The sequence below is a fragment of the Tachypleus tridentatus genome, chromosome 3 (assembly GCF_004210375.1).
Source record: "Tachypleus tridentatus isolate NWPU-2018 chromosome 3, ASM421037v1, whole genome shotgun sequence".
NCBI classification, from domain to species: Eukaryota; Metazoa; Arthropoda; class Merostomata; order Xiphosura; family Limulidae; genus Tachypleus; species Tachypleus tridentatus.
The window spans coordinates 20,893,015-20,946,342 of NC_134827.1; the positions used below are offsets into that span (position 1 = coordinate 20,893,015).

At 32.6% G+C, this 53,328-nt stretch overlaps 1 pseudogene across 1 annotated transcript; it reads right to left on the bottom strand.

Annotated features, from left to right (window-relative positions):
• Window positions 1-5,167: 5,167 nt before the first annotated feature.
• Window positions 5,168-27,697, bottom strand: LOC143246505 (solute carrier family 23 member 2-like; annotated as a pseudogene). Its single transcript, XR_013026000.1, has 13 exons — window positions 27,564-27,697; window positions 26,930-27,117; window positions 24,984-25,037; window positions 24,555-24,659; window positions 23,828-23,985; window positions 20,274-20,424; window positions 19,213-19,394; window positions 15,063-15,184; window positions 14,011-14,152; window positions 13,233-13,486; window positions 11,133-11,406; window positions 9,169-9,264; window positions 5,168-6,797 (listed from the first exon to the last, which is right to left on the bottom strand). The product of XR_013026000.1 is annotated as a solute carrier family 23 member 2-like (transcript).
• Window positions 27,698-53,328: the final 25,631 nt, after the last annotated feature.

Below are 53,328 nucleotides of genomic sequence, written 5' to 3' on the forward strand. Positions count from 1 at the left end.
TTTGGATGACATTGCGGTACCCACAGATCACCATTGCTAATTACTATTCTCAAATGTAACCTTTCTTTGAGTCATCTGAAGAAGGCAAATACTCCTGATAGGAAGTATCATCTTCTATTTGTCAAAATCTTTCGAACTATCCTTCCATTCCCATTTCTCTATTACTGCTGTACACTATATATATAAAAAAAATGAATTTCTCACTGTTTAAATTTTAATTCACAAATTAAACTTTGTTTTGTTTTACCTTGATTCGTTTTTTTAGAATTTTAATAATTTTACGTTACTTTTAACTTTTTACCTGATGTTTGGCGCAGATAGCCTCGTTGCTTTTCGCCATAAAACGTGAAACCCTCCACCACTCTCTTGTCGAATGTAGTTATTCAATATTACACTTTAAGGTTTTCTATATAGAACAATGCAAGAAATTCTACTCGTTCAATACCTTTATAAATCTTGTAATTAATACATTTTAGTACAAGTATGTTATAAATTTATTTTCCTTCGTATTAGTTGGATCAGTAGAAAATCTAAGGACGTTTTACTGTCACTGGAAAGTTATTTAATTCTTTCAATTAAATTTCCTTAAGCTACAATTTCAATAGTCATCTCAGTCTGAGATTTCAAGTCATTTTAATGTAATATTTTAATAGTTTTTGCAATGTAAAATGTCAATAGTTCCTCCAATAACCCCGCTAGTACAGTGGTAGATTTACGGATTTACAACGTTTAAATCATGGTTTCGATTCCCTTCGATGTGGGTTTGCTATAAGAAAACACACAGTTCCTCCATTATAAGATTTCAATATTTACCTCAAACTAAGATTTAAATAATCCCTTTACTTTGAGACATCTGTAGTTTCCTTAATATGAGATTTAAATACCATTATCCTTATGGATATTAAATTTAATTTTTAAAGCATCTCTGTTCTTTTTATCTCTATTAGAATTATCAGAGGTTAATGTTATTGATGCGAGTTTCTTCTTCTACTGAAAGTTTTACCACTTCTAAAACATAAAGTTGTATCAGCAAAGAATAAACTAATCACGAATTCAGATGTTTCTTTCAGAAATTTAAACTTTAATCTTTGTGATAAAACTTTCTTTCAATTCCTTATATTGTAATTCGACAAGTTAGAAACAACTTTATCAGGTTTGTCAACATAAACTGTTTCTTTTTGCTGTTTGACTCGTTGATGGGTAAATGTACATTTTTTTCAATTATTGTGTATGACCTTGATCTTTGAACTACGTTTACCAAAAGTTAACCAATTAGTTTCTGGGATGCTCAATATTTGTAAAAGAACTCGATCAAAAGTGCATGGGCCCGAAATGGCCATGAGGGTTAAGGTGTTCTACTCGTAATCCGACTATGGCGGGTTCGAATCCCTGTCCCACCAAACATGCTTGCCCTTTCAGCCATGGGGGAGGATTCGTCGGTAAAAGAATAGTTCAAGAGTTGACGGTGGGTGGTGACGACTAGCTGCCTTCCACTACTAAAGTAGGGATGGCTAGCGCAGATATCCCTGGAGTAGTTTTGCGCGAAAGTAAACAAACAAACAAACAAACAAAAACGTATGAGAAACATTTCAAATTAAATTGTTGACGTACAATGTGACCTGGAACTTTGACTTTCATTGACTAGTAGTTATACAATTTGTCCTGGAAGAGCACTTAACCGTTGTATCAAATTTAATCATAATCCGATTTAGAGATTGCGAAGAATATTGTTGAAACATGCACACAAAAGCAGAGTGATAAGTGCAGGCGATGTCATATTGATTTGACTACCTAGTAAGCAATTGATGTGAGAAAACTACGATTTGAAAATATCTGTGATATTTTTATTCCTAGAATGTGAGGATTCATGGTTTATGTTTCGTTACCGCAAGAAACGCGCTTTGCACTTTGGGGTTTTGGGTACGCTTTAAGAGTGATGGCTAAATTCCAGTAACTGATGAAATAAAAATAATCAACAAATTAGCGGTTGGTGCTGTTAGACCAATTGTCTTTTTCTTTAGTAACATTTCTAAACTATAATCCGCTATGTACACCAAGCTGTACTGTAGTTTTACGCAAACATTTTACAACAAACACTGTCACTATTGGGCAACATCTAGTGTCGGTGATCCAATATATTATATAATGATGGTTTATATACTGTTGTAAATGTTCGTTATAAAGCGATTAATGTATTAAATAATAATATTTTATGAACGTCTTTCTTTTAACGTCAACAAAAACACAAAATACCTGATCATACATAGAACACTTTTAACTAATACAACCAGCCATGGGATAGAAAAATATTCTGTGTTTTCGGTTCATATGAAATGTTCAGAGCAAACGATAATAAACTAATTTAAGATATATCAACTTTTAAATTGTGTTTATCATTGTAATTAAATTCAACTTATAAAGGGTTAAAGTTGTCCCAAAAGCAAAATCTTACATCAACCAGTTACGCACTCAACCGAAGTAAAATATTTTCAAATATTTCATGTTTCCAAAAGTAAACTTTACTGAAACAATTACTTTCATAAAACATTTATCGATGTATTTATTTTCAGCTTTGAATATCTTTTATCGAATGAAATATGAACACAACGTAACGTCGCGTTCAATGACGAATAACATTGATCAGTTTTCACTTAAATGTATCAAAATGATCTAATTTTTAAGTATTACTGGCCAGAAGGATTTTAATAAATTGTTCTAATTGTTTTAAAATCAATCTTCATGTACTGAATGTTTGAATTTCTGAACTAATTCAGTCATTATCATAGTCACAATTATTCATTTCAAGTAGGAAACTTGTTGATTCGTTCATGTTACACGTCGTGTGAAACAAAAAATACTAAAATAAAACTTCTATATAGTTTAGAAAAACTAGTTCTGCGTGTATGTGTTTTGTTTTGTTTTTTATATAGCAAAGATACACTGGGCGATTTGTTGACTCCACGGAGGGGAATCGAACCGTTTATTTTAGAGCTATAAATCCGTAGACTTACAGCTGTAGTAACGTGGGGACACATCTTTTTTGTAGCTGATAACATAAATTATTCTGAATTAATATTTGTTCTTTTATTAAGTGGTTAACTTAACACCAGCAATCCACTCATGCAAGGTTTTTCCAATGTGTAGTGTAACTTAGTATAATATATGATACTAAAAATGAGTGTAACTAATGTTAAATGATATATGTGTAAATATGGCACGTTTGGGTTCATAAAATATTTTACGTGGAGGAGCGAACAACGTTTCGACCTTCTTCGGTCATCGCCAGGTTCACAAAGAAAGAAAGAGGTAACTGACCGGAAGCTGACCACATGTTTGAAAGGGGTTGTGTAACTGAGTGTCGAAATGTAGAGGGCGGTGTTACATGTTTAAATATATAATTCTATATTATTTATTATATTATTTTTAATATAGGTATAAAGGTGTTCCTTTGTATTAGTTTATTTTGGGCTTGAGTTGTTGTATAAGTAAGGCTTCTTTAATTTTGCGTTTGTTTATGTTTGTTTTTTTATTTAGTATTTGAGTGTTTTCTGTGGTTATGTTGTGTTTATTTGACTTTCAGTGTTTGAAAACGTATGAAAGTGACTTTTTATGTTATTTAAATCTGGTTTCCATTTTTCTACTTGTTCCTCCAATATATAAGTCGTGGCAATTATCACATTGTATTTTATAAATAATGTTGGTGTGGTGTTTGTCAGTGTAGTTTTACATAATATGGACTTCAATTTTGTGCCTGGTTTTTGAATAAATTTTGTATTAACTGGAATGTCATATTTTGTTACTAGTTTTTGCCAAATGTTGGTTATTTTTCTGCTGTTGTCGGGAATATATGGTATGCAGCAGTATATGGTTTCGTGATTTTTTGATTCGTGAGGTATATTTACTTTTGTTGGTTGATTTTGCTTTCTGTCTAGGTGTGTGCGTATAATGTTTTCTACGGTTTGTGGAGGAAACTTATTGATGTTGATGAAGTATTGTTTTACTTTGTTTAATTCATCGTTAATTTTATTTGGTGCACATAGTTGTATGACTGTGTTTAGTTGGTTTATTGGAGTGATGATTTTTTGTTTTGTTTCATGTGCTGAGTCCCAAGGAATGTATAGACCAGTATGGGTGATTTTTTGGTGGATTTCTGTTTTAAATTCTGTGTCGGTTCTTGTAATTTTGAGGTTAAGAAACGATATTTGATTTCTTTCTTCCTGTTCACATGTGAAGTTAATGTTGGAATGTATAGAGTTAATGTGATTGAAAAAATTAAGTGTGTGGATCTGAATCCCGCAACCGTGTCATCTACATATCTGTACCAGTATAATGGTTGATGTAATGCTGGGTTAATTGCTTGTGTTTCAACTTGTGTCATAAAAATATTGGCTAGAACTGGTGATACTGGGTTGCCCATGCATAGGCCATTTGTTTGTATATAGTTGTTGTTGTTGAACATGAAGTTTGTCTTCATCGTGGTGAGTTCTATTAGGGTTGCTAATTGGTTGCTGGGAATGTCTATAGATGGGTTTCGGATATGGAGTTCTAAGACTATCTTGCAGGCTTCAGAGGTTGGAACTTATGTAAAGAGGGATATTACATTGAAACTGGCCATTAAGGTTTTATGATTAAGTTGATTTAGATTAGACTTGAATTTATAAGAGTCTTTGATGAATGTGCTGGCTGATGTTACATGTTTGGATAATGCCCATGCTATGTATTTACCAAGATTGTAATTAAACGATCCATATGTGAACACTATTGGTCGTAATGAACAATTTATATGAGGTTTGGGGATGCCGTACATTTGTGGTGTGCGTGAGTCAGTTTTAAATAATGTTCTGAAAACTAAATACTAATACCGAGTAAAGAAGCATTACAATTATTGCAACGACATCTAACAAAGTTGTAAACATTTTCTATAATGGTGGGTGTTTGTTGTTCTTGTAGTTTTGCGACTAAAACTTCGTAGGTTTAAACAATTATTGTATTTAAGTAATCTAGAAGCCGTTAATAAAAGTACCACATAATTCTTCCCATGTAGAAGACACTTTTCATTAACATAATCGTGCAGTCGGTAGATTTCTCAAGTCAGTCTAGGTTTAATGTTTACAAACAAATACAGTTAGAAATAACAAGATTTGTAGCTGTGTTTCAGACATTTACTAGTTCAACTTTATTAACGTCTTAGACTGTGTCACTTATGAAACTTTACATCAGTTACACATTTACTTATTTAAATCCAAATATTCAAAATATTTCATGTTTTCAAACGATAGTTCAGAGACATTAACTGAATACAAAACATCTTTATATAATAAATATTGTTTCATATTTAAAGATGATTAATAAATGGAACATGAAGACAATATATAACTTAAAAGTGAAATAAGTTTCACTGAATGACGAGGATCGGTTAATGTTTAAACTTATTCCATTATTCAAAAGTACACTCAGTTTGAAAACGACATTATGAATAAAGAAGGACTTACTGTTTCAATTTTCAACTATTAAACCAAAAACTTTCAACCAGTTGTTAGAGTTTAAAAGCCAGTTTTATTTCGAAATTATACTAACAACGACTACATTGTTAAGGAATCCTAATAGGTATAAAGTTTGTCTTTGAAGCAGAAAATCATTAATTAGATTTTGTTACAGATGTTGTGGAACTGGTGACAGTTAATTAAACCTTCTAAAGGTTTTATTGGCTATAAAACTAGGTATATATCACATAATTTTAAATACTCTCAATCTTACATTTTTTCTTATGTGAATTTTGGTTTTATTTTGTATGACTTGTAGACAATAAATATAAAAAAACAAATCAAACATTTTGAAGAATCAGCTAACTGATGTACAAGAGTTATTTTTAATTTGTTCCTTTACAATTAAATATTCGAATCAAATACTTGTTGCTATATACGTAGCTATATGATGGATATAGAGCATCAATATACTTATAAGGAAACTTACAATACAAATGTAGTAGTAACAAAGTGTAATGAGTGTAGTCTTTATATAGAAGAAGATATTTCACTTGTTTGGTAATTATAACGTTTTGTTTCGCAGTTCTTTCTATGAATAACAAATTTAGATTATGTAAGATATTGAGAGAATCTCAAGTCTTTATTAAATACATCATTAAGTAACATACTTAACAATTCTAAACTTTAATATTTTCAGTCGTAGTCCAAGAACGATTTTTCGTACAAGTTATAACAGCCGAAGGTTTCAACACATCTTGTCAAGTATTGTTTGTTTTAAGTAATTACATACCTAAACTGGACATTAGGGGACAAAATCTATTACGCTGCTGGTTGTACAATGACCTCGAACACTGATTATATTCAGATCTGCTTTAGAATAAACATGATTATAATATTAAAGTTTATGAATATTTTCTAGTGACAAGGGTGAACATTCTGATATAAAATGTATTAAAATAATTAAGTCTTATGTTAGCCAACTAATTATACGTTTATACTGACTTATATGTTAACTGTTGTAAATAAACTAAATACGACCGTATCTTTACTTTTCTGAATCAATGTTATCATTATTATTATTTTGACTTTTAAATCTCTTAAATAATGGTCTCACTTTACGAAGAAAAATATTCTGGTCATATGTTGGACTGATGGGAATGTACTTAAAAATGTTGTATCTTTTAATTACATTCATGCCAAATGGGAGGTCATAGGTTGAAGGTGACGACAGTGTCAACTGATCGTCTTCATTCGTATTATGTTGAACACCTTGCTCTCTCCATTTGATAAGTCCTCTTTCTTCGTCTGTCCCTGAAATCAATACATTCATATTATAATATATTATTTTTGATCATAATTTAAATGTTCTATTATTATTTTACTTAATTTGCAAAGTGTTCAGATCGTTTATCAATAATTCCGTATTTATTATTATAGTACATTAATTTTAACATGTTCCTCATTTATCGATTGTTCCAATTCCATCACCTATCAGTATGTTAAAACGACCGTTAAAAACAAGCTGCCAGTTATTACACACATATATAGTATCCACTCTCTTTAATTCTTTAGGTGTGGCGAATGCGTAACATTGTATATTATATTAAAGAGAAGATATGGACTATTATCAATCTCTCATATGATAGAGGTTAGGCTAACTTTTCCTTGACAAATTAAAATTAATAGGTAAAGATGTTATGAGCACAACGTATGCTGAGCTTTTGAGAGTTTTAAGTTTTATTTTGACGTAACGTAAGGTCAACATTTTATAAAGCAAGAGTCAATAGGTTTCATAAAGATCTTACAACCAGGTTTTGATTGACGTTTTCAAGGAACAAAAGAAGCGATGAAAGATATATTAAGTAAAATTATCATTTCCGAAGAACTACCAATACAGAACAATATGTTAAAAAATACAAATGAGTGAATACATTATGCAGACTTTTATAAGGAATGTTTCTCATTTGTCTTATGTGAAATTAAAGAAGGAATTAGACATAACTTATCGCACACTGGGTTTTATTTCAGTGATCATCTTATGATGTTCACATTGTTTTCTACCAGTAAGGGTTTCATTCTTATTCTGGACAATTAATTCAGGATACCTGCATTCAGCATTCCTGTCATTTAGTCTTACTAACAATCAGTCTTTTAGTTGATGTTTTCTTAAATTTAAATATGCTATAGTTTTCCACTGTGTAAGAGTCTACCTGTGTATTTGTGTCATTTGTTTATAAATAATTAATAATACCGAATTCTATGATTTTCTATACCTTATTTATCCTTTATAAAGGGAAGATGAGAATGTTCGTATTTATATTAATATTTGTCGTTATTATTGTAATATTAAAAAGGTATTTAGAGCTACAGATAACAGAGAAAGTTTCAAACATATTTAAACTTATTAATTGTGCAAAATTTAGTTCTCTCAAGACGGGAAGGGGAGAAAATTGAAAAAAAATTCCTAGCCTCAGGCCACCTAGGAAACCCAGATTAAAAATAGAAAATTGTTATTTTGTGAGAAACAAATTTTGGTAAATAATTTAAAATTTATTAAAGGAATACATAATTTAAAATCACGTTTGAAGAAAGTTTTTATCTTTGCTAATAGGTGACAGCCCTAGATTAAACTAGTTAACGTTTAGGTTTGGCAGGTTGCAGTTCGCTATTTGACGTATTTCGCAAACATAGTCTTCTGTTATTTCTCTGTATTACAAATATGTGCTTTCTAATATGAATATTTACAAATATAAATCTGATGCTATTAAACTACTAGAAATACTGTATTTAATAGTTAAACAGTATTAAATATTTCTAAACTACTTAAATAATACTATTTGGTAAATTAGGATGTTTACAAAACAGTTAAACTAGCTCAACCAATTTTACATAAACTACTTTTTCGGGGAGCCTAGAAATTTTTATCTCATTCCTCAAATTTCTCTTTAGTTGTTTGTGTTTATAAATATCTAGTATTTTTGTCTGTCCAATGTTAATTTAGTTTTTCACACAGTTTTCGAGTTAACAAGGTGAAACTTGGAAGGAGAGATCAGAAGAGAGTTCGTTATCTCTGTGATATAGCCTCTGAAAAGAGGAACTAAAACACCAGCTGAAGATCACCGAAACATGATGAGGATCTAAGAGTTGGGCTCTAGGGTCGTTGAGACAGATATGGGTATCACATTATGTCTTCCTGTTCCTTCTTGGGATTTTGGGGCGCCATGTTTGAAACTGTCTTCATGTCTAAATTTACAAGATAGCAGGATACCAACTTTGATACATATGTTCGAATACCACTGAGGTAGTTACAGAAATAACTGGGGGTAATTGAGACTTGTGAATCATGAGGAGGATAGGCAGATGAGAGGAAATATTGTATGCAAGTAGTTGTAATAAACTTAACATTGTGGCATTGTAACCTGATTTCATTTTCAAGAAAGCAAAGTTATCAAGTTAAATAATAAAAAGTAAATAAGTGGATGGATATTCTGAAAAATTATTTCACATTGCAAGGTTTTCGCAAACTAATCAGACAATAAAATTATAATATATCACCTATCTACTTCGGAATAGTTGAATATTTGTAACTTAAAAACACCTGAACTAATATTTTAAAGGAATTACTTGCAAGGTTGAAATTTGTTCGGTTTATTCACAAACTGTCAAAGGAATGTTTTCTTACCTGGTATGGAATTGTCTAAAACAAACGCAATGAGTCCACCAATAAACATACTGGTGTTCAAGAGAACTGTGATGAGTTGATTTGCTGCGTCATTCCCTAAACGAAATAAATTTGTATTTCTTTTTGCGCATGTTTTTTGTTTTTATTTATGGGTAGCATCGAACATAGTGCGTACTACAAGATTGTAAGTTATAAACGTTTGTTTTATAGTTTGGTTCGTTACATCACTTTAAAGCATGACTGTAGTTCATCAGATGAAAAAAAAAAGATGTTACAAACATGTGATTTATCAAAAAACATATAATAAAAATAAAAACGAGCGATAGATAAAAACAAGATAAATATCAAATACTCTGGAAATCGAGGATCAAATCGTTACTAATCAAAGTCTATGTGTGTGTTTGTCTTATAACTAGTGAACCATAAATCACACTGCCAGTAAACACAAAGTAAATACTTAGTGCTCCAGCTGGAGCAAAATTCTGGGGTCCGCGTTGAGATGTCAAACTCAATATCATTCTCGCTACTTCCTATGTCTTCTAAGTACATTAAACTGGTATGCCAAGTCAAAAAATTTGTAGTTGACTTTTATAATAATATGTCAAGATACATTCAGCTTTATTTGGCTGTTGTTATTTAAAGAAGAATTTACAAAATGTTCTCGAATAATCAGAAAACCTTAAAATATGAACATTTTTGTAAGGTTAACCTTAAAACTGGTTCATTTGTCTTGGCAGTGACTATGATGACGTTTACAAATTATACGTATTTCTCTTAAATTTAATAAATTTCTTATATAGACCCACTTGAATATATATATATATATATATATTTCTAATAATTATGTTACGTCTGGAGATTACTCCAGAGCTCTACGCGAAGGCACAAACAATTTCTCTACTGAATGAATACTTGTCTTCTGGAACATATGTCTTACATGAAGAAATGAGATGCTGGATACTATTTTAACTACAAAACATTTCTATTTTTAATAACACTTTGTTTTAACAATTTAAAACTTTGGTGTGTGTATGGAGTAAGAGAAAGATTTAGATTTTCCTAATGTGAGTATTGGTATTTTCACTTCAATGACATATTATGAGACACATGAACTAAATGACCAAATTAGAGAACCATAAGGTTCGACCACATTCATTTTCTAATTTGAAATTTCTTATAAGTAAGAGGAGGAACAGTTGACAGCATTCACCGCCTGTGCGGCTACTCTTAGCCGAATATTAAGACTTGACTGTCACAGTTATCACTCCACTATCTTGCTGAATGTGTTCTTCTGCATATTGTAACTAGAATCTTGGACCTTCCGATTTTTAAGTCGACACACCAGCGTTAACCACACTACGTTCTTTTCTAAAAGAATGTTATTCAAGTTCTGTGCTTCTGAGAAATATCCAAATAAGAAACATCGTATTCGGGAAATGTGAACTGTTTTGTTCAATTCTCTTTTTATAACAGTTATTTTTCTGTTATTCTCAGTTTGTTGGAAAACCTTTTTATTTAAAATTACGTTATGACATAAATAAATAATTTATTAAGAACTTTTTAATGGCATAAAATAAAACAGTTTTCATGTAAAGTTTCTTTCTTGAAGTATTTTTCCCTCTTACCAACAGCGTTGTTGTTTACATTTCAAAATCCCCTTTGGACTTCGACTAAATGTCTTCTTCCTCATTTTGTTGGATAAATCACTGTTAATTTCTTTAGCGTATTACGTACTACGTGTTGAACTTGTGGCGCTCTGAACCACCTGTATTATTTAAAAGATGGTTTATTGGTATAAAAATTATGAGTTAAATTCTACAAGTTTCCTGACTTCAAGCACAAAATACAAGGGGTATCGAATTTCAGTACCCCTGGCGGGCATACCTTTGAGCTTAAAAACAAACCAAACAAACAATGCACGTTTCTTTCATAAAACTTCGATCACATTAATAAATAGTACGTACCTACATCAACAGTATTTGGGTGACCCTTAAACCATTTTGGTATGGTTATCCCCATAAATAAAGATAATCCAAGAATAAGAATATTTCTGGATGACTGCAAGTCGATAAATTGGACATTAGACAGTCCAACTCCTGTTACAATTGCAAACATAACACAGAAGATTCCTCCAATAATGGGCTCAGGAATAGTGTTGAAGAAGGCTCCAAACTTCCCCAAAACAGCAAGAAACATCATGATAATAGCCCCACACTGAATAATCCGTCGACTAGCCACCTGATTGTTAGAAAAAAGTAAGAAAATTACAAATGTGACCTGGAATACAAATTTTTAAAGTATTAACGATTATACTAAAGTAAATTGCTCAAAAATTAAAGGAACAAGTGCTTTTTTATATAATTTATCTCAGTTGCAGATTTTATATATTTTTTTTTTATTTTTAGATAATTTGCCTCATTTCAGTTCCATCTGAATCCATTCTTTAATGTATGATGAACGGTAAAACATGAAGGAATAATTTAAAAAAAAATTACCAACATCATCAAAACTGATGTCCCATATGAAACAATACTTTAAACAGTTTGAATGCGTTTATTCAAGAAATGTTTGAAACATTCAATATCTAGTGTGTCCTCCACGGACTGTGACACACTTCCTGACACCGATTTGGCACACTTCGAATGAGTCTATCGATGTTATCTTAGGGCTTGTTGGAATTCCTGTACATTCTAAGGAGGATACTGGGGTTCACTAACATGCCTCGACAACATATCCCAACAATGTTCAATCGGATTTAAATTTGGAGATATGCCGGGCCACTCAAAATTCTCTATTTCTTCCTCGATAAGGAAGTTCACACACTCTCTGGCGACGTAGGCACGCGCCATAACATGCATGAGAATGAACTCATTGCTGACAGCATCGGCAGAAGGCCTCACAATAGGTTCCAGGATATTGTCTTTATATCATCGTGCGTTCAGAGCATTCGTGTCGAGTATGGGGAAGACCGTGCGGCCACACAAGCATATTCTTGCCCAAACCATTACAGAACCTCCTCCATAAGTGTCGACTTGCACAATGGTACAGGCAAAAAATCGCTGTTCTCAGCGTCTCCATACTCTCACACGTTCATCATCACGAGAAACAGTGAAACTGCTCTCGTCTTTCTACAGCACACTGGCCCGTTGACCTAGTTCCTAGTCCAAGTGCTGATGAGCAAACTACAAGCTGGCTGCACGATGCAAAGATGTCAGAATAATGCCTCTTGCAGGCCGTCTGGCTCTAAGGCTTCCTTCGTGCAGACAATTGCGAACTGTTTGCGTCGATACACGGATTACAGCGGAATGCTGAAGGTCATTTCGCAGTGACCGCGCCGTAGCTAACCTGTCCCGCAGAGCGGTAGTCACGATATAGCGGTCCTCACTGCCTGTTTTGAAGCCATAACGGCATTGACCTGGTCTCCTGCCATAAGAGTTTTTCTCCTGGAAGCTTATCCAAAGTCGATTGATAAAGCTTGGTGACACATCGACGCGCTGTACCACCCCACTTTCGATCTGGCCATCCTCCAGCATCTGGACAGATCCGGTCATCTCGTTCTCTGTTAGGTGGTACCTGACTGCTTTGGTACACAAGATGAAGGTACACACTGACAAAACGAGCCGCAAATGATCCGTGTTGGTGTTTGTTTTGAGAATTAATGAGGAATGCATAGTTTCACCCAACAGCCTTGTATAGGTTACCTTGAGTTGTATTTTCCTTGAATGAGGTGAGTTTCGTTTGAGTTGCTTCAAACTTCACTCGCTAGCTTAAAAATTACACTTGTAGACGAGCGAATATGTTTTTCATACATAAATTTAGTTTATGAAAAAATATACTGAAATATGAACTTGTTCTTTAATTTTTTTGAGTTGTATATATATGTTGTATATGGGTGTGTGTCTCAGATTAACATAGTATGTCCAAGGAATCAACCATAGTATTTAAAATCATTATAAAAGTAAATAAGTATCGGTTTAGGTAATATTTCATTCATTTCACAAAGGAGAACAATATACCAATAAAGGTGAATCTAAACTATTTTACAAGACGAAACTTCGATATACTTTTGTTACTCCGATTGCTCCAATATTTTCACTATATGAAGTTAGTCCGCCTCCAGATCCCCAAATTCCAGAGAGGATACAGGAAATTCCTTCCGCAAAAATTCCACGATTTATGGCGCTTGTTGGAGGATGAGGTGCACAGGCTAGTCGCGCGCATGCGTAGTAATCTCCCACTGATTCTACTATCGACGCTAATATTCCTGCAAATATTCCAAAAACTGCACCAATACTGACTGTTGGTAAACCCCATTGTCCTGGAAAACGAAAATGATATTTTACAAAAAGGCACAAAGATAATCTGGTTTTTCCTATGGCATTCATTGATATTTTTCTTTATTTCATAACATTTTATTCATTTTATGAAATAGTTGCAGACGTCTTCAAACATATACCGTAGTTTACATGAGTTTTTTTTGTGTTCGTTAACTTGAGTCAATTGGTATAGAAAATTCCTGTTCCCTTTTCTCAAATGTAACATTTTAAAATACACATCAACAAGTTTAAGAAAATACATGTGTAATAAAACATAAAACATTTCCACATCTTTCACATTTTCGCGTATAATTAGTTTAACTTATAATTCAAGACAGTATGAGTTTATAACGGTTTTAAGTTGTTTTGTAAAATTCATAATGAAATTCTATTCTCTATAACAGATAAATTTGTTCTTATTAGAGAACACCGATCAGGAGATAATTTTGTAAGCTACTAACTGGGAAAGAGAAACTTAATCTGCTATATATAGAACGATAAAAACTCTGTTTCTGTAACTGATTACCTGGATAAGGGAACCTGAACCAGGGACTGGAGTACATAGTCTGTACATTAAGATCAGTTCTGGCTGCGTTGGTTGGTCCTAGGGCACCTGCAACAGTTAGTATGGCACAAAATACCCACGCTGTAATTATGGTAAGCAAAACCTGGAAGAAATCTTGGAGCTATATTTTCCTCGGCATTACAAAGAATGCTCTAAGCATTATGCATTTTTGTTAAAATTGGTTGAAGTAAATCATTAATTGTAAAATATGGTGAGCAAAATTATATTTCTATATAAGTATAAAAATAATGCTCACTTATTAACAAAGTGGACATGTTTAAAAGCAAATAAGTAAATTGTAGAATGAGGTAGACATTCATTCTCAGTTAATCAGTAACGAAAACTTTGGTATAAATGTGTATATAATGTTAAATATATGTATAATATAACAATTGATTTGGTTTGTTTCGAACTTCACGCCAAACAACACATCACTGTTTGTCCCTAATTTAGCAATGAAAGACTAGAAAGAAGGTAACTAGTCATCACCACCCACAGCCAACTCTTGGAAAACTTTATTACCAGAGAATAATGGGATTGATTTTGACATTATAACGCTTTCAAAACTGAAATGGCGATAATGATTAGAAGACCGGGGTATCAAACCCGCCACCCTCAAATCCTGAGTCAAGTTCCCCCAGCACTTTGCCGTGCTAGTCCGTATATAATGATAAAGTTAAATAATATGTAATTCCAAATACTGATGTGATATTTATTTCCCACAAAAAATACAAATATGCATAATCTCTTTTTTGTACTGCATGTTTTGTAATACAGTTGTTGTGGTTCCAATTATAACATCCCAAGACTGAACGAGAATATATCTTCATAAAACCCAAACCGTATTTTAATATTCATGATGTCATCAGATCTCACGACAAAAAGTTTTAAGTTTCAGTGACATTAATTTGGAGATTATATTTATTTCGCTAATAAAGTTTATAATTGAAGTATTAGTGCACGTTAATAGAAAAATTAAATATACGTGAACCTTGATCAAAATGTATACCTACTGGAAAAAGCTTAAAAAAATGGGAACTGTTTGATCTTCCATCCTGTTTCTTTACTGTAGCTACATCCAGGAATATTAATATCTCGGAGATACTGTGAGAACAGCACAAGAAGGAAAATTGTTCTGGAAATTCAACAAGAACAAAACAAGAATTGGTATCTAAATATTTACTGCTATAGCACTGATCATCAAATAACCAAAGTTACTTGTTTCAACCTGTTCCTTATCAGTCTATATCACTAATAACGAAGGTAAAACTTATCTTTGGCTAATATAATTCTCCAAGTTTTCTCTGGTTTAAGGCCTAAATCATGAGTATTTATTAACAAGCATGCCTCATGTTCAACCTACTTTCCCTATATCTTCCCATAAAAGTATGTTTCTTCCGGGGGGAATCTCACATCTTCTAGTGATGGTGGTACAGGACAGTACTATAAGATTGCTACTTCTTATCAAGTATAATTTTCGTCCAGATTTCTGTTCACCTTAAGTTTAGTTTGGACGAAGAAAGTCACTCAAGTAAACAAATCACTTCCTTACTTTTATTGCAGGCGGACCTATAATCATTCTTATTGGTCTTTAAATATGTTTTTCGACGTAAGGACGTTTGCCACTTCATTCGTTACATCCAAGGCTAGACAACCATCGTTTCTGCAGGAGAGGCGTGTAAGGTACCGAGTTTTCTTTCACCTTTATTCAAGGCCTAATGATTTTAAATCACTCCAGTTAGATGTAGACCTCAAGAAGTCTAGCTTTGTTTAGATTATATGTAACAGCAATATTTCTCCATTATTTAGACCATAGCAGATTCACAGACTGATTTCTAATGAGATTTTGAGCGGCTGTTAGATTTCAGTTTTTGTGATATTTTAGCTCTGTTTAAACCTGTTTAGATACCTGTATAAATCCTAGGGTTCCTGAACTTTAAAGCCACTTATTTTAGCATTTATAACTTGTCTACTTTTATTGTTTCTGTCCTAAAACCTCTCACCTTAATGAAACTTAAAATTTAATCGTAGACCTTCTCTTTCTTACAGACACTGAACAGTATCTTGATTTCACCATTAAACAATTCCTGGAACTTCCTGTTCCTGCAGAAAGTTAAACCAATTACTATTTTATGACGTAATTTATGACCGGGTTGATTGAATCGCCATGGGATCCCTCCAGGGTCTGAAAATAACCATGAATTATCATGAACGTAAGTGATTAGAAAACTGCCCGCGTGGACTTAAACCTGTTATTTACAAACACCATACTGATAACACTTTCTTTTTGTTTTAACAATCAAGCCACGTTTCCAAGTTTCTTTCTTACCCTAATTTCCAACATCTCCATATCACATTGACATTCGATCTTGAAGAAAATAATTCTTTACTTTCCCTCTGCATCAGTATTACCAAAGAAAGTAAACGTATTTATACCAATATTTATCATGAAAGAACTTTTACTGCCTTCTACACCAACGTCAATAATTTCATTCTGAACTTCTTAAAACGTATTCTGGTTAAACAGAATCGTTAATCTTTGTTCTAATTATTTTATTTTATACAAATAAATTAATCTTCTAAATAGCACATGTTAAGTAATTGCTATCCGACTGGTTTACAAACGAAGATTACAAGCAATTTCCTATAAAACAAATTTCAACCACCAGGCAATATACATTTTCCTTCATTCTCTCCTTTACTATTTTGGGTTTGGAATCCCTATCAATTAAAAAACAAAACAATTCTCTTCCTTAATAAAAAATGTTTACACTCAAATTAAGCATGAACTGCAGTAAGGTCACGTACATTGGCAAAACGAACGTTGTTCGCTCTTCTATGTAAAATATTTTCTCAACCCAAACGAGCCGTTTTTGCATATAAATAAATCTACCATCTACTATTCAAACCCAGACATCCATCCATTCATCGACATTCTGAAACCACAAGTCACAATATTTCATTCAACGTTATACATGTCTCCACCACAAGATCTTTAGACCATGATCTCTATATTAAAGAAAGTTCACACGATCATAAACAATTTACATTTAGATCTAAAATTGTTCAAAATTTTCACACATTTAACTCAGCTTTTGTACAATATATATATATATTGTTTTATCCGTCCATTTACCGGTTTTCTTTATAACTAAATAAACTAATAAATGTATTATTATGTTGTCATTTCAGTTATGATCATTTATGCAACACGGTTTTCAAATTTCCCTGAAGATGAACAGTTATTAGGAAACGTTCAAACCTTCTAAAATAAAATGTTTTATGTTTTATCAACCGTCTTCATCTTTGTCACTGAAATCAAGCTTACTCGGTACCTGATACATCCTGGCACACACTACCAGTGTTGTTTTAAGACAAAATAAATAAATATTGCAACTAAAATAACAAAAAATGTAAATATTATGGTGTTAGAAATGGCTACAAATCAAGTAAGAGAAAGAAAATATTTTATATTTTGCAAGCACATAGTTCATTAAAAGGATTAAAAACAGAAAATAAAATCACCGAAATGAAATACGATAAATGTGTATTTTGTACATAAGTGAAGATATGCATAAATTTATTGAGAAAGAATCAATACTAAGCCTAACTCCGAGAACAAATATTTAGGCTGAGTTTATGGTTGGCAGATTTCTTTACATTTATTTAAGAGCTTTTATAACCTCTTCGGAACAATGTAGAAACCTTTCAATTACTGAATAATATGCATTCAGTTTTGGTTTCAGCTTCATGATGGTTAAGGTTTCTAGTTTATTGTTGGAATAACACATTATTTAAAGGCTTTTATGTCATTCTTGGTTTAAGTGTCTGTAGCGTTTTTAAAAGCTACCAGAATTTGGTTTGCACTGGTTTATTATACGCTGCTGTAAAGAACATCCCACATGACCTCGACCAATCCGAGAACAGACTTATCTATAAATAACTTGAGACTATTGCAGCTTATTACTATTTCACTTTATTTTGAAAGTGTTTTCTTTTCGAAACACAGATTTAAAAGCTGCAAATATCTAAATCGGATGACAGTTTGATCCTAAAATATATTTTTTTTATTTCTAAACTGAAAACATTTCTGGAATATCGTATTTACTTTCAAGATGTTCTTTAAAATTGATTGACGAAAACTAGGCCCGGCATGGCCAAGCGCGTTAAGACGTGCGACTCGTAATCAGAGGGACGCGGGTTCACATCCCCGTCTCGCCAAACATGCTCCCCTCCCAGCCGTGGGGGCGTTATAAAGTGCAGTCAATCTAGTATTCGTTGGTAAAAGAGTAGCCCAAGAGTTGGCGGTGGGAGGTGATGACTGGCTGCTTTCCCTCTAGTCTTACATTTCTAAATTAGAAACGGCTAGCACAGAGAGCCCTCGAGTAGCTTTGTGCGAAATTCAAAAAAAACAAACAGACGAAAATAATTCATAACAATTCATTTTTCACATAATGATAACCACTGTTAATGTCAAACTATCTTATTTTATTCCGCTTGTCATCTTCCCATAATAAAAATTAGGGGCTCTACGAGGACTAACCAATACAGTAAATTCTTCATGGCATCAAAAATTGTTAGATATATTTTGAGGTTCAGAGATGTGTTACAGCTTTTCATCTAGTTACATGGACTATAAGAAAACGTTTTCCTTTGGATGCTACACAGAAACGGATAATTCATACTGTTCGTCAAGATGAAGTGTGGGCTGGTTCTATGGTAGAACTATTTATTTTTCAGCTATCGTATGTGAGCGACCTCATGAAGGGTTCTTATTTCTTCAGCTAAAGATTTAGTTGAATCATACACGTTTCTGTATAATACTAACAAAACACAATGAATAAGTTCATGACAGATGTGTGTTTGTTTTTGTTTGTTTTGAATTTTGCACAAAGCTACTCGAGGGCTATCCGTGCTAGCCGTCCCTAATTTAACAGTGTAAGACTAGAGGGAGGGCAGCTAGTCATCGCCACCCACCGCCAACCTTTGGGCTACTCTTTTACCTACAAATAGTGGGATTGACCTCACTTTATAACGTTTCCACGGCTGAAAGTGCGAGCATGTTTGACGCGACGGGGATGCGAATTTGCGACCCTCAAATTACGAGTTGCACGCCTTATCACGCTTGGCCATGCCGAGCCTTCATGATAGAACAAGACTTACATAATTGCTATTCCCCAGTTTTTACTAGCTGTAGAAGCTGCTTCTTCGAAGAGAGAAAGTCCTATTAACGATACGGTAGGAACGATAACTAAAGGTGTTAACCACTGAAGCAATACTCCAATAATACCTGTGAGTCCAATAACAATTTCAAAGATGGATGCCACAATGATAGCGCCTTGTATCTAGTGAAATATATCAGGAGCTACATCATAAACAACATAGAGAGAAATTATATATAATAAGTCTGTTATGTGCCCACTTAAAGTTTATTTTTGTAAGTATAGATCATAGTTATTGTATATCAAAATTAATAGGTTCACATACGTATATGTTTTATTTTAAAGAAAACTGCTACAGTAGTTAATTTATAATATTTTTTATTAAAATAATACAAAAGTACAAATCGTTGTGGAACCAGTTGTATTTATACATGTTCATGATAATTGCCTTGGTGCGATAAAATCAGAATAATTTAATATTACGTTTACTTTCAGTGGAATGGATTATCTCATGCTTAATTGTAAATAGTAATGCTCCAGATAAAAAATTATATTAATTTAAATACATGTATTTTTATGTAAGACACGTATTAGAAATAAAAACTAAGAATACTTGATACACTCGATCGTAGGTATATCATTCCTATAAAAATGTATAACAACATAGCACAGGCTAAGTCCTTTAAAGAATTACCTTTCGTTCTTAAAATCTGTATATTTTATTGTTTGGTTTTCTTAAGTCAATTGTACTCTTGTAGCACAGAGGTATGTTTGCGTAGTTATAATGCTAGAAACCACGTTTCGATGCATGTGGTGAGCGGAGCGCCTATCGCCCATTGTGTAGCTTTGTGCTCCACTACAAACAAACATACCTTAAATCAATGGTATAGAATAAATGAAAAGGAGAAACGCAGGTGAATAAGATGGATATAACTATTTTTATAGTGTCATTCATAACCTTACACTTTTTGACAGGGAAGCTGCAGTTACCTTCATATTAATACCATATGTTTAAATAGAATATTGATTATTTTAATAAACTATGTTTGAATAATTTCTCACCTCTCTCATTCGGATTTGCCAGATTTCTTGTAGCTCTTCTTCTGTTGCCGACAACATTTCTTCTTCACTAGGACACTTCCACTGAGGTAAACTCAAAATAGCAAATATCGGAGCCAGAAAGGCAGAGGACGAGCCTTGAATTATTGGAAGTCTACATAAAAAAACAATATAAAGTCAGTTATTCATATCTAATTATAAAAGTAGCTTTGTCCGTAATTGCGCTGTATAATTTAATCGTGTAACAACAAATCGAAGTAATAATAATTGATATAAGTACGATCCTGAAATATATATTACAGAATAAAACTTGAAGTAGTATCACCGTTGCACAAAATATTGTCGTGTTTTACTGTAAGTGTTTATGATCAATTTTTTAGCTATCATAAAGAGATGATAAATTTCTCTATATTTTGGAAAAAGAGTTGACCAGGAGTTGGCTGGTGTTGGTGATGACTAGCTGCCTTTCCTCTAGTTTCTCACTGCTAAATTAGTGACAGAAAACGTAGCTAACCCTTGTGTAGTTTAGTGTCATATTCCAAACAAGAAAAGCCAAACTGTAAGTTACTGTAAAACCTTCCATACAATCACCTTTTCAGCTGCCTTCCCTCTAGTCTTACATTGCTAAATTAGGAACGGCTAGCACAGATAGCCCTCGAGTAGTTTTGTGCGAAATGCAAAAAACAAAAAACAAACTAATTGGTAAGGCTGATGACAGTGCAATGTGTGAGCTCTTGCCAACAGCCATACACACATGTGTTAGCTGACACATAACTAATCATACCACTGTCAGTCACATCCCAGTAGCCTGTTCTGCTGCAGAACAGCTCAGCCAGGAACTGATTTATGCAGATGATGAAAATGATGAGAACAGTATTATCATCACTTACTGGTGAAATAAGAAATGCTAAATTGCAGTAGCGATGACCCATCAACAGAGAGTCAGAAATATGTCGTCAGACATGACTCTTGTGACAGAGAAGTCATTGATACTTATATTAGAAAGGCAGCCAGTTAGTACAATGATCTGATATTTGACAGTACGCCAGTATTCATTGCATAATCATCAGATGCTTTTCGAAGAATATAATTTACAATACAGGCTTTAAAGGTATAATTGACAGATTTCTACACTGCACAGCTATATCTTCATATCTTGATACAGTAGGCATCACGCATAATTTTCCTGGATCAGCAGAAGGTACTTTGAATGCAGACTGTACTTGTATGTTTCGCAGGAGATGTTGTCCTACCTTTACACAAAATCCATACATGTTTATTTGTAACACAGTTATCTACTAAGTATCTTGAAGTACACACTGTCTCCATGTGGTAAGAAGCTAAAATTAATACCATGCTCGCCTATTTATACATCTTCTTATAGGACAGATTTTGGTGAGAACCCTACAGACAAATGGCGAAATAACCAGAGGACGAGGGATAGATGATAGTTAGAGGAATATTTGGCTACTGTAAATTCCAGTTTACACAGAAGTAAACCACTGTCATTCAATATTTTAATCTAGTGAACTTCTGCACTGGCGATCAACATAAGAAAACACAAGAGAACATTAGAAACGACACATTCACAACACAATGAAGACTATCTTCTTTCCAGCTTCAATATCGCCATCTTCTCAAATTATCATACCTCACAGTATTGATATTATCGATGACGATATGAATGTGGATCGAACTGTCAGTGCGAAAAAATATCCTGAATGAAATGCTGGTCGCCAAAATGTACTGGACTATGTTCTTAGGAAGAATGATCAATTTATTACCATACATAAGGAATTAGCTGTATCTGTTGATACTGAGTGTTCGGTAATCGGCCTGTAGCTTCTATTCCAGTACTATTCACAGAAGCCAACACACTTCCACTGGCCAGAACTATGTAAAAAGGTATGCCTGAAGTGTAAAATAGCCTGCCTGGCAGTGTTGTCTACGAACTTGATGATGGTTTTAACTTATGAAACTGGATGGAGCTCAAACAAGCAGATATACTAGTGATCTAAGACCAACATTGTATTTCACAAGAAACATGGCGTGCAATTAAGGAAACACAAGTTCTTATTGAACATTACCAAAAAGATGGTTGCGAAGAGCTATGTGCCAGATCAAATGCGGATATCTCAATTATCCAAACTGTCGTCAGGTTGGTTAATCATCGTAATACAGTGTTGGTCTGGGACGACACTGACCTCTTTGTCTTCTTATGCCATCAAGCACGGAACATTCGTTTTAAACTGTACATGAACAGAAGCTATATTCCAAAAATAACACAATGGTAAGATCTTAAGCAGCTCCATCAGACACTTGAGAAGAATGCATGTAACAATATTCTCCTTGTGTATGCTACTGTGGACTATGACTGTACGACTCATGCTTACTGTTCTGAAGAAGGCACAAACCAGTTCGCAAAACACCAACAGTAACGTAACACGTCAAGGTCTCCAGCTACCACATGTATAAAATCTGGTGAAAATTATATTAATTAATACACGTATGAAATGGTGAATTATCGTGTTAATTAGTACAACTCCATGTGGTGTAATGCACTAGCACAGGTTTACATTATTTTTTTTCAACAGATCGTCACATTTAATTGGACACATATTCTTTGGGTTGCAGGTTCGAATCCCAGCCACGTAGTGCGTTAGAGAAAAGTAAAGCTCATAGCGTAGATACTCACAAAAACGTTGAAACAATAACATACAGAGATATACAAAAATAAAAATTATAATAACAAGTCTTTATGCATTAAACTCAACAATGATGAAATTATGAGAATTGTATTAGTATACTTTGAAAAGAGACTCCTGCAAAAATATCATAAAGTTTATATTCAAATTCATTGATGAATCAGGTCATGCCCCCCAGTGACACAATGGAATGTCCGCGGACTCACACCGGTAGAAACGGAATTTCGATAACCGTGGTAAGCAGAGCACAGATAGTCCATTATGTAGCTTTGTACTTAATTGCAAACAAAGAATCAGGTTATAGCTTGCTTGACGAAGCGAGTTAGGAAATGAAATGTTTGAAAACATGTTAAGTTATAAATGCATACTTCATATCACAGAATGTGCTTGATCATGAAGGGGGAAATCTTTTTCGTTTGTATAAAAACGATATGAAATTGTAAAATGAATTAGGGTTTCAAGGTTAAATATAAATTTCATTATAAGTGTTTAGGAAATCAACCTATTAAATAAGTGATTATTTAGTTACCTGAGGTTTTCGAGGATTGCATATACAAACACATATTCTAAAACTTCACTAACTATTCCAAAGGATTATTGTTCATTACAAAACAACCATGAAATCGAGGTATCACTAGTTTTGGTGTTACGTAAGTAGTAGATAAGTGAAACAAAACAAAAATGGTTACATCATGTATCGTCACGATTCTGTACGTTACTGTAGGTGTGTAACATGGCTTTCACTTGTTTCTTGTGGTTAAAGACATCTACAGAATGTCACAGTTTTATTACATTCCAAATGTTACCCGTTTCTTAGACAATTCAAGTTAGATAGATGTTATGAAATCTTACCTTGTACCGAATGTTGACTGGATTAGTGTCCCTAAACCTGACACAAAAAATATTGTTGATGTTATGTAGCCTCGAGCTGGATCGGACTCTTGGATGCAAAGCTTTGGTGTGACTATGTAAGGATATGCAACAGTCGACCCGAACATTGTCAGGTATTGCTGTCATTTTTAAACAATAAATCCTTTCATTTATTCATATTTCAATCAATTGACTTTACATAAAATATAATCTGAGCAAGAGAAAATGTTTAAGAAATAACTTTTCGATAAAGTGAAATTAAAATTATAAACAAACGTTACAAAGATTTATGAGTAAGGAACTCCAACTTATCTTTACTGAATATTAAAAATGTATTTTTTTGCGAAGGTATTTAACCATCAACATTATCAATGAGTGACATTTATATTAACAATGTGTAACACTGATGCTTCTAATATATGTTTTTCTTCATAATAAAAAAATTTGGGGCTAAGAAGAGAAAAACACGCAGTTTAGTCTAAGATGTCTGACTTGTCACTAAATTAGCTAACTTTTGGGTAATTACATTCCTGGTCTGTAAAATTAAACATTGCAGTTTGAGGCTCAAAGTAAAACACAGTTTTAATGTCACTTAAAAATGTCTTAATCAACTTGTTTTATTCTGAAACATCGTATGCTTTTAATTGAGATTATGACATACATAATAATATATAATGGAAAAAAATGACATTTATCTCCACGTTCTTACCTGAATCCCAAGTAGGATACAAAGGTACCAACGAGGAGCTTCCTCTACAGTGTATAAGATGTCACCTCTGACTCTATCTTCGTCTGTGACCTCCGCAATAGATGCCTATATGTTGCAAGATAATAAGTGGACAAATAGTAGACAATCAAATGATTTAAGTATTATAAGATGTACACGTATTACGTTTACTTAATAAAAAGCTTTTCAAGGTTTATTTGGTGTTTTTCTTCTTATTCAGCTCTTAATCTAATGATGTCACGTTTCGGAATGAACTTGGAAAATTGATGGATTCCTTTATGAACTGTTATTTTATTTTTTACATTTTTTTCTTGTTTATTTTTCTTGCGCATAAAATGTTTATCAACTAAACTAAAAATAAATATAACTGGTCAGTTATGATGTGTCTTTCTTCGACTAACTGATTCTTACCTGTATTTCATCAGCTTTTGTCTGGGTTTCATTTCCTGAGTCACTGGTTTCTTTCTACACATACAGACACATACATAAACATATATACATATATAAACATATTAATATTAAATATTAAAACAAACCTACAAATTCACAGCCCTTTGTTTCATTCTACGTGCACACACACATATATAAACATATATGCATATAAACATGTTAATATTAAATATTAAAACAAACCTATAAATTCACAGCCGTTTGTTTCATTCTACGTGTGCAGACACATATATAAACATATATGCATATAAACATGTTAATATTAAATATTAAAACAAACCTATAAATTCACAGCCGTTTCTTTCATGAAATGTGTACAGACACATATATAAACATATGAATATTAAATATTGAAAGAAACTTATAAATTCACAGCCGTTTGTTTCATTCTTAGTTTAAATTTTACATGTTTTTATTTATAAATTCTGAATTTTAATGTATTTTTGTTGACACACGTTCTAATGATTTCAAAACGTGTTGAAGTAGCTAATAACAAGTAATGTAAGAAAGTGGATAAGCTGAGAAGGATAAATTGAAACCTGAAAATAAAATTATCACCAGAAAAGCAAACATGATCTCCCTGAATCCTCACAGTTATCTAATAATACCATATTGCAATGCATCGCATGTTCTACTGTTTTAAACACAAGACACCTATTTCACAGATTTGTTAATGTGGTTTCTTTTTAATTTTACGCAAAGTTACAAGAGCGTTATCTACGATAGCTGTCCTTAATTTAGTAGTGAAATAAGAGAGAGAAGGCAGCTAGTATTCACCACTCACTGCTAAATTTTTACCAGTAAATAATTGGATTGACCGTCATTTTATAACGCCCCCTATGGCTAAAAGGTTGAACGTGTTTCGTGGGACGGGGATTCGAATCCACGACCCACATATTAAAAGCAGAACGCCATTACCACTTCGACTTATTTTGTCCAATTTGTTAATTCACAAACCTCATACCTACTAGAAAATATATATTATTTTATTTTGTGGTAATGAGTATGATCACCCTAAGTGTTCATATTTTTGAGGATACTTTCTTACATTACTTGTTATTACCTATGTCGACACATTTAAATATCATTAGAACATGCGTCAACAAAAATGCATTCAAATTCAGAATTTATAAATATACATATAAAATTTAAACTTAGAATGAGGATATAGAGAAAGTTAGGCAAGCTCTCTTCTTACACACATACATATATATACGTATATTTGCATTTCAGAATATCTTAAAACTATTTAAAAATATATCAATCATAGTGTTTAGTGAGAAACATCTTTCCTTCTTCCAAATAATATTATCGAGGACAGTCAGTTAGGCCGTTTTTCCACAATTGCTCTGAAAATTTAAGGGAAGACTAGTACAATTTTTCTACGTTAAATTGTAATTTGAAAAACTATAATATTATTATTATTACGATAACGGATTTTATACCGGTCTTTGTGAAACGTACATATTTTTCCATACATTTTAACCTCTTTGCGATCACCATAAAATCTTAAAACTGTGGCGTTACTTCCTTACCTGTTGATTAAAGTTTTATTCTAACAATACTTCCCATAAATTAAATCACTCAGATTAATGTGTATTTTCATACAGAATAATGATTTTCATTAGAAATGCCCAAATTAATGACTAATTTAAGTTCTAGATATTAAATACACAGCCTAATTAATCGAGATTAAAACATGTTGACTTATTAGCGATTTTGGATATTTATTTCTCCAAGAAACTACAATTCGGTGTCATTCTGTGAGATGATAATTCTGCACAAAGCTCTGGTGGTTTCTGTTATTGTATTGGTTAACACGTTTACTACGTCATATAAGAGTATTGTGTAGTCGTTTAAAGTTAGTGATTTGCCACATATAAATAAATAAAACTTTGTAATATTACCTGAAGCTCGAAAGCTGGATTATCCTGCGCCATGATGACGAAAGATTTCACAAGTCACTCCAAGATGTAACAGGTACAGATCTATATTGATATACTGATCACAAAAAGTGATCCTACCTTTCTCTCTCGGTACACCTACCTGTTGACTGAATCGCATACAAGAAAGTTTTTAGTAGTGCGTTCTTGAGCTATAACGAGATGGAGGAAGCAATGAGTGTGATGTTACAGGATGTGACGTAGCTATTAATCTAAGCGGATGTGATAAAACTATTAATCTCATGATGGTATGTTATTCTACATTAAAAATAAAACACACCTATTCCTTAAATCTGTAATTTTCGGTAAAACTTCCTAACATAATTGAACTATATTTGAGACAAAAACAGAAACTCACTGATAAAAAAGAAATTTTGAACTGAACAAGATAAAAATGTGTACTCTATATATTAGGGTTACTTGGCTTGTTTATTATTAAGCTACGAAAATGTTAAAAGTTCAAAGTTTATATCTTTTATTTTAGATAAGACATCTTTATCAAAGAAATTCACTGCAAAAAATACTGACACTCTTGCTCGCATCAACAGAAATAAACTGAATTTCATATGATTAAGATTTTTGTATATAACATGCTTACACAATTCTCTTCCTTTTTCTGTTGTCGCTTTCTGAAAATGTCGTATAACGTTTAAACACAAATAACTGCTTTTTCTGTTTTGGTTCTACTTATCAGATGTCACATGCCATTTAAGTCAGTGTTTATGGTTCTCCAGTAGCAAAGCGGTATGTCTGCAGACTTACACTGCTAGAAACCGGATTTCGACACCCAGGAGTGACAGAGCAGAAATAACCCATTGTGTAGCTTTGTACTTAATTGAAAACAAACAAAACAGTGTTTGGTTATTTGTAAAAGCAAACATAGCGATTTCTTATGGTAAATAGACCAAGATTTATAAATTATCTGTGTGAAGCAGGTCTTTGTTGTTTTAATATAACAACCAAAACAGTACGAGAGCAGTGAACTGGTTAAACTCATACCTCCCTACAAAAAACTGGACAAATGAATGTGAAGCGAGAGAAGATGGTACAATAACGTTTTACTGTACGTGTTTATTACCATATATTACGACTGCATGTATAGGTATAGAAATGTACATGCCATGTTAAGTACAAAACTATACACTGACAATATTCTAGATGTAACAATGGTCAATCACAAAATGGTCACATATAAATGACAAGGAAACATTTAACCTTCGAGACATCAAATAAACGAAAACAAATTGATAATAATTCAGTGGAAGACGTATCTGACAATTTTTAACGACAGTTTGAATTCCCAGCTCTGCCCATGGTGAAGGTTTACAAGACCATAATGAATTTTCTTTTTGAAGTTCTTCTAATACAGTTAAAATATCTTCTTTTAAAAACGTTTTTAAGTTGTTTTAAGGAGACTGCACTTTATAGCTTTATTTGAAAACGTGGACAAATTTGCTAAGAAGAAGGAACCTCTTCTTCATTCTCTAAGGAACCTGTTGCTACACAGAGAAAGTCATTACTGACAAGTTGGGAAGGGTAGAAGTCGAAACGAGAAAATCCGCAGAAATGGAAAACGAGTTGCGTCAGTTCTCTTTCAAAGCAACCCATTTTACAGTAGAGATGTGGTTAATATTTCTACTGTCCGGATTTGATACAGTTGACACAATAATTTTGATTTTTGCTTCTACGGAAAACTATATTTTACGTCAAGAAGTAGGAATCATTCTGAAAGTATTTTAATTATTTAATATGCGTCTAATTCAAGTTTAAGCCCTTATTCTAATTCTAATATGAACCATAAATTAAAATGTGTGTATCAGAAAATATCTTCTAACGTAAGTAGTAGCAATATCTTAATTCTTAACATTGTAGCTGGATATTTTATTTTATTTATTATAAGAAACAAGTCAAAACACTCAAATTTTTATTTACAGTCTTTGACTTAAGGAATTTTGTTGTGGTGTGAGGTTTTATTTACAACAGCTACTGCAGTAATGATATAGGGTTTATTCAACAGAATATCTTTTATTTTTCAACATGTAAAACGTTTAACAACAATTTGTTTATATATAGTCTACTAATTTAACATGCTAAATTTGACCTGAATCAGTCAGCTCGTTAAGGAAGAGATCCGTCGAAAGACATAAAGTTTTACCGTTATATTAGATATTCATCACACAGGTATGACTAAACTTGTTTAGTGCGCATGAGAGAAAAACGCCTGTACCTTAATTTTTATGCTTATACATACCCTGTTTCACTCGCTAGAGTTGGAAAAAAAAGAGGAAAAATGCATCTTTACTTGTTAAAATATAACAGTCCGGCAACACATTTAACTAAACAGGAAATAATACTGGTATCATATACTCATAGATGAAAATGCGAAAGGAAACTTTCATAATGTTTTAACTATCAAATTTTAATGCAATTGGTGTGGCAGTAGATATTTTGTAAAATATGTGAAATAACGCTTGACATAGATGTGTCTTCTACATAAACAAACATTCTCAAACAATACACACCTGGTATCAGTTGGTTTCGAGAGAAACCACGTAGTATCTTTTTATATGTTCTGCTAGACTGAACACGTCACAAAGGAGTCAAATTGAAAAAAAAATCATCGCGTAATTTTAAGAATTTCAAAAATGATTTTTTTTTTGTCAAAGATACTGTGCTAAGGTTTCAACGAAACATGTAAAGCACATCCAATCAGTAGCTGTGGTAAAATTTGAATTAGGAATAACAATGCCATAAATTTATGAAACTGAAATGTCCAGAAGTTCAAGGTAAATATTATTTGAGATATTTTAAACTTATGTCTTCTTCAGATGTATTTGTATTTTATTTTGATAATTTTACATCATGACTGTTTCTACTGTTGTAAATTCGTCGCTCGTGGACGTTAAACTTCCTAAATAATGAAGACATTGAAATCCCATACACTAGTCTTGATTTGCATTGAGACGTAACAAAATAATAATTAATTTTGATAGTTTAAAAGAGTTAGTATTAAATAACTTATTAAGTCAAAGATAGCAAAGTTTTTATTTAGCTATGTTTAGTTTCTTTGTTTTGAGTTTTTGCCCAAAGCTTCATGTGGGTTTGTTTGTTTGTTCAAGTATGACTGTTGAATAACATGAAGAGTTATCCAGTTCTCTGAATGGATGGTTTCCATAACCTTGTAGAATGGAGTAAACAATACGTAGTCACAAGTTCATAATGATTTAATATATTTCTGGATAGTTGTAACTTCATGGTAAAGATGTTGGCTTCAAGTATAGTCCTATTAGAAATACAATTTACTTTACTATCAACATACGTCTAATCTTTCGTAACTTATTCAAAGACAAGGTATCATTATGTTTGACTATATTAAACGCACATATAATGTCTGTAATTTAGCAGAGTAATACCAGAAAGAAAGCAACTAGTCATGACCACCCACCATCAACTATTGAGCAACACTTGATGGTGGATGGTGATGACTAGCTGCCTTCTTTCTAGTCATCACCACCCACCGCCAACTCTTGGGCTACTCTTTTACCAACGAATAGTAGGATTTACCGTAATGTTATAACGTACCCATGGCTTAAAGGGCGAGAATATTTGGTGTCACGAGGGTTTAAACACGCAACCATCAGATTACGAATCCAGTGACTGGACGACATAAAGGTTGGTGTAATATTTCAAAATTGTACATGCCCGGTTGTCTAGTTACATTATATAATGATCATAATGTGACGCTATTTATAGCTTTTTTAACTCAAAAGTATTCCTTGATTTTAAAGTTTCATTCGGTAGTTGTGGGCCTTATCGTACTTCAGTAATCATGCGAATAAAACAAACAAGTAAATAGTTTCACAGAGCCAACTACAGTCCGACTCTGTAGCGTAGCTGGTTACATTAAAACAATTCTGAACGATACAGGCATTTTAGCCACTTAACTGAGAAGCAACTTGATATTAAAATAAAAAAGAATAATACGGATATTATATCATATATACCCAGCATGGCTACTTTGATTAAGACGCTCGACTCCTAGCGTGAGCGTCGCTGTTTCGAATCCCTGTCGCAATGTTTTTATTTATTTATTCAGATTATAAATAATGATAATTTATCAATAACGTTAAATAGCTTCACTCTGTTTTCAGTAAGTATGGGCAATGTTACCATATATTAATACCTTGAATTTACGTTGAAATTATGCAACTTTATATGATCTACTGAGGACTGATCTTTTTTCTTTATCGACTTGGATGGTTTTGGTTTGTGGAGTTGGTAAGTTTATACTATGCTGATCTTCATAAAGTTTGAGAAACTAAAATTTAAAATCTATAATAGCGGGAAAAGCAGATTTTCTTAATTCATTATATAATTTAAAGCATGTGTAACCAAAATTTAAAATCTATAATAGCGGGAAAAGCAGATTTTCTTAATTCATTATATAATTTAAAGCATGTGTAACCTTTTCATGGCTGAATGCTTGAAAAAATGAAATAAAAAGGGAGCCAAAAATGTTTGTGAATGAAGCAGTTATGTGAAAATTTGAAGTTGAAAAATGTCTATAAGATTGTGAATGTGAATGATTCAGTGCATTTCTAACTGAACTTGAACCTTTCGTGTACTTTTGGGTTCAGTTGTGATAAGTTAGAATTATTACATAGCATGCTCTTAAAGTGTTACCTAATATTACACTGCATTTTGCATTTGATATTCATAGGCTTTCATTAAATTATTTTACATTTGGACATACATGTGATACTAAAGAGGTTTAATAATATATTAAACCTAATTTGGAGCGTCACCTCGTCCAGTCATACTCTATCTGATGACTCTGCACCTTGACAGTAACCCTGCAGTTTAAAACCATTTGCAAAAGGATTTTCCTCAAGAATGCTATATCCAAAATAATGCAACTATATTGCCTTTAAGTAATTTAAAATTTATCTACTGTACGAAAAGGACGGATTCCTAGTACCAGATTCAACACTTTGATCGTTTAAAAATCAGTAGAAGATACGACCAACAGTTTAACTCGCATATCGAAATACCATAAATCCCTGTATCATCTACCAGCTCTTTCACGTATGTAACAACTGAACAGAAGATATAACTGGAAACCTTATCTTGGTGAACCTGTACCCTATTAACCTCGTTTCGAGATGAACAACATTTTTTGAGGATTTGTATTTTGTTGTTTGAGACACATGGATGGCTTTTTGCCACATTATCCTTTGTGAATTCTCACCTGTTGTAATACATTGCACTTTGCTGGACATGGCTGGAGCATGACTTGTTGCATGACTTCTTCTAGATGGTCCTGATACTCAAAACTGATACTTATGACTTTCAACAAATATTTTAACCTTGAAAATTCTAAATCTCTGATCTAAACACATTTTTATGATATAAGTATATGAATACTTTCATCGGAAAGAGCTGTTACAAATCCTTTAAATTTGATAATTTTTTAAATAGTTTCAAACTGCCTACTTAAATCTAAAAAAGTTAAACATATTTCTGATTAACACCAATCCTAATGCGAATTTATATATATATTGATTTGCATATTCTAAATCGTTTCAATATAACGTAGTCAGCCCTGAACTTGCAGATGTTTTGTTTTAACTGAATTTATGCCTCACAATGCAGATATAATCTTACTGAATTCTTGACTTGTATCAACTGCATTTTATCATTGATATATTATTTTGGAGGTTATACATGATTGTTTATGAATATTTTATACACCAGATGAGGCCAAAAAACGAATATTATTTGAACCAACTTGAATTTCGATAGAAAATTTGTTAAGAAAAAAAAAGGTAAAAGTTTTGTAAAGATATAAAATGAAACTAATGTTTACAGAAACTAATTCAAACTTATTCAAAAAATCAAAATAATTCTATAATTCGACTACGTAGGCAACATACTTCTTTAGGTACGTTATCTAGCTTCTCAAAGTTTAAACATTAAATTTAATCATGGAATTTGATTAGTGTGTTTGATCATTATCTCTGAATATTAATTATTTGAGGTATATTTAAAAAACAACAACAATAACATGTGATGGTTACAAAGTTATGACTGAAATGGTAAAAACCATAATTATATCAGACAGCATCCGGAGACACAATGACATTTTTCTGATGGAAGGGAAACAAAAGTTCATAGGTAATCTAAAAATACTAAAACATTAGACAGACGAATACTGGGACAGGCACCACATGTTCTCAATATATATATATATGTGTGTGTGTGTGTGTGTGTGTGTTTGTGAGTGTTTGAACACGTGTAAAGATGTTAATAATAAAAAATATTAATAAATAAAAGATAATTTATCCTACTGATAAACCTCATAGTTGTCTCTAGATATGTATATGAACACGTCAATATTCAGAGCCAAACAAACCTAAAACTTCTGATTCGTTCTACTCATTCTCACAGTCGTTTCTATTCAAACAATCTTTTTATTGTATTGATAACTAATATTCAACATTCTGGTTTTTTGAAGCTGCTTTTGTTTTGTAAATTAAACATGTCAAAGGCTAAAATGCTTTAGCATTGTTCAGAAATACCAAACAGTACCATTGCATCGATAGAATCTTTAAAACATTTGGTAACGTGACCGTGACACAACAATTCCATGAACAAGCAAGCAAAAAATTAAAAAATCTAACGAGGTGGAACCAATTTTTTTTATAAAATAAAGATTGGAGATGGTTTTAATGGGTAGTGAAATAAACTGTATTACACATGTACAACGTTTCGACAAACTTTCATTTTTATCAGGTACAAGTGTTTTGTATGGAGATAGGGATGATTGTTTGACGTTAAGCATAGGGCTACTTAATGGCTTATCTGTACTCTGCCTACCACGAGTATCGAAACGCGATTTTCAGCACTGCAGGTTCGCAGAATTTCCGCTGTGTTACTGGAATGCGTTGATACATTACGTAACATACGTCACACGACCGGACATTGTTTAAAAGTAAATATATCTTTAAAGAGAGGCTGTGTTTTTCAGTTAAGATAGCTTCCTTTATATCCGTTATTTGTCTAACATTACAGCATTTTCTGTGGATATGCTGTGTTTTTAGAGATGATCCGTAAATTACAATGTAATGTTGTGTAGTTGTAATTTTGTGTGTCAGAGTTAATGTTGTTCGTGAGTTACGTTGTACCTTTGTAATAAGTTTTTTTTTTTACTACGCATTCAAACCGTGTCCATACATGATATGAGTGAAAGTAAAATGCTTATTTAAGCTTCACGATTGACTCTTCACATTCCAAGACATCTAATAAAAAATCGATGAGTGAAGCAAGAAAATGTATTGCTATAAAGAGGCTGGAAGGTTCTGTTTTACATAAGACTTGTTTTATAAATGGTAATAAATTCCTTCGTAAAAGTCCATTAACAGGGGGCGAAGTAATGGCAAAAATACCCATAAGAACCACAAAACTGAAAATTTTTATGTACTCACTCACGGTTCCAATGAATATTCACACAAATTTTGGTGAAGATCCATCCAAACTCTACAAAATTTCACTTTTTTTTTCGTTTTATCACTCCAGACATAAGACATCCAATACACTTTTCGTCAGGGCAGTGACCGTTGATTGTTCCCAAACTATTTCATCTTGTTGTTTTCTGTCAACATTTTGTACCTTTTTTATATCACAAGTGTGTGTTTTTCTTATAGCAAAGCCACATCGGACTATCTGCTGTGGCAACCAGGGGATTCGAACGCCTGATTTTAGCGTTGTCAATCCGAAGACTTACTGCTATCCCAGTGGGTGACTTATATTACAAAACAAGGTAGTTGATATTCAAACCAATAATTGTTTTACCTTGTTTTATAACAAATAACGCTGACCTGTCATGGCTGAACGAGTTTAATTAATATTTCATTTCGCTTCGCTATACCTATTTAAACTTTTGTTGTATTTATTGATTTATCTTTAAACTTTTGTTATTCTTGCCAATAGCTAAAGACAAGATCTGATTAATTCAACATAAAATAGCTGTTTAAACGTCACCAGCGCAATATTTAAAAAACTTAATTTTACTAGAAACTTTAAAAAACCTACACAGTAGTACCTCCAATATTTTAACCATTAACTACTAAACCTAATTTTCATTCAATAATAATTATAAATGAATGATATTAGAATACAGCTTGCAGATATAGCTACATTAATTATAAAAAGCACCATGATTATTGACTGGATGGCTGTTGTGATATCAGGAATTCTTTAAAACATTTTTTATTAATTGTTTGTTTCAAGTTCTTGGAATTAGTGTACATTTATTAGTTTTGTTTTAAATATATCGATTAGTGGCAGCTATATGTCGGCAAAACAAAATCTATCTTGTATTTTATTCGAGTGAAGATTTAGAAGTAAATTAACAGAAGAAAAAGTAAATGACAGTGTTTATGATAAGCAGACTGTAGGTGAACCAATCACCTTCTTGATTTCAGTTTCTACTGTTTCTGTCAGTAAACTGAATACCAAACTAAAATCTGAACTCAAATGCATAAGTGTAAAGATAATTATATAAATCGAGGTTTCATTTTCATAAGAACAGTTCTAGCTAATGGGAACATGAAGACAAATAAACGTACAAGGTAGATGGGTAGGACCATCGAGTTCTTTAAGCGACAAGTAAATAAACTTTAAGGGTAAAGCAATTTCAAAACCAGGTCGTTGTTCCATGAAAAGTCTTGAAGCTTCTTTGTAGCATTTTGTCTTTTGGGAATGAGCTTGAAGTCATGCTGTAGGATATTCTACTGTTATGAACCAATCAAGACCACCCATGAAGAGAGGTATGAGAAACCTACAAGCGAGAACCTTTATCACGTGGTAACATAACCAGTCAGTTGTTCAAGGTCAATATGCGCTGGTCGAACTTAATTTTGAACAGATAGACTAAGAAGAAGGTAGATGTAGGAAAGGATGACAAGCAATTATAATATAAAAACTGTGGCTCGTTCTGAGTTAAACAAAATAAGCAAACGCTTCTAGTACGTCGTAACAGATACACACACATAGCACAAAACCTGTTCCACACTAACGTACGAGAACAAAACTACTGAAGCGTTTAAATAACACTTACTAAACATATTTTAAAAAAACATGAATTCTAACCCTGATATGGTTAATTATAACCTAAATTATGTACGAAACTTTACTTAAAAATATTCACACCTATTATTACTGTATACAAGTATGAACAAACAAACATAAAAATAAAACACATACATACACGACACGCTACAAACGAAATAACTACAACACAGGTTTGAATAGCAATTAAAGAAACAATAAAAATACCTCTGGTGAAGATAGCATGTAAGCCATCTTAGTCAGTTAAGACATTTAGCAATTGCTGAAACACCTCTCGGAACTATTTAATCGCTCCCTGCACCTGGGGTACATCCCTGTCTTTTTGAAGCAGAAAAATATTCTTATATTTCTAACAGGTTTAAAGAGGGAAACCAATCAATAAACCATAGAGCTGTAGACCAATCAGGTTGAATCACCCTAACCAGCTGCGTAGGTAAAATTCTAGTAAGAGTTATAAGTACTAAATTAAGTACATATTTAGAGAGAAAATCATAAAATTATCCGAAGAACAGAAGGGTTTCAAAATATTTCGGTAAACCACTGTTAATTAGGTTAACTAAAATAATAATGAAATAAAAAATAGTGCATAATCGACTGTTAACTCGACCTGGACAAATACAATTTGACATTCATATATTAGGTTTGAAATGTTACAGATAAATCTACTGTGAGGGATATAAAATAAAATGTCGAATAAATACGTATAAACGATATGTCATTAACTGATACATATGTTTTTTTTATTTTTGGCTTCAGAATTCGTGGATAATGTAGCAATTTGAAATAGTTACCAAACGTTCTCCATAAATTTACAACTTACGATTAATAGTACGACTGAATACAAGGAAAATGAAGCATAATAATTAGTTTATTAAAAATACAGGTCTTTATGTTCTCAAGATCCAATAAAGCTCGTAAAAAAACTAAAAAAACTCGAGATTCACCTAGATGGAAATATTTTTCAGACTAACACGCCAATTCTAAATTAGTTCTACCCACTTTCAGTAAATCTTAACAAAACAAACTATTGCATGTGCCAGGCCACTTTATCATACATGATAGACATGAACCAAAAACGCTTTTCTCCTGTGTACCTACTTGACCATATTATTACTGTGATGTATTAACTATGTATTATCAGAGTATTAATGTTAAATACATACTTAATATATTAGCAAATGAAGAGGCATTTGGGTATATGGTACTTCGATTTGTGTAATGTCAGGCTGTCCATATTCCAAATGAAGAAAAGTGTATGTTAGTGTAAATGGTCAGCTAGTCATCACCACCATCAAACACACAATACTCTTTTTACCAACGAATAGGGAGACTGACAGAAAAATTAAAAACGCTTTCGCAGTTGAAAGGGCGAGCATGTTTGGTGTGGTAGGTATTCAAACTTTCGACCCTCAGATTACGAGACGAGTGCCCTAACCATCGGTCATGCCGGGCTCTCATGGTAAGAATAATGTAATTATTATTGTGATTTCATACAAATACAGATCCTTCAATTATGTGGTGTTTAGTACTTAACAGTGTTCTAAACCTAATGGAGCCAACTTAAGTCAAAGGGATTCACTAGACCAATAGTGCTGGAGGAAGCAGTCTACATTGCACCAGACCCTTCAAAAACCCTGATCAAGATTCAGCTAATCAACAAGCACATACCACTAGTTTTCTGGCTACTCTTGTCTGACTCATTACAGATTAGTGAGATTTGAGTTTCACTCAAACAGCTCTTAAGAGCGGAACGCGTTTTTGTTCTAAAGGGTTACGAATCATGAACCTTATGTATACTATAATTTTTTTTTCACGCAGAACTTAGCCCTACTTGTGGGTCTGACTGATTAGTGTATTAGTTCCATGCGTACCCTGTTTAGATTTATATAATGGCCCATTGCAAAAGACAATTTCCCACTGTATTTCAAGAATCACTAAAACAAATGTAATAAAACAGATATCTAAAACAAATATAAATTTATTCACCTAAATTGATTACGTTTTCACAATAAAACTAAACATCTAACAGTCTGAAACCTCGTCATCAAATATTACAAATTCCGATACCCGACTATCACAAAACTAACATTTTGAAGTAATATTTGAAAGCAACCAGTAGTAGCATTACACCACTCGACATGAGCAGTAAACATTATAAAATACACATTAAACGATTTATGAGAATAAAGTATAAAGCTGGTCGTAACTTGTAAACAAAACAACGAGGTAACTGTTTGTTTTTTTAATTTCTTGCAAAGCTACATAACGACTATCTGCGCTAGCCGTCCCTAATTTAGCAGTGTCATTACCACCCACCTCCAACTTATGGGCTACTCTTTTACCAACGAAGAGTGGGATTGACCGTCAAATTATAACGCCCCCAAGACTAAAAGGGCGAGCATGTTTCGTACGACGGGGATTCGAACCCGTAACCCTTAACTTAGGAGTCAAACGCCTTAAACCACCTCGATATGCCGAGCCAACAACGAAGGGGGAGGATTACGGTAAAATTTATAAGGCAACAAAGAATTAGTTGGAAGCATTACAGTCTCTTTGTGTTACGCCTAACACTTTCTGTTTTTATATTAAAATAATAATTTTATGAACAATTCCAGATAAATACTAGAATACTAAACTCACTGAAAGCGTATTACTTATATTGGGGGTATATGTTTGGATATATGAAGCTCAACTATAACACTGTGTACAAACAATCCCACCTATCTTAATACATTGAACTGTTTTAATGAGTGTTTTTTTTACACATGTCACGTTCTGTGATCTGAAGATACAATAATGTGGTAAATTTAGAAGATCGTGAAACTTCCTGACGCGACAAAAACTTTTGTAGTCAAAACCAAACGAAAACAAAACGTTCACAATGTTTTAACTGTCAAAGAATTTCTGCAGAATGTAGATGTTTTGCAAAATGTGTTATGGACCTTGAAACACTTGACATAAAAGTCTCTTCTGCACAAATAAACATACATACATATACAATATGTGTTGTACTCTAGTTTGCTTTTACAAAGTCCTTCTTCACGACCTACCAAAGAATACATAATTGATTTTAATGCCCTAATAACACACACATGCACAGGATGGTATAACCTGTCAACAACACAATGAAATCCAATCACCATGACCCTAACCTTTTCTAATTACTCTCTGTGAGCCCATTGCTACTGTTGCAAGAATGATAAGAAACGAAAATTCTATTGCTATGTCGTTAATTTTATATCACAGTACTATTTTCCTAGATGAAAATATCAACTATTCAAAATCAACATTTGATGTAATCTCTGCATGTCCCTGTCAATCCCTCCAAAATTCAGATGGTTTTATTTGAAAAAATAATGAGAAATCGGACAAATTGGTTCTCTACACTAAACAATATGGAATCATCATTAGTCGTGGCACCAGGTATTTTTTTCAGACAGGATTAGAGTAAATTAATCTATGATACCTTTTTACACTTCTTTTTATTAGCTGTATTTCTGTACCTCAACAATATCAAACCTGGACTCTCATACACACGATTCGACATTATCACTCATTAAGATCTTTAGCAGCTTAATCTCAAATTGAAACTATTTTAGGTACGATTAGAGTTATTTAATCCATGAAACCTCGGGCGTGGTCAAATACACCAGTCTAAAGGGTTGGGAATCATGAATCTAAATCTGTAATTAGTTCACAAATCGGTCAAGAGATGACGGAGTTCTGAGTTGAACATTTTTACTGGATAGGACAAAAAGACTTCGTTCCGTTCCATGAGCTATTCAACCCGCATAAAAATATTAGTCTGTGGTTTCACACAATTTGTTTAGCATAGCGTATTATTTCAGACTAGTTCTTGTTTGAGAAAGACTGTAGACAGAGAAGAGTATACTTGGTAGGTGTTTTTTATTGGAGTGCATCTCTCTGAGAAGTGTTTGGGCGATGCTTTTGTCCATTAGCGTCGTTCCAGTATGTCAGACTAGCCTGAAAAAACACATATAATTAATGTATATTAAATCTGTATTTATACTAACTACACCCTAATTAAAGTTGTAATTATAAAATAACCAGGATCCAGAAGTGAGTTTTAGTTCAGTTACTCTAATTCAATTCTCCTGTATGACCACCCAACGCCAACTCTTGGATTACTCTTTTATCAACGAATAGTGAGATTGGCCGGGACATAATAACGTTCCACGGTTGAAAGTGTTCAAAAACTGTTTCATGACATACAACAAATTTCCTTCACTAAACTTCAGTCACACTAATAAGAACAAGTACCTACATCAACAGTTCCTGGGCGACCTTTAAACCACATTGGTATGGTAATTCCCATAAGTAAAGATAATCCAAAGATAACAATATTTTTGAATTAGTAAAGGGCGATAAATTGAACATTGGACAGTACAACTCCCGTTATAGTTGCAAACCTAACACATAAGGTTCCTCCAATAATGCTCCAATCGTCCTCAAAACTTCGAGTATCATCATGGTAACAGCACCATACTGAATAACCCTTCAACTAGCCACATATTGGTGTGAAATTCAATCACATTACAAAATTACTTGAGATTTAAATGTTTAAAATACTGGCGCTTTTTATATATAGCTATTTCAAAAGAATATATTGAATCTAAGAAAATAACAATGCTGTTTAAAATCATTATAGAGGTTAATCTAAATCATTATGTTAAGACAGATTTCGATGTACCTTTGTTATTCCGATTGTTTCAATATTTTCACTGTAAGAAGCCAACGCGCCTCCAGGTCCACAGATACTGGAGAGGGTACAGAAAATTCCTTCAGCAAACATTCTACGGCTTATAGCGCAAACTAAAAGATTAGGAGCAGAATGTATTCGTGCGGGTTTTTAGTAATCTCCTACTGATGTCACTACAAACGCGAATACTTCATGACGAGAGACCCACTTGAAGTAAAGAATGTATCTCGAAACGGCAAGTATGGGTATTAACACTTTCACTTATGAAGCAGAGAACAACGTTTCGACCTCCCTAGGCCATCTTCAAGTTAACAAAGATAGAGTTTTCAAATGACTGTTGCTGGGCACATGTTTTAGGGATGAGGGTTTACAAAGTTGAGAGATTGTAGGGGCATTGCAGTTAGATGTTAGGTTATTTATTAATATAGGTAAAAAGATATTCCTTTATATTGGTTTAGTTTTGGTTTTTGTTGTGGTATAAGTCAGGCTTATTTGATTTTGCGTTTGTTTGTAGTTGTTTCTCTACTAAGTATCTAGGTGTCTTCTGTGGTTATGTAGTTATGATGTGTTTATTTGATTTGCGGTGTTCAAAAACGATTGAATGTGTTTAAAAATAAAAGACGACAGCCTACAATAGAACCGCTTGGGATAATAAAGTTTTGCGAAGGTCGTAGGGAAAATGAAAAGTTGAGTCGTTTATTCTATATTTTGCACAAGCAAATAAGAAAAGAAAAAAACTAAATCAAAAATCATGATTTTAAAGAAAAATGTGTCATTATCTCTTGTAGTTAGTTTTCTTCCGAACTTCTGTTGTTCCTTAAAAATGGTAATTTAAAGAGTAAAACACGAACTACCAGCCATTTGTATATAAGTATTATACAACTGTACACGTAGATAAACAATGCTTTGTACATCATACAATCAGTATTTTCAGGGAGTCGCCCCTTATATTATGTATGATGTGAAGGGATAGAAAACTCAATATACATCATGGAAATATTATTACACACATTCGTTAAAAATTACATTATAATACACACGAAGATTTATTTAAAGGTAAAATTTTATATGCATTTAGTAAGGATTGCGTCTCAATCCAGACATACATTTGCCCATTGTTATGCTTTATATATAGAGTGAATTTGGTTATACAAAAATTATATATGCTCAAAATATTCTCAAAGAAATATCTACGACAAATTCCAACTGCAGCTTAACATTTTACGTCTTGAACTAATACGATCATATAGTCAATAGTTACAGTAAATTATCATGAACCATGTCTGTTAGCTTCTAGCTTTATTTATTATCATTACAATGTATAAAGGTATCTACCATATCAAGTGAGTCTTTGCTCACAGTTAAGCATAAAAACTTAGCAAACAAGATGAATAAAAAATTAGGAATTTAAAAGCCTTCAAGTACGGATCATAAAAGAAGTAAGTAAACAAGGCTGGAGATAATGGAGCCATAATTTGCTCAAACCACAACCCCCTACATTTGGTGGAAACTTGTTTTAAGATAATATATGTTTGAAAAAGGTTTAAGTCGTATAATGAATTTTATTAATAGATTCTGCTTTATAAAAAAAACAACTATCAAAATATAATTGTACAAGGTGCTAACTTGGATATAGGAATACCTGAGCTATAATGAATTGTCCATAAATATTTTCTTCATCATGTCTGGATAAATTTTTGTTTTGAATTTCGCGCAAAGCTACTCGAAGGCTATCTGCGCTAGCCGTCCCTAATTTTACAGTGTAACACTAGAGAAATAACAGCTAGCCATCACCACTCACCGCCAACTCTTGGGCTACTCTTAACCAACGAATAGTGGGATTGACCGTTACTTTATAACGTCCTTACGGCTAAAATGGCGAACATGTTTGGTGCGACCGGGATTAGAACCCGCGACCCTCAGATTACGAGACGAACGCCTTAGCCCACCTTGACTTCTCAATACATAAACCAGGTACCAGAGTAGATCATCTGTACATGAAGATCAGTTTTGGCTGCGTTGTGTGGTTCGAGGGCATCTGCAGCAGCTTGTATGAAACAAAGAACGTTCGCATTTACCATGGTAAGTAACACCTGGAAATAAACTCGTAGTTATTTGTTATTCAACATTAAAATGAATTTTTCTTACCATAATACATTTTTTGTTTTTCATTTTATTAAAAATGTCTAAAAAAAACACAAAGCAATTGAATAGTAGAAGAAAATTTGATATGACTGGAAAGTTGTTTAAATACAAGCGCAGGAATAATATTTGTTGAATATTGTAAAAGAAAGCAAATAATAACATATTCGTTTAGGTGGGCGTTCACTCTTCAGTCAGTTAACAAAAGCATTTTGAAAATACATTCATAATACGACAAATATGTTACATAACAATAAAATAAATTTTAAGTTATTTAATATGATATGCTGTTGTAATATTTATTTCATAGATAAAATACAAATATTTCTGTATTCTTGCATTTGTGATACCTGTTTCATAACACGTTTGTTGTGGTTTCTACTTTGTTTTATAGCGCCACCTTACAACAACAGTCAGCTGTATCTAAATCCCTTTTTGGAAAAAAAAAAAAAGATTTTTACAGTTATACAACTGAACATTTTTCAGTAACACTCAATTAGCTATAGATTTTTTTTTTAACATTAAAGTCAATAATTGAAGTCTTGGTGTATTTTTATCTGAAAGTGAAATGTATGTTTAAAACCTCGATCTATAGGAAAAAGCTTGAAAACGGGTAGTTGTTTGATCTTCCATCCTGTTTCTGTATTGTAATTACAACCAGAAATATTAATATTTCTAAGATTCTGGGAGAAGAGCACAAGAAGGAAAATTGTTCTGAAAACAAACAACAACAAGATACAGTTATTTTAATACTGGGTTGTTAAGACACTGAATACTGAATTGGAAAAGCTTCTTGATATAACGGATTTCAGACGAGTGTTTAATGCTAATATAAATTTGATTTTAGCAGTTAATATTCTCGAGATTAACCACTCTTCTACATTGTTTTCTATGGCCTATTAGTACCTTTTTTGCTTTATGCAGTAATTTTCTTTATTTATATTCCCTGATGTAACTATTTCTAAGCTATGCATATGAATCTAAAAGGTCCATAGTGAGTGTAATATAAATATTTTGTGTACATTACATAAGAAAGTGTCATTCCTGCAGCATATCTACATCAGGGTAAAATTATAAGTTTATAAATGTTTGTGATAACTCGTGAGATTTGTGTGATTTGCAGTATATCACTGTTTTACCAAAATAAATACGAAAACAAGGACAGAATCAACTATTTTTTCAAGTCTCCAGACGAATCACAGCAGAGCACTTAATTTAATGACGAACATAATGAAGTGAATGTAGTTTAAGTTGTGAAAATCATGTTAACTTTAAGTGCCAGTTTCCCATTGCACAACAGATAAGTCTAATTTACACTCCTTGGCATGTTGCTAAACTCTGGCTTTACTTATTATTTAGGTTTCTCACGTTTCTTGATGTTGTTTAAGGTTTAAGTAACCTACTTGGTGAGTTGATATTACTTTTAATTCTATGTTTGATGGAGAAAGTGTAGACACGTTTTATAAAATATTTGGTTGAACTTTCAGTATCAGTCATGACATATTCGTAATTTCTGTTGTTCCAAGAGAAGATAAAAAATTGGGAAAAATTCTTTCAAAACGGTATTATATTGCTATAAATGGATATATTATTTTCCAAAATTTTGGAAAAGCTTTTGGAACTCTACATGAAAGATAACAACAGAAGTAATTTTATTTCACATTTTCATATACTGTTAAAACAGTGTTTCGAAGAGTAGTATTAGAATTTTCTAAGATTGAGTTATGAATTTTCTATTATTTTTAAATCGTGAAACTACTAGAATAAAACAAGTAAATAACTCCTAATGAAAAACAAACTCAGTCACTATCGTAAGATATAGTTTCATTCTTACAAATGGAAATGATCCCTGATAAACGAAAGTTATTTCAGGAAAGCATTTTGGTTGTTTGATGCCTTTACTTTTATTTAGTGTCTTCATAACAGGGATGGGTAGCTCCATGGCTACTGGCCACATGTGGCCAGTGGATAGTACAATTGTGGCCAGCTCGAGCTTAGGAATAAACCTTTTCCATAATTTATTTTTTATTGCAAGTTTGGATATCAGCAACTGCACTGCCTAACGTCATCTTTGATATCGCGCGTTACATCACTGCCACAGACTCCGCCCATTTTGTAACGTCAGTCTCGTTTAGATGTTTGTTTTGCATGCGCTTGCGAACATATTTTTATTGCGCAATTTTCAAGTGTTTAAATAAGTTTTGTTTTTAATTCCATAAAATGGATAAGTGAGTAATTCGAAAACAAAGAATTCAGATGATGGTGAACACTTAGAAAATTAATTTAAAAGATAATTTAATTGATTCTGGCATAACTGCTGAAAAGAGAATGACACGTGACTAGAAAAACGTGAAACGAGAATTTAATGAAAGATGGAAGATAAAACTTGCAGTGATTGAAGTAAATATCAAGCAAAGGTGTGTTTTGTGTAACAAAGTTTTTAGGAATAATAAAATATACATCCTTAAGCAACATTTAAAAATTTTTCACAACGAATTTAATGTAAAATTTCCAGTTGATAGCAAAAATCGTATGAATGAAATTAGCCGTCTGAAAGCACAACTTCATGAACAAAAGGAAGGCCTAAAAATATTTTTACAGCGATAGTACTAGTTATGTTAGATAGCTATAAAGTAGCTTGTATCCTAGCTCAAAAATAAATCATTATTTTGATGTTCAACTAGTAAAAGAAATATTCATTGTGATCATTGAAACTATGTTGGAGAATTATGATTCAAAAATAAAAGATGATATTCTTCAAAATGTAAATAATTTACAATTAAGTCGAAGAATAATTGTCCGCATAATGCTCGAGTTAGCGAAAGACGTAGTTAAATAGCTGCTTGAGAAACTAAAACACTGTTTGTATTTTTCTTTAGCACTAGGTGAGTCAACAGATGTTAGTGACACTGCACAGTTGATATTTTGGGCTCGATATGTTACTTCAGATCTTCAAGTCGATTACGACATCCAACATGTGGAAAAACATCTTTGAAAAATTTCTTGACTTGTTAAAAAAATTCAATCTGGATTTTAAAAAATTGGTTTCTGTCACAATCAACGGTGCTCCCACCAAAACTGAGGCGAAATTAGAATTTGTTTCTCTTTTGAAGCAAAATTTAATTGAAAATGATATGAAGTCTGCGAAGAGGTAAAATAATACGCGAGCAATCAGTCTGTGCCCGGCATGGCCGAGCGCGTTAGGCGTGCGACTCGTAATCCGAGGGTCGTGGGTTGGCATCCCAGTCGCGCTAAACATGCTGCCCTTTTCAACCTTGGGGGCGTTATAATGTGACGGTCAATCCTACTATTCGGTGGTACAAGAGTAGCCCAAGAGTTGGCGGCGGGTGTGATGACTAGCTGCCTTCCCTCTAGTCTTACACTGCAAAATTAGGGACGGCTCAGGTTTCTCCTCCTGGCTGGGGGCTGTGCAGTTGGCTAACAATTTACTCACTTAAAAAACCAGCCTGTAAATAAATCCGCAAGCGATTGCGGCCCTATGTTCCTTCATGGAATCGAGAGGCATAATAATAATAATAATCACAGTCTATTCATTAATTTCAATTAAAACTAAACCTTTTTGTGGAACAATTGAAAAGCATAATTTCACATATTTGGCAAAGTTGAGTAATTTTCTAGAAATAATAAGGACTATGATTTCTCTCATGCTAAAGATGATCTCTGTGTAACCTGGATCAAAAATCTTTCTTAAATATTTGAATTACAATGGTATTGCTTTGTTTGTTGCTCAGAAGAAAGCAGTAAAATGAGATATTCTTGCTTTGCTCAACGCAGGATGAAATTGCTTTTTGTGTAGCTTTTACTCTACAATAAAGAAACCAAGTAATTAAACATGTATTTAATAGTATGCACAATAAAGTTACAAAAATATCATAAACCAAATTATAGTAGCTCGTTTTACTTTACACGTGAAGTAAGGTAGAATTAAATCAATATTTTATCTAAATCTATTCTGGTGACTATGTGTATTAAAGTATTCTTGCCTGTGTGTTGCACATGTTCCGCCTGTTCTTCAAATTTGTAGAAGGTTCGTGAACGTAAGAATCAACAATATTTGCTATACGAAAGCGTGCTATAACATTTTTGAAATTTCTATAAACTCAAAAGATTCCTTTTAAAAAGCAACTAACCGAGAAACGGAAGAGGAGTATTATTATTGGTTGGTCAGCTACAGCCAGTGTGCTATAGGCCTTGGAAGCTATAATTGTCATGAATGCCTATTAATCGGAAAACTACAGAATTTGACCAGGATGTTTATGAATTTCAACTTCGATGAATTACTTCGGACGTTATTATATCTACGAGGACATTAAATAACTTTTTTGCTAAGAAGTGAGCTTCTAATCGGTGTGAGGTTGGCCAAGAAAGACATCGTCAATATAGCGAGGTTTATGACAATATCAACTCATAATTAATTAAGTGCTTATATAATCTGAAGCGAGAGTTGAAAGTGTCATAATTATATCAAGGATAATATTTGTGTAAATAAGAATGTTACAGCCCTCTTTTGAAATTACGAAAAACTAAAGTTGGAATAAACATTCAAATTATTTGAAACGATTTCATATGCTCGTGCGAATAATATAGACCGAATAAAATAATAAAAATTAAGACATGTTCATTAACAGGCTCACAACTTTGTATAACAAATATAGTGAAATGGTTTAATACATATGTCTTTTCGTATAAATAAATAATACTTTTTAAAATTATTTTAAGTTCGAACGTTGGATATAGCTCTGGTTGGGAAATGTTCCGACCAATCTTAGTGAAGCTGTTGTTAGATATCATCGGAAGTGACGAAAATATCTGTAAGTTCTGAATTTCATAAAAGGCTACACGAGGGTGATCTACGCTAGCCGTCCTTAATTTAGCAGTGGAAGACAAGAGGGAATTTACTAATTAAATCCATTTTCTCTGTTTAAAGTAAGAACAAAAAACGCTATTATACTTACAGATTTACATTTAATGGATTGCTGGGGCTGAATTCACGATAACTTGTTTAGTCTGTTATGGTCGGATTTTTTTTCGTTGTTTCGAGATATGTATTTCTGGACATCTTAGGAATTAGGCTCAATTAATTATCTAGGAAAAATGAATCAATCTTTTTTTGTACATCAGATTAAGAAATTTGACACTGATATTTTTGATTAGACGAATACGTGTATTTAATTATACATCTAGAGACCAAATTACAAAAAAAAGGTAAATGTATTAATGGTGTGTTTGTTTTGCTATGGCACTTTACGAAATACATAATCTTGTGAAAAAAACATTATCTGGTCCATACAGCAGCTATTAGATAAGTTATTTATTATCTGTGTATTTATAATGTATTTTTGTTATAAAATTGAAAGATTATTGTTCCATCTTCTTCTCGAATATCGAATAGTAGAAATTCACAACAGGTCAATTAAATTTGGTATAAATGTATTTTGTAATGCATAAAGATAATTCACAATACAGTTTGTACAGATATAAGTAATATTATGATCTAATATATGAATGAGACTTGAAATTAATAAACCAATTCTCAATCAGCTTCTGTAATTTGTTACGCAGTTTGATTTTTTTCTCAATATTTTAAAGGATCTGGGGCAAAGTAGTATCTTGACTATTAATTTTAGATATTATTTGGAAAATGTGCTGTCTTTATTTATAACATTTGCCTGATTGTCTAGTTTTACTGCATTTTAGTTTGCAAGAAAGTAGTTTTACGAAGATGATATTTCCTTTAATGTTGGTCCAAAAAATATTTTACATTCACAATTCACTAGTTTTTAGAGTATTTAATTTGCCGTAAAAGTAGTTTTTACAAATACGATATTTAATTAGTTCGCTATATCATTGTACTGCTACTATTTTTAAAAATTACAATTTTATTTATTTTTTACATTTTCACTGTTTTAGAACGGAACATAGAAGAAAATCTTCAGTACTATGATAAATCTCTCTTGCTGGCTTCTGATTTAAAAAACAAAATGAATCACTGCAGCGTTTTGTGGTTATTTAATGTTTTATAAAGAGAACATTTTCACTACTATCTCTTTTACTGGAAGTATGTAAGCCTAATGAATCTTAAAATGTATATGAAAATTATTAGTTGCTTGTTTACTTGTAGTTCTTTCGTCTAAATGTTTTGTTTCAGAGTTCTAACAATAGTATCGATCATTTACTTTAAGGCAGTAAAATATAATTTATTTCAGGAAAGTTATAGTACAATAAAACGTGTTAATTAACTGAAAATCAGTTTCACAGTCTTGTTTATGACTAACATATCAAATCATGGAAAATGGCCAAACTAATACACACTTATAGTGACTTCAAATATTCTAACTGAAGAGACGATCGCAGCTTCTGTTTTGTTTTTTTAAGAGTCAATTAATGTTACGATTATTATTCTTTTGAGGCTAAATTTTTAAAATAACGTTCTTACATTACAAATTAAATATTCTACTCGTATGTTGGACTGATAGGAATGTATTTGAAAATTTTATATATTTTAGTTACGTTCATGCTGAACGGGATGTTATAGGTTTAAGGTGACGACAGTGAAAACTGCTTCAGTCATATTATGTTCAAGGTCGTGCTCTCTCCATTTCTTAAGTCCTCTTTCTTCGTCTGTCCCTGAAATTGATACATTCATGTCATAATTTATTAGTTTTGAGAGTAAGTTAAATGTGTTATTGTTTTTATTCATCTCTTTGATTACGTGTTTACTGATTTATATATAATATCACATTTATTGTTAAAATACATAATATTTTCTCTTGTTTTTCACGTGAAGGTAGTGAATGTTATACCTCCTATCAGAATGACAAAAAGATTGTAAATACAGCCTGTAATACTTCTCATACAGTTGATGCTTCCTAGTTGCTCAGCGCTGAATAAAAAGACACAGAACAGACAGATGGTTGTATAGATTTAATACTTTGTATAAAACAAAACTCGGATTACGAGTCTGGTGCCTTAACCGCCTGGTCATGCAGAGCTTGTGTTGGTGTTATGTAAAAAGCCACACAATGAATTACTATCTACTACAGATATTAAAACCGAACTTTCAGCGCCATAAGCTGTTTCATTCTCTGTGACTTTAAAGATGTACTTTATTATAACATAAACTGAATATTTTATGAAATATTTATATTTATATAAAGGTCTCAGGGGCTTACACGTAAATCTGAGACGCTAAACATCGTGATTTGATACCCATAACGATCACAGTCTAGAAGGCTCATTGTACACCTTAGTGATTAACAACAACAACAAAAAAAGCGTCTAGACAAGTGTAATATTGTGCATATTTTATCGTAGTTGATTTTTAGTTGTTCTGTACGCTGTTTATTCTCTCTAAATTGCATAAATTTGGAAATATTTCCGAGAGTTTCGTGTCTGTAGTCATTCTGGTCGTTGTTATTGTAACATCAAAAGGCATTTAAAATCGTCTACATAGTTTTTGAAATAATTTGTTTATTTTGCTTGTTTGGAATAAATAACAGAGTTACAAGACCGGTTTTGGAACCCGGTTTTTAGCAGTATAAATCCGCCGATATACGGCTATGCCACAAGGGCGCCTTTGAAATAATAAGATTTTAAATAATTTGAGAATCAAATTGTTGTCTTTAAACCACAGTTTTGAGAAGTAAGTGAGTTATATTTAAATATCACTTTGTTTATTATTATGACACCATTAAATCATACCTTTATTTAAACAGACCCAAGACAGTATTATGATGTTAGTAGGTTAAAATGGAAATAGGTGACTGAATTATCAGAAACGTTATGCTAGAAATGCAAGATTTTTTTTGTTTCGAAAGTTATGCAGAATAAAATTGTAATGTTTTGTACAGCTACAATAGAATATAAAAATAACTCAATATTTCGAGAATGAAAAGCTAAAAAAACAAACTCTAACATAATGCTGTATTTGGTTTATTCGCGATCTCTCGAAAGAATGATCTTTGATCTGGTAGGGAATTGTCTAACACAAACGCAATGAGTACACCGACAAAGAACTGTAATGAGGTGCTACGTCAATCCCTAAATGAAACTAAATAAATTTTAATAATAAGATACAATTAGTTTAACCAGCCCGTTGTAGCTCAACGAAAATTTTACAAACTGACGAGCTGGTTCTGTGGTAACTAGGTAAGTCTCAACCATCTTATAATATTATAAGAATCTTCCATTTTGTGTGAGACAAACCGCTATAACATATTTTAACACATTTGGTGCCCTGTATGTTTTGTAAGTTGTGGAGCATTGAACCATTAGTATTATCTAACAGATTATTTTAGAAACTGTTTCATAACTTTACAAAAAAAAAATTGCTCTATCAAATTCCAGTATCGTCCCTAATTTAACAATGTAAGACTAGAGGGTGGGCAGCTAGTCATCACCACCCACCGCCAAACCTAGGACTACACTTTTAACAACGAATAGTGGGATTGACCGTGATATTATAATGCTCCAACAGCTGCTAAAGTGTACACGTTTGGTGTGACAGGAAATCGAACCTGTAACTCACATATTACGAATATAGAACTTTAATCAATGGAAAGAGCACTCATAACTAAAACGATAGCCATTACAACATAAGTTTTATTCCACTTTGTCATTAAGAGAAGCATATGATGAGCAAGAATGACCCACGCCCGAAGGGAAGAATATGTTTGATGTGAAGGGGATTCGAACACGCTATATCTACATAACGAGTTGAGCTTCCTACTCACAGGGACGTGCCGTCCCTCTAATCAAATAGACAAACACATATCAACGGTTGGAAAAATCTAAACAAACATTACTCTGAAATTATTACAGTTTATGGCGGCTGGAAAAGGTAATATATTTAAAGAAATTGTAAGAAATACTATACCATTTCTGAAAATAATTTCTCTAATATTTTATTTTTGCTATCATGTTTCTAAAAATTACAGCAACCAGAAGGGTACAAATTATAATAAATATGACATAAACATAAAATATTAAAAATTATTTTCACAATTGGTATAGTATTTCTTAGTTTGATTGATTGATTGATTTAGTGTTTTATGGCACAAAGCAGCGAGATTTCTTAGTTTAATTTATAAACAAAGAACTGATATGTTGCGATATCTTTACATCCGATTATGCCTTACCTTTTGTTCACTGTTGTCGGGATTTCTTTTTATGCGATGTATTTTTCGCCCTACGTATAAATATTCATACATTTCAATATAAAAAAAAATTAGAAAAATTTCATTATCATTTGCTAAATATTCACTTGTCTTGTTCTACTTCTAAATATTTTACACACAAACACCCCAGAATTCAAACCAAATGTTAATGTTTTTTTTTAATTTTATGGTTTAAAAAATCTATAATAAGACTGAAAAAAGCTCCACTGTCAAACCACATGAGAACATTCTAATTGGGGACCATTATTAACAGATGCTGTTCAGTATTATTGTTGTTCACTACAAGGTGCCTGTTTGTGTTGTTATAATTAAAAATTTAAAACACAAATATATTAAAAGCTTATATTTCTAAAGCATCCGTAACATGGCCAGGTGGTTAAGACAATCGACTCATAATCAGAGATTCGGGGGATCAAATCCCGTTGCACCAAACATGCTCGCCCTTTCAGCCGTGGGGGCGTTATAATGTTTCGGTCAATCCCACTATTCGTTGATAAAAGCGTAAACCGAGAGTTGACGTTGGGTGGTGATGACTAGCTGCCTTCTCTCTAGTCTTACACTGCTAAATTAGAGACGGCTAGCACAGATAGCCATCGTGTAGCTTTGCCCAAAATTAAAAAAAGAAATAAAAAAAATTCTGAAGTAGGTGCTTTTACATTTCTTTTGGAGGCATAATAATCAAATGATTTGATTTTTGAAGTTAATATTTAAGTGTTAAAAAATCCAAAATTTCATACTTGTATATTTTCAATGTGTTCATTGTTTCACTTTTTAATACTTAATGAAAACTTTTAAGTTTTAATTTACCCAAACCATTCGCATTACCATATAGTAGTGTGTTGTCTGTCAGTCAGTCAGTAGACACTTCAATGACGCCGAGTAAGGAAAGCTAATAGTTACAGGTTGATAATGTCGCTACGTCAGTTAAAAGTACACGTGTTGTGTGTTTTCTTATAGCAAAGCCACAATGGGCTATCTGCTGAGCCCACCGAGGGGAATCGAGCCCCTGATTTTAGCGTTGTAAATCCGTAGACTTACCGCTGTACTAGCGGGGGGCAGTACACGTGCCACGAATCACGTTAATAATTATGAATTATATAAGTTACAATATAATGTTACATATGAGCTTTAAAAACAAGAAGTAAAAATATTTGTTCCTTTATTTTGGCCACATT